General features: G+C 53.3%; 1 non-coding gene across 1 annotated transcript, besides 3 other annotated features; it reads left to right on the top strand.

Moving 5' to 3' along the window:
- Nucleotides 38,282–38,898: an enhancer, noted in NCBI's record as "H3K4me1 hESC enhancer chr8:142870449-142871065 (GRCh37/hg19 assembly coordinates)". NCBI's record gives its function as "activates a minimal SCP1, AML or CMV promoter by ChIP-STARR-seq in naive H9 embryonic stem cells {active_cell/tissue: H9 hESC(naive)}" and the evidence as "EXISTENCE:reporter gene assay evidence [ECO:0000049][PMID:30033119]".
- Nucleotides 40,131–40,746: an enhancer, noted in NCBI's record as "H3K4me1 hESC enhancer chr8:142868601-142869216 (GRCh37/hg19 assembly coordinates)". NCBI's record gives its function as "activates a minimal SCP1, AML or CMV promoter by ChIP-STARR-seq in naive H9 embryonic stem cells {active_cell/tissue: H9 hESC(naive)}" and the evidence as "EXISTENCE:reporter gene assay evidence [ECO:0000049][PMID:30033119]".
- Nucleotides 40,747–41,364: an enhancer, noted in NCBI's record as "H3K4me1 hESC enhancer chr8:142867983-142868600 (GRCh37/hg19 assembly coordinates)". NCBI's record gives its function as "activates a minimal SCP1, AML or CMV promoter by ChIP-STARR-seq in naive H9 embryonic stem cells {active_cell/tissue: H9 hESC(naive)}" and the evidence as "EXISTENCE:reporter gene assay evidence [ECO:0000049][PMID:30033119]".
- On the top strand, nt 41,673–41,744 carry MIR1302-7 (microRNA 1302-7). Its single transcript, NR_031636.1, has one exon. It is a non-coding gene; the product is annotated as a microRNA 1302-7 (primary transcript).
- Nucleotides 41,745–63,547: the final 21,803 nt, after the last annotated feature.

The following is a 63,547-nucleotide window of genomic DNA, read 5'->3' as shown; positions in this document are numbered from 1 at the left end:
TAATCCTCAAAAATCACTCACAAGGTAAGCATTATGCTCATTTTGCAGGTGAGAAAACCAAAATTCATAAATTAACAATTAGGGGCCGGGTGCGGTGGCTCACGCCTGTAATCCCAACACTTTGGGAGGCTGAGGTGGGTGGATCACTTGAGGCCAGGAGTGCAAGACCAACCTGGCCAACGTGATGAAACCCTGTCTCTACAAAAGTTAGCCAGATATGGTGGCGGGCACCTATAATCCCAGCTACTTGGGAGGTTGAGGCAGGAGAACCACTTGAACCCAGGAGGCAGAGGCTGCATGAGCAAAGATCAAACCACTACACTCCAGCCTGAGAGACAGAGGGAGGTTCCATCTCAAAAAAAAAAAACAAAAAACAAAAAACAAAAAAAAAAACAGGCCAAGATGAAACTCCAGAGTCATGATCATTGCTATATACCTTGCTGTCCCCAAAAGGAAAAAAAAATGGTGCAATGATGTGGATCCCAGGACCAGGGGACAGACAGTGAAATTGTTTTTGTCTATCTTATGTGGCTTTGGGGCTCTATGTCCAAACAGCTTGTAAGGTGTAATTAGGATTTACTTCAATTTAACAAATGACACCTTGCCAAGTACTAAGGGAAATAGGAGATGGAATGAGAGGTGTGAACTTAGCCTCAAGCTTGTGATTTAATCTGGGAGGCGTGGGACAGACCTTCCTTGATAAACATTTACAGTGGGTCAGATATTGATGGGGCTGTCATACCTGGCGGAGGAACTTTTGTTAAACCTGGCAGTTTGAACCCATGAGCCTACCTCAGCTCTCTCAGAGAGTCCTATTAAAATAACAGGAAAGGGAGAAGAACACATAATCACAAGCACAAAGAAACCGTCAAGAGCAAAACAGCCAAATGTTGGCACAGCTGCCAAAGGTGGAAAACAGGTGGACAGGGTAGCCCAGCCAGCCAACCAGAGGTGGGAACGGGAGCAGGTGGGGAAAGGAAAAGTAGACAGACCCATTCCTTATGGGCATCAGGGAGCCAGGGACCCCAAACAACTCCTAGGGGCCAGTGAGAGTGAAGGTGGAGTTGAAAAGGGAAAGTGTTTTCAAAGTCTTTATAATGAGAAGATGGACTGCCCCCTTCCCTCTCATCTCCGAGCCTCCAGGCAACAATGCATCTCCACATCTAGCAGGAGCCTTGAGACTTACTTCTTGGAGATTGTGACCTAAATGGGTTCTAGACTGGACACCAGAGAAGAGCTGAGGGCAGAGTCTCACCGATGACATGGGGGCCACCTGGAATGGCATATGTTAACCAGTGTGGCCTCAGAACCCTCCCACACCCAGCCCTTAGGCTTCTGGAAGCCAGGCTCATGCCCCCCAAACAGAATAGAGGGATGTGCCCCAGGGTACTCACTGGCTGAAGAGGAAGGATCCACGGACACTGAAAGCCAAAGCCACTGCCACCTTGTCAGGCTGTGCTGGGTCCCCTGCAGGCCAAGCACGGAGTGGCCAATTAACATTTTGTGAATGACTCACAAAAATGAGTAGTCTTCCAAGGCTACTCAATGTTGAGGAGAACTTCTTTACATTCTTCTGAAGTGAAAGAGAGAAATCAAAACCAACCAAAAGGAATAAACCAAGACATCCTAGATGAACCAGAGACAACAACGCATGGAGGGAAAAAAGTGACCACAGAAACAACACGTCATTCAAAAGTCCAGCGAAATAACAGAAGGCTCTTCCTTCCTTTCAATACCAGGATGCTACAAGAAAGAATAACTGGGAACACAAAACTCCCACAAATGAAAAATTAGAGAACTAGAGAACTAAAATTTTTAACTCAATAGAATGTATATATACATATTTTTTTTGAGATGGAGTTTCGCTCTTGTTGCCCAGGCTGGAGTGCAATGGCGTTGACTTGGCTCACTGCGACCTCCACCTCCCAGGTTCAAGCGATTCTCCTGCCTAAGCCCCCAGCTAGCTGGGAGTACAGGTGCACGCCACCACACCCGGCTAATTTTGTATTTTTAGTAAAGACAGAGTTTCACCGTGTTGGCCAGGCTGTTTTCGAACCCCGACCTCAGGTGATCCACCTGCCTCAGCCTCCCAAAGTGCTAGGATTACAGACGTGAGCTACCATGCCCAGCCAGAATATTTTAAAGATAAAGAAATTTTCTAGAAAGTAGAACAAAATAACCAAAAGATAAGAAAATAAGAAAAGTTAGGCTGGGCACAGTGGCTCATGCCTGTAATTCCAGCACTTTGGGAGGCTGAGGTGGGTGGATCACTTGAGGTCAGGAGTTTGTCACCAGCCTGGTCAACGTGGCAAAACCCCATCTCTACTAAAAAAAAAATACAAAAATTAGGTGGGCATTGTGTTGGGTGCCTGTAATCCCAGCTACTTGGGAGGCTGAGGCAGGAGAATTGCTTGAACCCAGGAGGCAGAGGTTGCAGTGAGCTGAGGTCTCGCCACTGCACTCCAACCTGGTGACAGAGCAAGACTCTGTCTCAAAAAAATAAAAAATAAAAAATAAAAATAAAAATAAGAGAGAGAGAGAGAGAGAGAAGTTATGAAGCTAATGATTCACTCCAGAGGACCAATGTCCAAATGATGACACTTCCAGAAAAAAGAAAGCAGAAAATGGAGGGAAGAGAAAGTTGGCCAAGAAATAAGTTAAGAAAATTGGCTTCTAGTTGAATGGGTCCCTCTGAGTGTGATATTCAACATATTGGGAATAAGGAGAAGACCTTCACGGGTTTGAGGAAGAAAAAAGGTGAAAAACCAATATCAGGCATAATAATGCATTGGTCTTCACAAAAGCAGCACTAGAAGCTAGAAGACAGAACATTTCTGAATATTCTAAAGAAAAATTCATTTTCAATGAGAGTTGTAGAACCAGCCAAACTAGAAATAATTTGAATGATGGACCAAAGACTTCAAGGTGTCGAATTCTTTTTTCCTTGCACCCATTCTTGGGTAGCAGCTCCTGAAGAACATATTCCACATGAATGATAAAAGAGGAGGACATAGAATCCAGGTCACAGGGGATCCCATATAGAAAACAGATGAAGGGTGATGGAGTGGCAAGAATTCAGGATGGCCGGCCGCAGAGCGGTCCTCCCACGGGGAGGCAGGAGGATGGAAGGCTTGAGAAGGAATGGCTCCAAGAAAGAAAGTAAACTGATGGATGAGCCAGCGTGGCTGCAACACACTGAGAAAATCCCATCTCTGCCAGAATGTCTAGCTGAGCTAATATAGGCACATAAGCAAATTAAACAGTTTGGTGATTATTAACTCCAGGAAAAACAAAAGTGCCCAAGAGCAGAAATACAATCATTGCCTGCCATTTGACTCAGCCGCTGCAGTCACGACGGTGTAAACCGTGAATGCTGATGAACTATCCTGGAAGGATGGAGAGGGGAAGTGTGTGGAGTATGGGAGTCAGGAGAGCTGCATCCTTAACTGTGACTGTTGAAAGTCAATAGGTTTTCTCTCAACCTAAAAAATCAGGGAAGAGCCGTGTAGACATGCAACTTAGAAGTAAGGAGTTAAGTGCCAGAAGAAACAACATAAGTGAGAAGAGGGGTTTCTTGGGGAAAGCAAAAGTGGTTAAGCCTTTTAAGGGAGGCCAATAAACCATGACCCTCTTCTGCAGTCGAGTTCTCTATCAGCTGAGGAATATGAAAAAGGAGTCAGCAGACAGAAAACAAATTCCCTTTTTAACCAATAAAAGCTAAGACAGAGTGAGTTGCTTGGTGTAAGAGCTGACATGCTTCTGCTGACCTTCTTTTTACTGACCTGTCCCACCAGCCTAGACCTTGGAGCAATCTCTCCAGAGAGTGAGTTTGAGTCTGCAGGGAAAGACCCTCACCAGGTCCCTCTGTCCCACTGGTCCAAGAGGAGAAGGGAGCGTATAAGACTGAATCCTTCATACTCCTTAACTGTATAGACCTTCAATGGAGTGATCCAATCCATTCAACAGAATAGACCAACAGCTGCTGCCACTAATCAGGGACCACATTTCAGCTTCATGGGGCAGGAGTGTTTGGGGAAGAATCTTTCTCCTGGAAGCTAGCAAAGTGGGAAGCGATTATCCCCTCTATCAAGAGCTGGGAGCCAGGAGGATTAGAACAAGGGGCTCCTGTTTTCATTATAAGCTTTGTGAAACTATGTGCATGTATTATTTTAATAAGAATAAAATGAATGCTGAAGGTTGGTTCGGAGAAAAGCATTGAAAATAGAGTAAAAATGTAAGCTGATTCTAGGGATGAGAAGGAATTCTTCAAGGCAAGATGTAGAGAAAATGCGCTCCCTCTTCTTTGAAGAGCCTGTCTCAAGGCAGGGAGCTGTGAGAGTGTATGATCCATTCACCATAGCACCTGAGGAAGGGCACTGTGACTGGACTGTGTGGTTCTTGGAAGAGGGGAGAGACTCAAGATGAGGCCGTAAGGAGCTGGAACTGGGCCAGGAAGGACTGTGTTTGCAGGATGTGTTGAAGAGCTTGGCTTCTATCTTCTTCATAACATACGTGTGCTTAGCAAGCAGGGAGTGGAGATGGAGCATGGCCAGATCTGGATTTTAGAAAGTTTATTCTTGTGGTTTACAGGTAGAAGGCAGGAAGACAGATGGGGAGGGCATGGAATCCTCCAGGTGAGAGGATAATTTGTTCATAGCAGCAGCAGCAGCAGGCTCAGTCAATGACCACAGCTGCTAGAGTCTGCTAATTGCAGAATGCAGTTGACCATCCCAAGCAGCATATGCTAAAGGCAAGTTCGTGCCAAGGAGTAGATTTCTCCCCTGGCAAGCTGGCAATCATGGGAAATGGCTTTACACCTGGTCTATACAGTGCAGGTTGTTCCAGATATGGGACTCACGGCATGTCATGGTGGGTGTGGCAGGATACCAGCTAACTGCTCTTGCTGGAAGGTTTTCTCTTGGAGTCAGACTTTTGGGGCTGTCATGGGTACCTATGTTGCCAGGAAAGGTTCTCTGGAGAGAGTGTGGTGATTGATATGGGAATATCTATAAAGACTTTGAGGGGAAGTTAGTTTTGGAGGATGAGCTTGGAGCATCACAGGTCCAAGAATGCATGTGTTAAGACAAGTGGTGGAAAGTTAGTGTGGAAAAAGACAAGTAACGAGGTTCCTGGAATATGTAACCCAAGGAATAGGGTGGAAATAAGCTACTCATATAAAAGAGGACTGGGACAAATCATATGGCCCTTGAATGTCAGGATGAAGAGCTACAGGTTCATTCTTAGGCAATAAGGCAATAAGGAGGTGTTGTGAGATTTGAAGCAATGCAAGGAGATGGCCAGATTTTCATTTTATAAATGAATGCCTAGGCAGTAGTGTGGAGTATGAATGAGAGAAAAGAGAGCTGGGGCAGATGGCAACCATCTGGGAGGCTTTCAGCAGTCCAGGTGAGCAATGATACTGGCCTAAATCCTGGCAGTAGTCATGCTGGGAAAGAGGAAGTTTGGCAGTGGGAATGGAAAACCAAGAATCGGACAGAAATAGGGTTTTATCAGGACAAAACCTGGAGGGTAAGTGGGGAATTACTGGGGCATTTGAGAGTAGGGAAGGCTGAGAAAGAGAGTGGTCCAAGACAACAAAAGTAAGCTGCTCAAGGTCAAACCCAGAATTATGGCAAGACCTAATTTACAAGGCCTTGGCAGCTGAGCCTGCATCAAGAGATTTTTTCATTTCTCCATAGCTAGGCAAGGAACCAAACTATCTGTTTCATTGTGTCCCAGCAGCATTGGAATGATTAGTGTTGGTTAGGTGCTGGAAGCCGTATTTCATTACTGTTTGACATCTTTAAAGGACAGAAACTCCAGCCCAGACAACAGCCTGGGCTTATAAATTAGTCAATTTACTTCTATTCCAGCTGGACAAGGTGGATTTTCTCAGCCTTGCATCCTCTCCAAAGTTGGAGAAGTAAGAAGAATCACTCTCTCAGCCTGGAAGAAACCACTAGCCAGAAGAAACTGAACCATGCTCAAGGTTCAATGTACCCTGCCATGGTTCTGTGTGTAGGCAAAGCGATGAGCTCCCCACACTGTGTTATTTCTGAGATTAGAAAAAGGTACCCATGACCAGGCATTTACTCTAAAGAAATCAATTCTTCTCGGGAAAAAAATGTGAAAGGACAAGGGGAACATGCAAGCATGTGTTACCGAAATTAATACATTAACTGAGATTGTGCTGAGCTCATTAACTTGGAAGGGGGAGACAAAGGCAAGCATTTCTTGTGTGCCCATCGTAAGCCAGGCACCAGAGAAGATGGTTTACACACAGTGTCTCATCTGCATCCAAGGACGTGGATATCAGTGTCCTCATTTTACCAAAGAGGAAGTTGAGCTACAGAAAGTTTAAATGATTTGCTCAATGTCAAAACTACTGATCTGCAAAGCTGGAATCCACCCCAGGCATGCTTTTGAGATAGAAGCCTCAGGAAAGACGTGTCCTGAAGATGCAGAACAAGGAAGAAAAGTCTTAGTGAGAGGAGGGTGGAACAGGAAAGATTTTCAGAACACAGATATGTTTCATATTGTAATCAAGGTTCAGGCACCATTTGGGGGTGACTGGAGTTCTGCAAAGGAATCAGGATTATAAAATCAAAGACTCTCAGTGATTGAAAGGGATTGTGGTGATCATCCAGTGCAGGCTCCATTTATATCCAATACCTCATCATCATATAGTCAAAGCCAAAGCCAGCTCCCCCCCCTCCTCCTTGTGCACTGGTTCTTGGAGATTCTGGGCAGCAGCTGCAGCCATTGAAACAGTGTTCATTTCCTTCCTTTGTGAGCACAGCAATGAAAAAAGTACAGAGTGAGGGAGAGTGGGGGTGGGTCTGATAAGTGATTCACTGGGAAAGCAAGTTCATAAATGGATTGGAATTAGGATAAGATGCTCAAAGCCCTCCTACTCGCTCATGGTTGATGCTGAAGTGCACCAGGTCCTCAGCTTTATTCACTCTGCTCTGATGACTACGTTTATGGATTGTAAATCTGCTGTAGAAAATCGAGTTTGGGGCGACAGATGGCTATAACATTTTCTCTAGTTCATGTGCTCAGAAATGGAGTGTCCCTGCCATTTGGGCTCACAGCACATGCTTGAATGTGTAGGGGGAAGGCGGTGAGGGGTCAGCACCATGGACAGAGTCCTCGCCCACCAGGGAGCCCCTGGAGGCAGACCTGCAGGCCTACCCTGGGTGTGGAAGATCAGGACTTGAGTTGTTGGCTTGGAAGATCTGCCACGATGAACTTGTGTAATAACAGGAGTTGGGGGTGGAAGTGCTGCTCTGGGGATCAAAGGAGGCTGGGGTAGATGATCATTGAGCTCCATTCCTGTCCAGAATTAGTATGCCCAGCTCAAACACCCATTTGCCTTTTCCCTGACAGAGGGCTCTGTTTTCATTAAATAAAAATAATCTCTTTGCATCTATAAAGACAGTTACAATTAAAAAAATACTATCCACATTTTGTTTGTTGTCAGTTCCTAACCATGGCACTGTGAGATGGGTAGAGCCTGCACTGATTTTAGAGATGAGGAACTTGAGGCCCAGGTGCTTGTCCAAGGTCACTCAGAGAATCAGGAGCAGGACTAGAATCAAGTTCAGGTCTTATCTGAAGGCATCCTCTCCTAAAACAATGAGAGGACGGAGGCGGGGTTGGCAGCAAAGCTGGTTTAAGACATAACTGTCTTCTAAGCTTCCAGAATGGGGAGTTTCACATCAGTAATGGAAAGCTGCTGCCAGAGGTGTCTTTCTAATACACAGATTTCATCATGTCACTCCTCTGCTTTAAAGCCTTTTAAGGGCTCCCCCGTGGCCTGCAGGATAAAGTAAAAAGTCATAGTAAGATGTTCAAAGCCCTTCATAGTCTGACCCCAACCTCTCTCTCCAGCTAAAACACCCAACACTCCGTCTCAGCAGCCTTGCTTCCAGTCCTGGGAAAGCAGTTATTGCTCCGCACAGATCTCTTCGGTGGCTCGGGGCTGCTGCATGCACTGTCCTTACTGCCTAGAAGGCTCTCCCACCCCTCCCTGCCTTGGGTAGATGATGAGGGAGCTATGGCTCATCATGAAAATTCACTGCCAAAGTGACACCCCCTTTGCCGCTCTTGCCTGTCTGCCAGGCAGTTTCGCATTCTGCTCTGTGTTTCCACAAGGCTTTGTTCTTAGCTCAATTATCACATTGATCACACTGTACTCTAATTATTTGGGCACATTACTTTCTTCCAAACTAAGCTGTGAGCACCTCCAGGGCAGGGGCTCCAGCTGATTCATCTCCATTTACCCTGCCTGTGCTGAGATGCAAATGTTCACAGGGAAGACTGTGGAATGAGAGTGTGGGACCAGGAAAGTGAGCTTACAAAGTTAAAATTGTGACAGAGGACCCTAGTCGTTAATGAGGTGGTTGTGGAACGCTTGGAGGAATCTGGAATCTGTGGGGCCAATGGGAGAAGCTCCTAATGCCAGCGGAGACCATCAGCTCTCAGAACCGTCGAACTTGGGACTGGCCCCAAGACTCAGGGCCTGAGCTTCCCAAGTTAGGAACTGTGACCCCAGTGGTGCATTCCATCTTCCAGTCCTCAGAATGTCTCTATCTGTCGGGGTGGGATTTATTGCATCCCTCATCCCATTGCGTGTTTTCTTGCCATGACATCTCAACATTTGTGGCAATCTTAGGGTTGGATAAGATTCATCCAATAACTTAACAACCTTTACTGAACACACTTGCTGAGCCAGGAGTGGGGAGTTCTGAGATGAACAAACAAGCCACAGCTTGCTCCTTGACAGAGAACACCCCAGGGTGAGGAACATGAATGCTGACAGCCCACGTGAAAGAGGCAGGCTGGGCGGACGATGAGCACGCGAGACCAGGGCAAGTTTAGGGGAGTTAGGAAAAGCCCCCATGGGGAATGACATGTATCTGAGGCTCAGGGCCCACGGGGGCCAGGACAGGGAGCTGTGTGACACTCATGCAGCAGCTCTCGTCCCCCAGGACGGTTTATTCTTTGCGGCCTTCCAGGCTTCTTTAAGGATGCAGTGACGCTCCCATCATCTATGGCTCTAACCAGACAGTAAGCCGTTGAAGTCGCCTCTTCCTTTAAGGAAGTTCTAAAAAGCACACTTGGCTGAGGGTGGGGGCAAGCAGGGGAGCTGGGTTCCAACCAGCTTGTTAAACAGCCTCCACTGCCTCTGCGGCCTGATTCCCATCACTTTATAAACGTCACGCCTTAACGCCTTCACCATGACAAGACTGGCTGCTAATGGGTGTGTAATTGGGGGGATAATATAAAATCTGTTAGGAATTCAGGCTCTGGGTGTGCTACCAGCTGGAAGAGTGTGCTGCCCCTGGTGCTCTGCTGCCCTGAAGACCTGCAACCCCTGCCCGCAAAGACTATAATCACCACCTGCATGTGTAGGGTCGGGTGGAGTTGATCCCATTGTATATGTGTGCATATTTTAATGTTTCCCAAAGTGCTTCATGTGTAATTTTTCCAGATCTGATCCTCACAGTCTTTTAGGTGAGTAGGTCATGTGTTATTATTTCCATTTCATGAATAATGGAACTGAAGCTTGGAAAGATATGGGAACTTGGCCAGAAAGAGGGGCCTGAGCGGGTTTCTCTCCTGCTGACAATTTCCATCACTATCCTCTGCATCAAGCTATGACTGTGCAGCGTGACCTGGGCCTGGAGTCCAGACTTCCCTGGAGGTGAGACTGAGCCTCTAGGAACTTGCTTACCTAACGATTCCTTTGGAAGTGAGGCCGCACGTCAAGGGTGGGGACTCTGCTCCTGGGGTTGAGCTTGGCACTCCCAGGACACAGCTTAGAGTTCAGCAGGGGCTCCAGGAGTCTCTGCAGATCAACGGCACCCCAAGGAATGGGAGATCCAGATTCCTCCCAGTCCCAGAGCTCCCCTGACCGACCTGTGGGCCTCAGTTCCTCCATCGGTAGAATAGAGATGTTGGACTGGGAGACCCAAGAGAGTTCCCACCACTTCAGAAAGACATGAGTTCACATGCCGGCTCCTCCAGGAATTGTCGGGCAGCCTCAGGAAGGTTACTTAATATCCTGAGCCTCAGCTTCCCCCCTCCAAATGATGGAGGGCACGGAATGTTCCCCCTTTGCAGCTGAGAGATTTTGATAACATGGTACACGGTATAGAAATTGTTTAACACAAGGCCTGATGCCCTGAAAGTGTTTGGCAATTTTCAACTACTTTTAGCCTAAAGCAACCACACAGGAAGGCACGCCACACCCTATCTTAGAGAAACTCTCAACTCCAGGATCCAGCCTGTCCATTCCTGCCCACTGCCTCTGTGCTGGCACTCTGAGGGACATGCGGATAAATGACGTCTCAGGCAACCACAGCCTCCGTGGGAGATAAGTTGCATCCACAGGTAACCTCACCATCCCCCCACCCGGCTCCCTCAACAGCTCGCCGGGGCTGGAAAGGGAAACATAGAGATGAAGGAGAAAGGGTGGGGAGGGAGATGTGAGGCCATAACCATTTTGCAAAAGAAGATGATTCGAGTAGAATGCGGTACTAATTTAAATCCCGAAATGACTGATGGATTTTCCGTGGTGTTTTATTAATCAGCCTCAGATAGAGCACAATTTGCAAATTTCATGTGGCAGCTATTAAACATTTTCTCCTACGTAAGTAAATGAAAGGGATTTACTAATTCCAGCAGACGCTTCATGAATTGGTAATGGAAGCAAGCCCCCAAACACCGGCAGACATATTGAAGTTGCTCAAAATGCAATGCCGCGCTCAGATTGCCGCTAAATTGATTGAATCCCCAGCACGCATTCTGAGCCGCCGAAGAATTGATAAATATTGATACAGCAGTGGAGGGCAGTGACTGTTGCGAGACGAGTCCGGTTAGTGTTTACGGCGTCCCTCCTCCTGGAGGGAGACACGTGGGTAGCTCTCCCCTTGGGCAGAAGATGTTCGTGCCTCTGGAGTCTTCTTTCTTTTCTGTCCTCTCATCATTTCCAGGCCAATCTTCTGCAAAAGTCCCACTCTTGGGGTTATCTTCTTGTGCTGATAATTATGCCTCCCACCTCACGCCTCACAACGAAGGTTTACTGATGGCAATTCAGCCAGGTCCATGGGTGAAGATCATCATCCCCACATGCCGAGGGAGGAACTGGAAACCTGAGGGAGTAAAGTGCTGTGTCTAGGCCATCGGGCTAGGGCAGAAGTGCAAAAGAGGCAAGGGACAAGAGTGCAAAAACTGCAAGAGACAGACCCACCCACACACCTGCAGAGAGACCCCTGTGAGCCTCAAACCTTTGGGATAATGGAGAACACTTACCTGGTGTCCAGGAGGCCACACTGTATAACCAACTGCCTGCTCATACTCCTCTCTGGGCTTCTGTTTACACACTTATAAAATGAGACCCTTGGAATGAGGCCCACCCCAGCAGAAAGGGCTTAAGCACATGCATTTCTCTCCCTAGAGGAAGACTTTGGTAGAAAGGATGTGCAGGAATAAGTGGATGAGGCATGGATGGATGAGCCTGGGGGGAGCTGCTTGTAGTTTTTCAGTAAGGGGAGCCGTGCACTCCTGGCAGAATCTTCCCAATGCCATGGAGGCCACACTGTGGGACCTGACATGGATTTCCTGTGCTCTCTTTCATTCCTTAGCCTCGATTGGTTTCAATCCCATCGAATCCATGTCTACCCTTTTCCTTCATTTCTTTAGCACTTGCCGTGTGCCGGTTCTGAGGACGCCATGCGGAATGGAACAGGCTGTTCTCCAGAGTCAACAAGGGGGGAAGCTTGTCACAGATAACACAGGAAGACACAGCTTCCACCCCATGCAACTCCAGCTTGTCCCAGTTCTCATGATTCAGATCACAATTTCCTGTCAAGTTTAGCCACTTTCAATATAATGCTTATACGCCATCTTTTCCTTCCTGAACAACTCCTGCAGAACCATCAACGCCTCATTCAAGGGCTGCCTGCACTGTAAAACCTGTGCCACCTCCTCCACTCCACTCCACCCATTTTTACTTCCAGCCCCCAATGCACCTCCCAGGGTCTCCCTGGTGCATGGTGACAGGACATGGCTTGGTCATCACCACAGAGTCCCCAGGCACTGAGCACTTCCTGGCCACAGTGAGTGGATGTTTGCTGACTGAATACTTTTTCTTATAAGGTCTGACAGGAGAAAAGACTAAGAAAAGAAAGCAATATCCACCCAGCCTCTGGCCCCTGTAGTTACAGCAAACACGAAACTTAGCCCAGCTCCTTAGCCAGATCAGTGTAAATCCTGTTTACCTCTGTTCCTGTTATCTAATACGCTAGGCAAGGCTTCCCACAAAACATGACAAAGCACTGAAAAAAATACAAACTGAAGTGACAGTCATTAGAACCAGACTCAGATATGACACAGACGTTAGAATTATCAGATGGGGAATTTAAAATAACTATAATGAATATGTTAAAGTTTCCAATGGAAAAAGTAGACCACATGAAAGAGCAGATGACTAGTGTAAGCCAAGAGATGGAAACTGTAAGAACAAAACAATAGGAAACACCAGAGATTGAAAACATGGTGGCCGGGCTTGCTGGCTCACACCTGTAATCCCAGCACTTCAGGAGGCCGAGGAGGGTGGATCACCTGAGGTCAGGAGTTTGAGACTAGACAGGGTCTACTAAAAATACAAAAAATTAGCTGGGCATGGTGGTGGGCACTTGTGATCCCCGCTACTCAGGAGGTTGATGCAGGAGAATCGCTTGAACCCGGGAGGCAGAGTTGCAGTGAGCCAAGATTGCGCCATTGCACTCCATCCTGGGAGACCAGAGAGAGATTCTGTCTTGGGGAAACAAAAAAGCATGGCAACAGGAACAGAGCATGCCCTCCACAGACTCAGAGACCGGGAGACTTGAGAATTAGTGAGATTAGCTCCATAGAAATCACAGAGAAAAAAGAAAAAAAAAACATACACACGATTTACCGAAAACAGAACAGAACATCCGAGAACGGTGGGACATGGCCAGAAGCTATAGAAGGTGTAATACGTGTGATTAGAATACCAAGAGAAGGGAGAACACAGCAGAAGAAATATTTGAGGTGACAATGACCAAGAGTTTTCACAAACTAGTGGTAGACACAGAACTACAGATCCAAGAAGATCAGAGAACAGCTGGCAGGATAGATGCCCACCCAAAACAGTCACAGGCGCCGGGGAGAGACCAGGGCAGTGTGGACTCCCAGCACCAGGGCCAAGCTCTCCCTCACCTGCACAACCACCTCGTGGCCATAACTTGCAGGCCACTGGAGTGGTCTCCTCGGAGCTACTGAGCTCAGACTCCGTCCGGTGGGCCCAGTGACTGGGCACGTTGCTGGCGACCCGGCCACTGGAGGAATGCCCAAGGGTGTGCCATCTGCTGGGATGCCTGGTGGTGGCAAACAGACGCTGTGCTGGTCGGGAGTTTGGTCTGCATGGCACGGCTGGCTCATGCAGCAAAGGGGAATTTATCGCGCAGATTTGGGGCAGCTCAGGAGTCCCCAGGAAGGCCGAGACACAGGAGTTAAGGGAGCGGTGCGGCCAGACCCGTCACTCAGATCCCCGCACCAGGCCAGTGAAGAGGAGCCCCGCTGTCCCACCCCTGACCACAGACTCCCCACGTGGCTCTGCAGCTCCCCTCGGGCCATCACGGTGTGCCCACACAGTGAAGAGGTCTCTCCTCCCCTGCCCCTGGGGCATCTGAGGTTCCATGTTCCGGTCCCATCATCCAGGTCAGCAGGGAAGGCAGCGCTGGGGTCTTATCAGCTTTGTTATTGGAAAGCAGTGTCTGCCAACCAGGCCCATCAGTTGAGGAACGCCCCAAATATCCGGAGGTGGCTCCATGCTGGGCGGCCCACGATGGCATCAGCCTCCATGGTTCCCAGGAGAGAGGAAGGAACTGTGTTCACGCCGCCTCCCCAGCTCCCCTTTAAAGCAGCTGTGGAGGTGGCGAAATGAATAACCTGCACAAAAGTGCAAAAAAGAGCCTCAGATCTAAAGTTTGAAGTGAAGGATTGCACCGTCCCTTTTCCAGAACTGCTGGAGGATGACCATGCATTTTGCAGTAGCCCAAATAGGACACAGTCCCGCAGATTCCCTCGTTGGTCCTCACAATCACCCTGGGGATCACCCACACATCTGCATCTCACAGATGAGGGTCTTGGGGGTCAGGGATGAGGGTGCTGGGGGTCAGATGAGGGTGCTGGGGGTCAGGGGATGAGGGTGCTGGGGGTCAGGGGATGAGGGTGCTGGGGGTCGGGGGTGAGGGTGCTGGGGGTCAGGGGATGAGGGTGCTGGGGGTCAGGGAGATGAGGGTGCTGGGGGTCAGGGGATGAGGGTGCTGGGGGTCAGGGGATGAGGGTGCTGGGGGTCAGGGTGTGAGGGTGCTGGGGGTCAGGGGATGAGGGTGCTGGGGGTCAGATGAGGGTGCTGGGGGTCAGGGGATGAGGGTGCTGGGGGTCAGGGGATGAGGGTGCTGGGGGTCGGGGGTGAGGGTGCTGGGGGTCAGGGGATGAGGGTGCTGGGGGTCAGGGAGATGAGGGTGCTGGGGGTCAGGGAGATGAGGGTGCTGGAGGTCAGGGGATGAGGGTGCTGGGGGTCAGATGAGGGTGCTGGGGGTCAGGGGATGAGGGTGCTGGGGGTCAGGGGATGAGGGTGCTGGGGGTCGGGGGTGAGGGTGCTGGAGGTCAGGGGATGAGGGTGCTGGGGGTCAGGGAGATGAGGGTGCTGGGGGTCAGGGGATGAGGGTGCTGGAGGTCAGGGGATGAGGGTGCTGGGGGTCAGGGAGATGAGGGTGCTGGGGGTCAGGGATGAGGGTGCTGGGGGTCAGGGTATGAGGGTGCTGGGGGTCAGCGGATGAGGGTGCTGGGGGTCAGGGGATGAGGGTGCTGGGGGTCAGGGAGTGAGGGTGCTGGGGGTCAGGGGATGAGGGTGCTGGGGGTCAGGGAGATGAGGGTGCTGGGGGTCAGGGAGATGAGGGTGCTGGGGGTCAGGGATGAGGGTGCTGGGGGTCAGGGGTGGGTGTGCTGGGGGTCAGGGGTGAGGGTGCTGGGGGTCAGGGTATGAGGGTGCTGGGGGTCAGCGGATGAGGGTGCTGGGGGTCAGGGTATGAGGGTGCTGGGGGTCAGGGAGTGAGGGTGCAGGGGGTCAGGAGATGAGGGTGCTGGGGGTCAGGGGTGGGGGTGCTGGGGGTCAGGGGTGAGGGTTCTGGGGGTCAGGAGATGAGGGTGCTGGGGGTCAGGGAGATGGATATGGTGGCAGGCTCTGCCCAGGGAGTCTGCTTGGGGCTGCGACCGGGTATGTGTCCTGTTTGCGTTGTCCCTGGCCTTTGAGACACCAACTTTCTGGAGCAATTGGACTGGGCTGGGAAGGGTGGGGATGGCTGCAGAGATGGGGCCTCTGTTCCCCCAAGAGGCAGCTCTGTGTTCTATTAAACTTTGTTGGCTGTAACATTTTGCACTGAGAGAGCTCTCTCCGCCAAACATCACCCAGACTCATGCATTATTTACCAGCTAATATCACAAGAGCGATGTATACAGACCAGCCCTCCCCGCCCTCCCCGCCCTCCCCGCCCTGGAGGCACCGTGAGCCCTGCCAGCTCCACTTGTACTACACGCCTGGGTCAGCCACGCCACCTCTGGCACCACCGACGCGCTTATGCCTGACTTCTGTGGCCAAAACAGGGAGTAACTGGCAGAACAAAGACTCAGTTCTTCCCAGCTTGTCCAGCTAAGATGAAGAATGGAGAAGGAGCCTTGTTATTCACTAAATTAAATCCCAGGGCTCCCTCTGCCCTTCAAAGCCTCTCTCCCCTGAGTCAAACCCCAAATTTGATTGCATCTTCCCTGTCAAGCACTCTCCGTTTCTGGGAAGGATAAGCCGATTTGCTCAGTGTTCTGGCACATGCTCCGCTCAATTCCGCACCCTTTTTATCCTCACACTTCCTCCTGCCATCTCCTTTCTCTTCCACCTATTAGCTCTAGCCGTCCTTAAATACTGTCCACATCCACTTGTGCTTGTCCCTCATTCAGGAACCTCTTCTAGGGGAGGAAATCTCGGAAGGGGTTGCTGGGGCTCATCTGCTGTCAGTGAGGAGCGGCCAGGGCACTGGTGTGGGAGGTACTGAAGAGGCAGCTCAAAGGGCATGCAGAGTAGCTGTGGACAGAGGGAACAGACACCCGGAATGTCGGTCTGGGAGAAAGGTTGTGTTGCACCACTTATGGAACTAAGGCAACTGTTGTGCATGAATGTATTCAATATTGACAAGGTTAGGAAGCCGATGGATGTTGTACTGAAGGGCCTGTGGCTCATGGGAGCACCCGTGAGAAACACCTGCGTCAAGGATAGGTGAGAAGGAGCCATGTTTGTATGGAAAGCTTGGGGCCAGGAGAAGGGATGAGGTCTTCAAAATAGACCTTATAACGGGGGAAGAGAAGGCCAACCAAATAACTGCCTCCTCCTCCCCAACATGCCGACGATGTGAGAATAAATAGGACACACTACAGGAGTCTGGAAGAGTAGGAACATCCCCAGATGACAAACTCTTGAAGTCACTGGAAGCCACTGTTCTCATTTTCAGGATGGAGATAAGAATGGCTGCATTGCCTTCGGGCAGAGCCATTGTGGGCGTGCTCTCTGACAGAGGGGAGGAAAACTCATCCACGCAGCCTTGGAGGTTGGGTGGTGTTATTCACAAAACTCGTTTCCATTGGCCTCCCTTCAAGACTCTGTCCCTGAAAGCATGTGTGGGTTGACCCTGTTTACAGGAATATGTTCTCTACCTGAGGGCAGCAGGTACCGCCGCTGCACAGACCTGGCCTTCTGGCTCTGTGTCCCTGTCACTTTTCTAACACTGCCGAGGGCCAGCTCAATTCTCTGCTTCCTCCAGCCCCTCTGCCCTCCCTATGGGATCATCATTGATCACCGGGGCTTGAAACGCTTCCCTCCTTTGTCCTCCAGCAATCTTCTCTCCAATTCCACCTCCCACCAGAGCTTTACCTCCTTTGCCTGCCCTCTCCGCTGATGACATTCCACAGCTCTGGCCCGGGGCTCTCTGCTCAGCCCCTTCAGCTCCCCACCGAGGGTCTCAGCCACTGCTGTGTCTCTCATGTCATGACCACCTCTGCATCCAAGAACATTCAAGCTTCTGCATCCATGCCTGGCCTCCTTTTGTGCTCTCATCTTTCTCCATGCAGGTGCTCTTCAGAGTAATTAAAATAATGAGCATCGGCTGGGAGCGGTGACTCATGCCTATAATCCCAGCACTTTGGGATGCCGAGGCGGGCAGATCACCTGAGGTCAAGAGTTCAAGACCAGCCTGGCCAACATGGTGAAACCCCGTCTCTACTAAAAATACAAAAATTAGCTGGGCGTGGTGGCAGACACCTGTAATTCCAGTTACTCTTGAGGCTAGGGCAGAAGAATCGCTTGAACCCGGGAGGCGGAGGTTGCAGTGAGCCGAGATTACACCATTGCACTCCAGCCTGGGCAACAAGAGCAAAACTCCATCTCAAAAAAAAAAGTGTATATATATATATATACGCATCATGTTCTCTTTCAAGCTAACACTGCTGCAGGATTATGTGAGAAAGGTGCCATCTGGTTTCCAGTCGCCAGTCTCTAAAGCCTGCAATTGCCCTTGACTCTGCCTTCTCCCACTCTGGAAAACCCCACTGAGTGTGTAAGACCCCCGCCTTGCCTCCACCACCACTGGCTGGCTTCTTGCTCTGAGCCTGATACCGTGCCTGGCTCTGGGAATGGAAATCTGAAAGAGACACAGTCCTTGTTCCGAAGCAGAGCTCCCAACAGCAGTGCTGGAGTGGGGATGACTCCATTTCCTACTAGACTAACCACCTAACTTGGGCTGGTCGACTCTGGTTGAGAACAATGTGGAATGTTGACAACATGCTGGACAGTTATTATTTCATGATGTGCTGAGTCCTGAACCATGTTGGGGAGGTGCTGCCCTACCGGAGCTTGGGTCCATTTGAAAGAGAAAAGCATAAACTTGAAAAGTCTAAATTCTGTGCTGCCTTTTCTATTTTCAGTTCCAGCTCCCTGGACCAGAATTCTGCCAGGTCACACCCGAGTCTCTTCTGCAGTCTCCTGGTTGTCCTTCCTACATTCAGTCTTTGGTACCCCATTGTGTCCTCAATCTGGTGTGTGGCAAACAAGTCTGGGCAAGGTGTCCTGAGCATTGTCATCTCAGCTGTGCCCCAGGACCTCAAGGGCTTGAATAAGTGGATTCCCAACTCAAGTATGTGCCCGATATGCCCTCCATCTCTCCCTGACTTTCTGGTCTCTTCCTACTCTGCTCATCTGGAAGCCCCGCTGACTACCTGAATGTGGTTCTCACTGCTTGCTCACAAGGCTTGGACTTTCCTGCCTTGGCCCCTTCTTGTGCAGTTCTATTCATGAGGAAACCTGTGCCTCCCTTATTTCTGTCCCCAAAGCCCTTTTGGTCTCTCAATAGCTACCCCACAAGGCTAAGAAGTTTTTATGCAGATGGCACCTTAAGTGACTTCTCAAAATATCCCAGATTTCCTGAGGTGTGATGATTTACATATTGTGACCCCCATCTTTTTTTTTGAGATGGAATCTCGCTCTGTCACCCAGGCTGGAGTGCAGTGGTACTATCTCAGCTCACTGCAACCTCTGCCTCCCAGGTTCAAGTGATTCTCCTGCCTCAGCCTCCTGACTAGCTGGGGTTACAGGCACACGGCACCACGCCTGGCTAATTTCTGTATTTTTAGTAGAGACGGGGTTTCACCATATTGGTCAGGCTGGTCTCAAACTCCTGACCTCGTGATCTGACCTCCTCGGCATCCCAAAGTGCTGGGATTACAAGGGGAAGCCACTGCACCCGGCCCCTTTTTACAACATGTTTTGGATAGTGTCAGTGAAAAGCATCACAGTAGTGATGATGGTATTGATGATGGTGTTGATAATGGTGATGATGATGGTGATGATGGCAGTGATGATGGTGATAATGATGATGGTAATGGCAATAATGGCAGTGATGATGGTGATGATGGTGATGATAGTGGTGATGATGGTGATGATAGTAATGATGATGGTTATGATGGTCATGATGTTGGTAATGATGGCAGTGATGATGGTGATGATGATGATGATAGTAATGATGATGGTGATGATGGTTATGATGGTCATGATGTTGGTAATGATGGCAGTGATGATGGCGATAATGGTGATGATAGTAATGATGGTGGTGATGATGGTTATGATGGTCATGATGTTGGTAATGATGGCAGTGATTAAGGTGATGATGATGGTAATGCTGATAATGGCAGTGATGATGGTGTTGATGATGGTGATGATGATGGTGATGATGGTAATGATGATGGTGATGATGGTAGTGATGATGGTGATGATGATGGTGATGATGGTAATGATGATGGTGATGATGGTAGTGATGATGGTGATGATGGCAGTGATGATGGTTATGATGGTCATGATGTTGGTAATGATGGCAGTGATGATGGTGATGATGATGATGGTAATGGAGATAATGGCAGTGATGATGGTGATGATGATGGTGATGATAGTGGTGATGATGAAGGCGGTGATAGTAAGAGGCAGCAGCTGCTGTGTCTGCAGTTCCAGACCTTGCCCGCCCCTCTGGAAAGCCCATATGTTAACGTTCTTGGAGACCTCCTGAAGGAGTAAGAGCACATCAGGGGATTAATAGCCACAAATAAGCTAAATGCTTCTCCTCAAATGGCATCTAATTATCTCATTAAGAGAGGACCAAGATGGAGGGTTAACTAATTGTAAACAGATTTTCCATTCTCTCCTCTCTTCCCCACACTTCCTCCCCAACACACACAAACACACATGCACACACACTCTGCCTTCTTTCCACTCTAGCCACAAGCAAATGATAATGACTTGTTGGAAATTACCAAGCTGTTAAGGCAGTGCTCCTGGAATTAAGGGGGATGAGGCAAGGGCCCAGCTGGAGGCTGCACAGAGGAGTCTCCAGTGTCTGCTCCGCACATCTGGGTGCTTGTTGCAGGCTCCCTCTCTGCCTCCTGAGGCTGAAGATGGCACTGGGATTTCTTCAATGTGAAGATGAGCATTCTGAGCGGCAATGTTGGAGGCCTGGGGCTCCCATGGCACCCTCTGCAGGACGCCCACCCTACGAGTACTGAAACAATGCTCAGTGAAGTGATGCAGAGTCCTCCTTAGAGGTCATCTATGAATCCCCGGGGCCCTCTGTGCTTCTTATGGCCCTGCAGAGGTCACCTACAGCGAGAGGTTTCCCTGGACTCATAGGGACTGTTTGCTGTTAGCAGCATCCTGTGGTGATGGTTTATGGAGAACAGTATGGCCTGGGGCTGCTGCTGTTGGTACAGAGGGGACTGCCCTGCCTGCCATGGGCCTGGCCTTGTGTCTTCCCAACTCTCACTCCAGCCGCAGCAGAGGCTCCACGAGGGCCAGCTTCCCGGCACTTTGCCTGTCCTGCTGTGAATGTCTCATGTCTTCTGTCCTGGCATTATGGGTGGACATGTGTGCTCCCAAAATTCATATCTGGACATCCTAATCCCCAATACCTCAGAAAGTAACCCTATTTAAAAATAGAGTCTTTGAAGATGTAATTAATTAATTCAAGATGGAGTCATTGGGGTGACCAATGTGACTGTGTCCTTATGAAAAGGGAGACTTGGAAACAGGCGCACACCTGGGGAGAGCGCTGCATGAAGGTGAGGACTGTCCTCTGCAAGCCAAGGAGGCAGGCCTGGAATGGATCCTTCCCTCTGGCCCTCAGAAGGACCCAACCCGCCAACGCCTTGATGCTGACTTCCAGAGCCAAGAGGCTGCCCAGCGTGGGGCACTCTGTTTCAGCAACCCTGAGACCTCAGACACCTGCCAGACTGGCGGGGATGCATGAGCTGGAGGAGTGCGGGCATGAACACCCCACAGGGCAACCCGTGCCCCTGGGGACAGAGAACCAGTGTGCACATGTGCCCCCCACCCCTCGGTGGACGACTCTGAGGCACGCTGGGGGGGCTCCTCCCAGGCCCCAGCTGGATGGAACCCCACTGTCCACACCAGCACCCAGCTCTGCAGCACCCCTCAACTTGGCCCACCTCGTTTCCCTGCTCCTGGCTCCAGGCCACCCACTCCTGCTCCTGAGAAAGCTGCCTCAGAAAACTCTGCATTCAAGCCACGGTCTCAGGCCCTGCTTTCTAGAGTGATACAGGCTGAGACGTGCGGTGCCGAACAACTGACTCAGAAAAGGGAGCCCTGTCTTGTGATTTTGTCAGCTCAAGGAGGTGAGGGAGGGATCTTTGATTGCAAGCTGCCATGGGGTTGCGTGGCCCCAGGCACGCAGCTGTGTTTCTGTTGCTCGTGCTGGCGATGGCAAGTTCTTTTCTGTCCTGATTGCGGCGAGGTACTTTGGAAATATGGGCCAAGCAGGAACCAGGGAGGATCTGTATTCATATGGCCTTGCAGCCACGCCCTGGATGGGTCTCCCTGCAGAGGATACCAAAGAAATACACTGTTTCAGTCCGATGCCTCAGTGAGACCCTTTCCTGGGGCCCTGCACAGGACATGGAAAGGAAGGAGGGAGGGTGCTCTGATATGCTTTGGGGGTAACTTTGACTTGCAGGTGGGAGAAGATTTGCTGCATTAAATTTTTTAAACAAATTTGGTGTATTCTTATATTGCTGAAAATATATTGTTTTGACTCTTATATTTGCCAGATTGCAAGATACACCATTGATTTCATAACAGCTTGTTGAAGGCAAAAGAGAAACACTCAGTTTAACACACACATAATGTCTTTCCCTATGAGAGTCTACATCCAACCTCACTGCTTCTCTTTAATAGCAAAGTTGGAGTCCGTGTTTTTTTTCACAGCCAGAATCTAGGGCATCTTCTCACATTCTCCTGGCCTGGCCAATGGCAGTTATTCACAGAATTAAGGAGGCTGCTTTTCATACGGACTTGACTTTTTTTGGCACATTTAGACATGATGCGTAATTTGATGACTATGAAAGATGGCTAGGGTTTCTCCTAAACCTCACGTTTGGTTAAACCTAAGTCCCCTTTCCCCTCCACTGAAAAATAGGTGCCACATGGAAACACACAATGACCCAGCAGCAGACCTTTAGGGCAGAGCAGCTGGAGGGTCTGAGGCTTCCTGTATTGAGGGTCTCTTGCAGTGTGACAGATGACCACGAACAGGGTGGCTTAGAGCAACACGGATTTATTATTTCCTGGTTTACACGGATCAGAGATCTATGCAGAGGGTAGGCGGGTGTCCCGCCCGGGTCTCACAGGCTGCAGTCCTGCTGTCTGTCAGACTGTGCTCCCATCTGGACTCCAGGTCCATGTTCAGGCTCACTCATGGTGTTGGTGGAATTCAGTGACTGAGGTCCCCCGGGACACCTCCAAAGACAATTCGCAACCAGGCTCCTTCCTTCCCTCCATGCTGGCCAGGAAGGCTCCCTCTGTGCACCAGAGTGGAGTCTTCAGTAACGTTGCATAGTCATGGGAGTGGCTCCCACACCGTTTGCCACATAACAGAATCTATCCATCATTCACACTCGAGGGAAAGGATTATACTGGACAGACACACAGATAGGGGAGGGGATCTTGGAGGTCATCCTGAAATTCTGCCAACCACACTTCCCTTCTGCACTGCCAGGCTCTCCGGGGTGGACACGGGCTTGGAGTGGGGTGGTCTTGTACTGTGTTTTTCTGCTGTTTGCACCCTGAGAGTCTGCACGGTGGAAGCCCAGGCACAGGCTGGCCTACAGAGAGTAAGGGACCCAGGCCATCCTCCTTCCCCTAGGATACACGCTGCACGTCGCCAGCCCTTGATCATGTGGCAGCCATTGGCTAGTGTCCTCTAAAGGCGGAAGGTGGGGATGGTTTCTGTAATTCTAAATGAAGATCTCAACTGTGGGCCATGCAATCGCTCCATGCCCTCTTCTTCTCCCACCAAATCTCAGCGTGAGTGCTGTGGCCATAAACTTCTCTGACCAAGGGCCTGAGAGCTGATTCTCTCCCCTTCAGAGACACAATTTACTGTGGCTACACAGAACCACCCCCTTTTCTCCTGTTCACGCATGTGAACAAGTGAGAGAAAAGGGGGTGGTTCTGTGCAGCCACAGCGAAACATAGTGTGGAAACTTCTTACAAAGCTAGACATGGTCTTACCATATTATCCAGCAATCATGCCCATGGCTATTTACCCAACTGATGTGAAAATTTATATCCACACAAAAAACTGCATGCGGATGTTGATAGCAGCTTTATTTACTCTCACCCAAAACTGGAAGCAACCAAAGTGTCCTTTAATAGGTGAGTGGATAAAGAAACGAACACTTCCATGCAATGGAATATGATTCAGCAATAAAAGGAATAGTTATCAAGCTGTGCAATGACATGCATAAATCCTACACGCGTATTGCTAAGTGAAAGAAGTCACTGAAAAGGAACTGCACATGAGTACTGTTCTCCAGTTGAAAAGTTGCCTCTCACAGGAATGTGGTTTAACAAATATGAAGCCCCTATTTGTGTATTCTGGGATTGCACAGCTAAGTGAGTGGATGCTGGGCGGTGGGAGCCTTTTTCTCAGTGCCAGAGAGGTAGTTCACAGATAAACAAGAGGAAGAGGCTAGAAGGATCCGTGTGGGCACGGGTTAGTGGAGGAGACATCAGTATGAGCTCGTGCCTGGTTTAATACAAATAAAGATGGATACACATAGAGATGTTTACATGTATACATACACAACTTCTTTGATACACAGCTATTTCCTTGCTCTGTTGGCTGAGAGGACCTAGAAGCAATGACACCCCAGTAGCAGTGAGCACACCTAGTGCCTTGATCTTGGTTTCTGCCATTCTCCAATTAAAAGATCCAGGGCTCCTGGGAGAAATGGCTCCTGGGGAGAAATGCCCCACTAGGTCTGGGGCAGGAAATAGACAAGATGAGGCTGGAGCATCTCACTGTGCCAGAAAGTAAGGAAGTGCTCCAACAAAACCCGATGACAGGGTGTGTCCCAGGGACACGGAAGCCAACGGAAAGCTCCCTGTGGCCAAAGTGGAACCATTTGAGCAAAGTGTAATAAATAATGTCGTAGCGGATTATAACCCAAAGTACAAAATCAATATGCGTGAGTCCACATCGATATAAATAAACTGTTGAATAAATGAGGAACAATAGTCAAAGCTCCTATGCCCCCAAATTCTAGATAATTTTCTAGATATGCTGCCTCAAGGAAATGGAGTATAACCCCCAACTCCTCGAGTGTGGGTTGTACATGGTGATTTCATTCCAAGGAATGTAGAATGGGAATGGGGTGTGGGGATGACAGGCAGAAACAACACAACATGCCCTCAGCCCAAGGACCAAGGTCAACATCCATCAGCCATCAATCACGTGGATAGCTTGTACCTGCCGTGGTCCGATGTTTGTGGCCTTCCCAAAATTCACAGATGCAGCTGTAACCCCCCAGGTGCTGGTTTAGGAGGCAGGACCTTTGGAAGGTGATTCCGTACTGAGGGTGGAGCCCTTGGGAGTGGGATGAGGATGAGTGGTCTTGGAAAAAGACCCCAGTGGGCTCCCTTACCCCTTCCATCATGTGAGGATGCAGCTGGACGGCACCATCTGAGAGAGCTTGTCCTGGATCTTGAACTTCCAGCCTCCGGCCTCCAGAACTCTGAGGAATATATTTCAGTGGTTTTGAGCCTCCCAGGCCGTGGCATTTTGTTCCAGCAGCCCAAGCTGACTAAGACGTGGTCGCCCTTGGTATGATGTGATGAGAGGGGCATTTGCCTCTGTGGTCTTCCTCCCAAAACCCATAGCCCCAAACACATTCCAATCAAGGAAAACTACGAAATACCTGATCAGTACTCCTCAAACTGTCAAGGTTCTCAAAACCAAGGAAAGTCTGAGACACTGCCAGAGCCAAGAGGGTCCTGAAAAGACATGGAGGCTAAATGTGATGTGGTGTCCGGGTGGGATTCCGGAACACAAGAAGACATGAGGTCAAAAACAAGGGAAAGTTTAATAAAGCAGGGACTTCAATTCATAAGAGTGTATCAGCATTAGTTCATTAACTGTGACAAATACGTGATGCGAATGAAGATGTTAGTAACAGCAAGAGCCAAGAGTAGAGAGCATATGGGAACTCAGTAATATTCTCCCAACTTTTCTGTAAATCGGGTGGTATTCTAATCGTAAAGTTTTAGTTATGCATACACACACACACACACAAACACACGTGCACACACTGCTCCAAGACAGAGACAGAGCTGTGTTCGCCACCAGGCTGGCATTTCCCTTAGTTGGTAATGACCCAGCCTCGCAGGGGAAACTCCAGGAGCAGCAAGCAGGCAGGGATAAAGTGACTCACACACCTTCCCATGGCCCAGCAAGCTTGCCCACAGGTCACACCTGAGAGAACAGGGGCCTGGAGGAGACGTCAGTATGAACTCATGTCTAGTCTGATACATGTTAATACGTGTCTAGTTAAATACAGTTTAATACATGGCCGTGCAAAACACACAGGCAGAGATGTTCAGTGGAGCTTTATTCTCCCTCCCTCCCCCCACACCCCGCCAGCACCCTCGGGTCCAGGTGGCATTTCACCGCGAGATGTCTACTTGCTCCTGTGAGGCAGGCCCCTCAGTGAGCCCACCCCCACAAGCAGCAGGCCCTGCGTGTGCCAGCCACCGTCTGCCAAACTGCTTGGCGTCAGCTGGATGAGAGGCGCAGTGCACAGGAATCTTGGGCCTGCTTCTGCCCAGCCTAACTCCCCGGGGAAGCAGGCACAGAGTGTCCGGCTGCAGCACCGCTGGCCAGGGCACCGCTACCAATCCCTGCATGTCCCTTTGTCACGAAAAATGCTAACTTCAGGGCAGCCTTGGCCTGTGAGGTCAGAGGAAGGCAGAGGCAGGAAGGAGGCCCCGCCCATATCAGTAAGGTGGTCTTTCTTTGGTCATTTAAGAAAAATTCAAAGGAATATCGTTACCTACTAACACCTGTGTGTTTGGAATAGAGTTTTCCTATGTGCCTATTTACATTTTGTACTTTTCTGCATGTTGGAAATGTTTCACTTTTAAAAAGATGATTTTAACACAAAGGTGACTGTTAAGGAGTGTGGGTTCCCTTCTCAGTGCTGCTGCCTGTAATCCAGCCCTGGTGGAACTAGCCCCCAGCACAGGAGCTCCCAGCAGACGAGTGGGGCCGAGTGTGGAGCAGTGGGCCCGTGGGAAGGATGACAGGCAGAGGAGGAGGAGGCAGCCCTATTGAGAGGTCCAGCAGGGGCCCCCTGGCCCCAGCATCCCAAATCCAGACCAAGTAGAAACCAGGCCTGGACCTGGAGCCAGAAAGAAGCAAAAACGGGACCAAGACCATTTGCCTGACCTTTCCTGCCCGCTTTATCTCCCAGGACTGAGACTCCACTCCTCTGCCATTTGCCCATATTTTTCAAAGGAATTTCTGTGATTAGATTATGGTGAGTGTCCTGGAGGAAATAAAGAGGCTGCTGTGGGGTGGACAGGGGAGAGCTCTATCAGGACCTGAGTCTGAGCGGAGAACTAAAAAAGAGAAAGGCCTAGTAACTTGGAAAATATATATATATTTTTTCAGGCAGAGAACAAAAGTTACAAAGGTCCTTGAGTCAGAACAGGGTTTGGTGAGCTCAAGGTTCACAACATAGCCCAGTGTTGCTGCAGCATCATCAGGACAGGAGGGGCTGGGGATAAAGAAGAAGAGGGCACAGGCTGAGTCCTGATCCTAATCACACACTGAGCCCTGACCCCACCCAGTCACAGACTGATCCCTGGTCACACACTGAGTCCTGACCCCAGTCATAGACTGAGCCTTGGTCACACACTGAGCCCTGACCCCAGTCACAGACTGAGCACTGGTCACATACTGAGCCCTGACCCCAGTCACAGACTGAGCCCTGATCCTCATAACATCCCAGATTCTGATCCCTGGTCATAGAGTGAGCCCTAATGTCTGGTTGCAGATTTATTCTTCATCACCGGTCATGGGCTGAGCCCTGAATCCTGGTCACACACTGAGCGTTTCTTGTACCTGGCTACAGAATGCTGCTTAGGCCAGGAAGGGGATCAGAAAGATGACTGTAGCTGGCTCTGCAATGAGAGATTCCACCCCTAGCCCCAAACACTGGGCAGGCGCACAGGCTGGCCTGTCCTGCACATGGCCTGGCTCCCCCTTAAGCAGGCCCATTAGTCACAGAGGAGGGTTGGGCCGCAGCACGAGGCAGCCGCGCCTGCGTGCATCTGCAAACCCACCAATTGGTCCACGATGCAATGCTAATTGCTCTCAGTGGTGCCTGGTGCTTTGTTAAAAATTTTTAATGTTGATTTTATTGAAAAACAGAAATAGCACAACATATGCTCTGAGCATCCTCCGCTCTAACCGGCACCCTGGATGGGCCCCTTTACAGCCCCTCCTGAGAGCCTGCAGGCGCTGATGAAGGCACGGCCCTCAGAGGCGTCTTATTTTCCTGCCATACTCCTGCTAGGCGTCCCTCAAAGGGCCAGGAGGCGCGGGGGCAGAGAAAGGTGGGGAGACGCAGGCCTGAGCTCTGTGTGGAGCCCGGGGCAAGGACTTCCAGGCAGGCCCACCTTCCTTCCTCCTTGGGGAGTGATGGCTCAGGCAGGAGTGATCTCTGGGAGCTTCGCCTGAGCCTTGAGCCTCTGGTGTGTCCGTCTGGGAGCGCAGGCACCAGGCGATGATGGTGACAGCCATATGGCTGCTGTCCATGCTGTCAATGGCATGATGATAAGGCCAGGGGAGCGGGGCTGGCGGCCACATGTGTGCTGTGATGTGTGAGGTGACCCATTGTCCACTCCGGGCAGATGCCTGCTGTGGACAGACCAGAGCCAGGCCTTCCAGGAAGGACCCAGAAAGCCAGCAGGACAGAGCACGGAGCCGCCTCTCCCTCCCTGGCTCTGGCCCTAGAGCCTGGACCTGCTGGTCCAGCCCTCCACCAGCGGACCCCGTCCATCCCTAGTCTCCCCACAACGAGTCGTTCTGTGTTTCCCACTCCGCATTCATAGTCCGACATGCCTGCTCCCTGTACCCACCTTCCCACCCAGACCCTCCAGCCGCAGTGAAGAGTGAGAACCACGGCCTGCCCAGCGCACTCCCCTGCCAATCAGCTGCCAGGGCCCTTGTCATGCTCCGGGATCTTGGCTCACCCACTTCCCCCTTGGCCCTGGGGCTGACCCACACTCCCATGTCAGCTGGTCATGCACCCCCACATGCACGGGTTGGCGTTGAGGGGTGACATGGCAAGGAGGATGGCCAGGCAAGGAGGGGTGGCCGCAGGTCCTCCTCTGTGGGGGTGCCTGTTCCCTCGTGCCTCCCTCAATTGTCCATCACACTCGCTGAAAGCGTCATCTAGATGCAGAGGGCCCAAAGGAACCTGGGTTCCCACCTCTCTCTTTGTCTCTGTTTCTCTCTCTCTCTGTCTCTATTTCCCTACATCTGCCTACCTACCTATCTATCTATCTACATATCATCTATTATCTATCTACCTATCTACTGTCTACCTACTTATCTACCTATCTATTATTACATCTATCATCTATCTATCTCATATTTATCTATCATCTATCATATCTATTTATCTATCATCTATCCATCTATCATCTATCATATCTATCCATCTATCATATCTATTATATCATATCTATCATCTATCATATTTATCTTATATTTATCTATTATCTATCATATCTATCTATTTATCTGTCATCTATCCATGTATCATATCCATCTATCTATCTATCATCAGGAAGGAGGGGTGCAGTGGAGAAGACCCTTCAGCCCAAGGTGTGGTGGCGTCCATGGGGTCAGGATGGCCTCTCTTGGGGGTGTTGCATGAGCCAAGGGCTGAGACGTGACAGATAGAGAGGACGGCAAAGGCAAGGCCGCCAGGACCAGCAAGCAGGGAGGCAGGGATGGAGGAAGGGAAGGGAGGACCCCACAGAGCACCTGAGGAGCCTGGAAAGTACGTGAGGGCATGGGTGATGGCGGGGTCAGGTGTAATGTGGGCTGTGGGAGGGTCACCTGGCCTTGTAGGGACAGTGGGGTTGTGGGGACAATAAGAGAGGCAGGTTTGACCTCCAGTGCCACCCCTGCTGAGTTGTGTGCAGGGGACACGTGGCTGACCCTACTCAGCCTCGGTGATCCGTGTGTGCCGTGCGCCCTCTTAGCTCTGGACACAGTGGACTCTGGGTGGGCTGACGTGTGACAGTGGCTGGGCCCCCGTGAGTCCTTGAGCCCTGCTCTGCCCAGCCACAGTCCTGTCACATGTTGGTTGACCAGGCTCTGGCCTCGTGACACCTGCTGGGCTTCCCCCAAGCAGGAGCCTTGAAGGAGCCGTGGAAAGTGGAAGGTGGAAAGTGGTGGCCAGCTGTGGCCCCTCCCTCAGCCCCTCCCCACTCCCCCACACACTCAGAGCAGCTCTTCCCCAGGCTCCATCCATCCCCGGGCTCTGGTCATCCACCCTGCAGCCTCCCCCACACTCCCAGGCCATAAGACCAGAAGGTTCAGTGTCTGCAGTAGCCAGGTGCCTTCCCGTTCCTCTCGCATCCCCCAAGCCCCGCTCTTCCCCTCTTCGCCTCTTGCCTGGACAGAGCTCCAGCCTGCTGAGTGAGCCCCTCTGGGACGAATCAGGCTGCCACTGTGGGCAGTTAACCCTGGCCTAGCCCAGGTACAGTCCTCCACCCAGCTCATGCTCAGAGACCCCAAGTCTGTCCCTGTTTAGAAGAAGGAAATTCAAGAAGAATAAAACCAAAACTCTCCAGTGCGCATTCAAAGCCCTTCACCAGCAGAGCCCATCCCTCCCCAGTCTCCCGACAATGAATCCTTCCATGTTTCCCGCTCCGCATTCAGAGTGTAATATGCCTGTTCCCTGCACCCCCTTCCCACCCAGACCCTCCAGCCACGGTGAAGGGTGAGAACCACAGCTGCCTCCTCACTCCCCTCCCCATCAGCTGCTCGGGGTGGGCTACAGAGGCCCTGGGCCAAGTCTCCTCATTCTGGCTCCCAGATAACCTTCAAGGACACCTCCCGGGTCCCACCAGGGCTATTGTATTGACCTCCCGCCTTCCTGCCGCCCAAGCCCCCAGGGCTGCCTGGAGACAGATGCAAGCTCACCTTTGACCTTGTGGCCCTTAGGCACCCACCCCGGAGGTTGAATGGAGTCTCACTGCCCTGTGCTCACTGAGCACAGTGTGTGAGGACCCGCACTCTAGCTCCCTCCCACCTGCCCCGCCTCGTCTCTCCAGGGCTCCCCTGCCTCCCCTGCCTTCCCACAGGAACCCCCTTCCCTTCCTTGGGTCATGGAATTTCTACCCACTCCTCAAGAGCCCTTTAAAATACTCCTCCTGAGAAGCCTCCCAGATCTGGCCATCCAGACAGTAGTGTGCCCCGCTGCAGCTGCTCTCCACTGTGGGCCACGGTCAGCTCGCTCCCACCTCCACTGGGGGGGCAGGGAGGCAGAATGACCTCCCTCTCTCTGCCAACCACAGAGCCCAGTGATAATCACAGGATTGACTGAATACCTGGGCATGATGCTGAGGGGCTGAGCCCACGTCTGCAGGGTGGGGAACCCAGCAGAGGGACGGTGGGGTAGGAACCAATAGTCCCCAGTGGCCACATGGGACCTCGCCCATGGGCAGGTCCCAGCCTTTCCAGGGCCAAAGACAGTCTCCCCCATACCCTGGTTTTACAGCATCCACAACGTGACCTTGAGAAAGCACAAGTGTGCCAACCCCACCCGCACCCCCACCACCCTCTCCTGTGAAACGGGAGCAAGACTGTCCAGCTCTAGCATCTCCACGCTGGTCCTGAGGCCAATCCTAATCACGATACTAAGCTGTGAGGCAAGCTCGAGCATCAGTGGCTACTGAGCCTTGCCCTGGTCAGGCCCCCAGACACACTCCTTCCACATGTGCTATTGTATTTCAGTACCTGGCACAGGAATGCCAAATAAATCCTAAAACCTCCTGATGACCTTCATTATGGACTCTGTGCCTCTGTGTCTGCAGTCCCGGCTTCTGGCAGGGCACCAGCCAGCCTTCTGCTGTGTGCACCCCTCCTCCCGCCTCCCATTCTGAAAGGTGCTAAGTCTGACAGGCCCTGACAGCTGAGCTGGGAAACCCAGACTGCAAGGGCTGTAAATTCACCAGGCTGCTCCCCTGCTGCTGCAGGGCCTGCCTGCTGCCTGCTCCCCTCCTCCAGAGCCCATTTCTCGGGGCCAGATGTAGCCATAAAGCATGAGCCCTCTGAGAGCCGCTGGCAGTGATTCCCTGTGCCACTGGATTCCCTGGCATCTCAGACCTGTCAGGGTGACCTGTACCAAGACCCACCGGGTAACCCTGGGGAAGGAGATTTCCTGCACACTGGACCAGCTGGGCATGCTCACACTGGGGCTGTGGAGAAGAGGGCAGAACTGCCTTTGAAATTCAGGATTCTGCAGCCTCAGCCTGCTGAAGCCACCCGCCCAGAGAAATTCTGCATACAGCCGAGTTCAGGGCCAATGAATGAGCCTGCACGGAGTCGCAGCCCAGGGAGAGATTGAAAGGCCCCATTTAATTGGAAACACCTGCTCTTCAATCTCGGCCGCACAGGCCTCAGAGAGGGAATTAGAAAGCCCAGTGCCCAGAGTGCATCTTAAGCAGCCGCTCCCCCAGCTCCAGCTACCCACACTCTACTCAAAACCTGTCACCTGGAGGAGGGAGGCGTGGAGAGGGTGGGGCTGAGGGGTCTGAGGCTCCTCTCCAGCCTCTGAAGGGCTCTTTTGTTCAAGAAGGGACAGCCTGCTCTGTGGAACAAGATGCAAGCAACATGCGGGGAATCCGTCCACCTGGGCAGCACATTTCACATCTGGAAGGAGTCCCTGCCTCTGGAACTGTTTGGGCAGAAAGATGGGGGCTCTGGCCCCAATCCCCAGTGCCCTCAGAGGTGAGCTCAAGCTCCACGGAGGCACTGATTTCTCCTTTGTCCTGTCCTGGATGGGAGATAGGATGATGACCAAAGGCTTGGATGCTTCTCCGATGCTGGAGTCAGCAAACCTAAGCCATCCCTCTCGTCAACGCCCCCACCCCAGGCCTGCAGGGTTAGGATGGGGCACTTGAACCCTCTCCCTCTCTGCTCACATTGCTCAGAGCACGCACCCTTTGCCCTTGCCAGTGTGCTGCTGAGAGGACTGGCCAGGCTTCTAGGACTGAGTGCTGCCAAGGACAGAGCCATTGCTTTGGTTATGAGCTGTAGGGTTGCTGTGTGCCCTACTGCACCACAACCCCATGTGACACCTGCCACTCATCATCGTCTCCCTCTCGGGCAGCATCAGGCCAGTAGCGGAGGCCAGTGTCATATGCTCCAGACTTCCCTCGGGCCAAGGCTCTTCACCCTGGAAAGGACAGTCCTGCAGGTTGAACTCCTGGCCCCATCAGAAGTTACAGTAAGCCAGCCAGCAGGCCTGTCATGGTAAAAAGCCAACTCCTTTGTCGGGTAAACAGCCTGGCCAGATGGTTTCCACCACCCCTCCCATGCTGAGGGTCTGAGGACCAGGTGCCTATACCCCTAGGACCACATAGTCCCTGAATAAGTGGCCTACCCCATCTGCACCTCACCCAGCCATTTGACCTCACGATAGAAGAGACAGGAGGGAAGGGGAGGGGACAAAGGCCAGGGCAGACTCAAGAGTTTTGTTCTCTGGTGGGTGAAGGCCCAAGGGCAGGGAGCCTCCCACCTTTCTAGATACAGGTGGGAAGCTGGCCAGGGCTCACCCAACTCTGGAAAATCATCTGATGAAGCCTCAGAGGCTGGGGGAATGCCCATTAGGGAGAAGAAGATGCCAGACCCAAGGGACATGGTGACCAGCAGGCCAGGTCCAAGCCAGCAGGGTTTGGGCTGTGGGTACATCATGGCAGCAAAGGCTCAGGGGGGCCCAGCAAGGTAGAGGTATTCACACACCAGGTGCCACCTAGACCCCACAGAGTCACAAGGCCAGGGCCAAGTTGGCAGAGGGAAGCTGTCTTAGTCTATTTAGTGTTTTGCTGTAACAAAATACCTAAGGCTGTGTAATTGATACAGAAAAGTTTATTTGGCCCATGATTCTGGAGGCTGTGAAGTCCAAGACCAGGCAACTCGTCCTTGAGGGCTTGGTGCTCTTCAACTTATGAGGGAAAGTGGAAGGAATGTGGTGTGCAAAGGCACCAAACACAAGAAGGAACTCGCCCCATCCTGAGAGTGAGAGCTTACGCCCCAGATGGCACCAGTCCATTCAGGAGGCATCCACCCCCATGACCCCATCACTTCCTGCTAGGCCTCTCCTCCCAACACTGCCATGGGCAACTAAACTTCGGCCTGGGTCTCGTGGGGGCAAACCACATCCAAACCACAGCAGAGACTGGGGTCTGTGGGCCTCACAGGGAGCAAGGCCAAAGTCCCATCAGCAGCAGTGAAGCCCAGGGCCACAGGGCAGGAAGGAGCTGTCTCACACCCTCCAACATTTACTAGGGCCAGGAATGATGCTGGAGCGTGATCCTTGATCTTGAGGAGTCCACAGGGCATGCTTCAAGTCCTTAAATCTCTCCTGGGTAAGGCCCCGGGCAGAGGCTGCAGCTGGGAGAGGAGGGACCAATGGGGCGGGAAGCCTGGCCAGCAGGCAAGCCAGGACAGCCCACTCATTGCTTCCTACCCTCATGAGACTCTTGGTGGAAAGGCTCCGGGCTGCAATGGTGCCTCAGGATACAGAGATGCCCCCCAGCCAGTGTGACCTTGCAGTGTGTTCCAGCCCAGGCTTCAGGGTCCACAGGTCCTTCGGCAAAACAGAACCATCTCCTGCTCTCTGCCTGCACCACACCTGGGACACGCTGACATTCTGAGCACTGTGAGGTATGTTGCTGGCATCTTGATCTCGATATCCTGGCACAGTTCCTGGCCCAGCACTGGTGTTGAATGAATGCATGAATGAATGAGTGCAAGAATGAATAAGTGAAAGCATGCATGAAAAGAGAGATGTTGGCACTGAACCCCAGCCTGGAGAAACATTGCTGAGCCATATCTGGAAGCCCCTAACTCTGTCCCTCCCTCAGTCCTCTCACACCCACACTTGACCCTCCTGGGACACACAGAGGCTCATCTCCCAAGTCCTGACCCAAGGCACTGCTGGCTGGAGAGGGAGAGTTTTTGCAGGGGCACTCTTCCCCAAGCTGTCCCTCTGCCGAAGGCTTCCCAGAGGTGTCAGTCTGCCAGTCTAAAGGATAATCATTATGGGGACATGGGATTTAACTCTGCAGGAGGGGTCTCAGGGGCAAGTGGCCTGGGAGGGAGATGGCAGGGACCCTCGTAGGAATGAGGGGAATGTGTTGTGCACTCATATGGCACAGAGGCTTTTTCAGTGGCTAATTTTTCTGGGGGCTGTGTCTCCTTGCGCTTTACACTTGGCTTTATTAACGCCTTCTCTCCTCCCCAGATTCTAATCGCCCTCCAGAAGCAGCTGCTATTAGCTCCTCTCCTGAGCCTCCGAATCCCCGATGCTCAGCAAAATTCCCCTCTGATGGAAGCAGCTGTGCTCAGACGCCGCCCGTCTGCCTCCAGAGCTCATCAAAGCCCCTCAAAGGGAAGATTAGCAGCAGCTCCCATCAGCGGGGGCATTGTCGCCATTCAGCGCCTAAGCCATGCTTGGCCACTCGGGCCTCATGGAAGACACAGAATTAGAGAATATTGGACTCTTAAAAGCACAGACTCTCAGAAGCATAGGCTTTCAGAAGCATGGAATCATCCAATCTTCTCCACAAATCAGCTTAGGGTGTTAGAATTTTAAGGATGCGTCCTTTTAGAAGCTTAGACTCTTAGAAATCACCTCAAATTTTATTCTGATTAAGTTTAGGGTGAAATAGGTAAATCTTATCTTTGACACTGTCTTAGAAGCCTGGCATCTTAGCTTATTAAACCTCAGAATTTGAAACACCAGTGAGCTGCAGAAACCGTATCATCTGGGGGGCATCAGAGGGAGAGGAGCCTGCAGCCCAAGCCTCTTGCTCAGTACAGAAACCTCTCCGGGAGCCAGTGTGTCTTGCAGGCTCCCCTGCCTCTCGCAGTGGAGCAGAGCTTACAGCTGGCATGCTGGTCTTGGTGGTCTCAAATGCTTCCCTCTCCCAGCTTCAGATCCCAAGTCCAGGCAGTCCCAGTGTGGGACAGGCACTCTCGCTCTGCTGGAGGTGATGCTTTCAGATCCCACCAGGGCTCACGCCCAGCCTTCTGAGCCCCCACAAACAGACTGCCCTCTAGGAGGTCCCGGGAGACCCTACTCTGGCTTTCAGATGTGTCTGAGCCTGGAATCCTTTGTTCCAAGGAAGCCCAGGACCACCCACGAATCAGAAGGGGCTGTGGGGATGGGATTCTGGGTCCCACTGGCCTCCACCATCCCACAGGCCTGACACCACCCACACCCGGCCCACTGTGGCCCTGGGGGCTCCATGGAGCACAGGGTGAGAACGTGACTCCATGTGCCGGTCTGGTCTCACAGCCCGGCCCTGCCCCACAAGCACCACACACCCCATAGTGGACCACGGGTTTGGGAAGGATGGCACCCTGGAGCCCAAGCCAGGGCCCTCATGAGCTAAGGGACCTCAGGCCACCCTGGCACCCACCCATCTGAGTCTCAGTGTCTTCATCTGTGAAATGGGCCCATCAGGCCTGTGAATCCTTCCCAGGACTGTGAGGCAGCAGCTCTGCTCCAGACAGAATGCCGAGGAGGGTGGCAGGGTGCAGTAGATGCAGAGAGGGTTTGAGGTACCTCTGGAGACCACTCAGGCAAGGTGCAGTCCATGCAGCCGGGGAGGAGGCAGAGGGGCAGTGTGGATGGCACCGGAGGCCAGGTGGGAGGACTGAGCAGAACCTGGGTTCCCCCTGTGCCCAGCTCATCAGGGGACAGGGAGGTCCCCCCCACAGCAGATGTGCTGGGCTCCGGGCGCCTGCCTTCTTCATTCCCACAGGAACACACACACCAGGCTGGTGATGCCTCAGGACCAGAATCACAGGCCTGGATGCCTTTCCGGGTGGCCGAGGGGAGCAGGGCAGAGTGAGTGGAGCCCACCCCTTCCGAGGCTGTCCAGGGAGCCAGCCTGCCTGCCCACCTGTGGGCTCTTCAGAAAGGGAACCCTCTCAGGGCACAGCATGAGTCAGAGGGGACCCTGCCCAGGCCATGCCACCCACAGCCACCAATGCTGTTAATAACTTGGCTAGGCAGGGACCTCTGGGCCCCGAAGGCCCCCAGGGGGACAGGTTCTGTGGGCTCCTCTGTGTGAGTCCCTCCTGCAGCCCTTTTCTTTCTAGGCTCACCCACTGAGATGTCCCCACCACAGCCCCAACCCATATCCCCAGCCCCCAGCAGAGGCACAAGCCTGGATAGAGCACTCGTCCTTGGGACTCCCCACTACATTTACAGAACCGGGACAGACTACAGGTGCAGCATTGGGAAGTCCTTTCCTGGGATCCCACCCAGTGCATCCCTGCCTCCACCCCCAAGGCCTCTGCTGTGGTGCTGGCCCCATTCTGGACATAGCCACAGCCTCTCTGTCGCCCCGCCTCAAGGCACACCCCCTCCCAGTACCCTGCCAGTCCCTGCTGTCCCTAACACACCCACCTGGCTATGCGCTTCCCAAGTTAAGCCCCTTATGGGCCCCCAGTGACTCACACATCCAATCTTCACTACTGCCCTTGGCATAGATGGCTCCCACCCTGTGGCCAGAATCTAATGGCCCACCTCCTGCACCCTCCTTGAGCCTCATGCCCCAGCCATGCCAGGTGGCTCTCTAGCTCCCACCACCCACCAGTGAGTTTCTTGGCCTCTGAGCGTTTGCACAAATATCCCCGCCACCACTCCCTGAGATGGCCTGACCCCTAGGCCTGTCCCGTCTGCCTGTCTTCTCGGCCTGTCCACCAAGCCTGTCCTCTCAGCCTGACAACCCAACCTGTCCATTCGGCCTGACCACCTGGCCTATCCCCTCAGCCTGTCCCCTTGGCCTGTCTTGTCAGCCTGTCCCCTCGGCCTGACCACCTGTCATGTCCTGTCAGCCTCTCCCTTCGGCATGTCCCCTTGCCTGCCCCTCGGCCTGTCCCCTCGGCCTGTCCACTCAGCCTGTCACCTGGCCTGTCCCCTTGCCTGTTCCCTTGGCCTGTCCACCTGGCCTGTCCCCTCAGCCTGTCCACTCGGCCTGCCCACCCAGCCTGTCCACCATGTCTGTCCCCTCAGCCTGGCCCCTCAGCCTGTCCACCAGGCCTGTCTCATTGGCCTGTACCCTCAGCCTGTCCTTTTGGCCTGTCCACCCCGCCTGTCCACCAGGTCTGTCCCCTCAGCCTATCCACTCAGCCTGTCCACTTGGCCTGTCCCCTTGGCTTGTCCCCTCAGCCTGTCCCCCCAGCAGCCTCCTCCTGGCAGCCCTGCATGAGTGTGGCTACCCCTGCCCTGGGACCCTCCAGTGCTTCCCAGCCCTCTGCACCCCCCCACCTAGACAGCGTGGAGTTGTGGGGCCTCATCCCACTCCACCACCATCTCTCATTGGCAGGCAGTCTTGCTGGCTGTTCCCACAGCACCCATAGGGGGCCTGAGATGCCAGCTGCATCACTCGCCCTCTACTGATCGGAACTTGACATTCAGAGAGGTCAGGTAACTTAGGCAAGGTTACACAGCTCCTGGGTCACAGACCCAGCTGTGCCTATTCTAACAGCCTCTGACAGTGGTGCCTAAAGCTGACCATGTGGCCGGTGACCGCAGTGGTCCCGCTGAGGAAGGTACCCTCTAGAAGTGGCTGGCGCAGCAAAACAGTTTCCACGTCTGTAAAGTGGGCTGACATTCATACGCACCCGACAGGCTTGATGTGCAGACTGAACGAGTAAGGATGAAGTGCATGCGAGGCAGCTTGCTGAAACCAGGCCTCAAGCTCAGCAGGGGCCCAGCCAGCGGGGCGGCAGCGGCAGGTGGAGCAGGGTGGCCTGGGGACAGTCAGACCCACTCAGGACTTCTCTGAACCTCTGCCTCCCTCTTCCACACCAGGGAAGGGAGAGCGCTCATTCCCACCCCCACACTCTCCCAGTTCCTGTATGCTGTGTGTGGGGGAGTGACTTTCCATCCACGGATGATATTCTAGGTTTCAATTGTCTTTGCCAAATTAACACGATTTTACATTTCAGAATCACCATAGGACACCTAGAATTACTGCTCTTCCTGTCATTGCTTACCCCGATCTTATTACAAGGTCTGCATGCTAGAGCGTGCAAGGCGCATGTAACATCTGCATTCGAGAGCCTGCAAGGCGCATGTAACGTCTACATGCTAGAGTGTGCAAGGCACGTGTAACATCTGCATGCTACAGCCTGCAAGGCACATGTTGCACATATTTTCATTTGTGTTCTTGATAACATGGCGAGGAAAGCCTGGCCTGAGCTCCATTTCTGAAAGGAGGGCACAGAGACACAAGGAGGGGGCTCAGGGCAGCTAACTGAAGTCAGAGCCAGATAGGAGCTGGGCAGTAGAGGTCTCGGCCTCTTGCATGCCCAGCCTCCATCCCCCTCTGGGGTGGCACCCAGCACTTCCTGGGGGAGCCTTCTCTTCCCGGCTCCGTCCCCGTGGTGGTGTATAATGTTGCCATGCCCCCAGGCCCCACCTGTGCATGAGCACGCAGCCCTGCCTGGCCCGTCAGCAGAGCCTCTCCTCTGGACTCAGTGATTGGTTTGGAGGTGATCATGGGACTCCATTTGGGGACTTTCCCTGGAAGTGTCAGGGGAGAGGAAACCTCTTCGCCTTGTGCTGGCTATATCCTTGGGTATAAGCCAGGTGTGGCCCAGCCTGCCAGAGAATGGCGGCCTCTCAAAGGGAAGATGAAAGAAGAGACAGAAGGCAGCGACGATAATGTTGGGGTGCCCGGGACTTCCCTCTTTTGCTTGAGCCAGTTGAGATGGGTTTCTGTCCCTTGAAACCAAAAGATCCTTGAAAAGCACTTCAAATGCCACACTGCCCTCTCCACAGGTCCCAGGATGAGGAGGTCAGGCCTGCAGGAGGAGGTCAAAGCCCCAGGAAGGGAAGGATTTGGATGTAGGAAGAGGAGGGCACAGCAGAGGGCACCTCTGCCCTGGCCATGCCTGCCCTGCACTTCCTGGCATTCAGCCCTTGCCCTCTGATCCCTGGAGAAGCCTCAGAGCGGGTCACACCCGAGACAACAGCCTGACACCCGACCTCACCGAGGCCGCTGGACCACACTGTCCAGCTGTGCAGGAGGGTAGCGTGCAGTCCCATCTTGGCTAATGACAAACATCTGTCCTCGCGCAGGAGGCATTTGCGTGTCATCTCAGGAACACAGGGCCTGTTTCCCTGCCAGGCCCGTCGACCATCACAAGCCCATTATGGGTGAGTGAAGTCGTGTGAGTCAGCCTCCCAGGGGCATGGGGCTGAAATGAGCTGCGCCATGCTGGGGAGGGGGTGGCTGGGCCAGCGGGGCTGAGTCAGCGTCGTTAGACCTTGACTGTGTGTCAAGCAACTTCTGTGGGCGTGGAGCACGGAGGGGAGAGGGGAAGAGGAGAAGAAGGGAAGGGAGGAAGCGGGGAGCAGCCCCTGCAGACAGGGAGAGGAGAGCTGAGCAGGGAAGGAAGGAGGCCGGGCCATGTGCTTCACCATGGAAACCTCGGCCTGCAACCTGGGTCAGGACCCTATGCTCTGCCAGAAAGCATGTCTCAGTACAGCCTGGCCCTGAGGTCTGTGGGGCTGGAACCCCACACCAGTCGCCTCCTTTCTGGGGATGCGGGTGGAGGAAGCAGACGGCTGGTGAGCATCAGGAAACAGTGTTGGAGGGGCTTTTTCTAGAATGTCCCATCAGCACGGAGTGTCTGACGGCCCCCACAAATGCATGGAGCAGAGGGTTAGTGGATTGGGGCAGGGAGCACATGGACCTCCAAGGAGCTGGGCTCTCGAGGAGGCAGGGATGATGCAAAGCTGAGATGTAAGACTTGGTCTTCATTTACCTACGTCAAGGTCAAGGATCCCAGGCAGGTGACCGAGAAACATCTCACGATCAGCCCACGTGGTGGGAGCAAGGGTCGGAGCCACGGGATATCAGGACTTGGTCATGGCGTAAGGACAGGACTGGCCCAGAAGCCTGACCTCGCTCTAGGGCTCCAGATCAGGGCTGGCCCCACTCCTCTTGGCCGGCGCTGCAGCTGGCCCAGCCTCTGGCTCCATGCCGTCACCTACTCGCCTGTGACCTTGCCCTGCTGGCTCCCATTGCAGCAGCGAGGGTGGCCTGAGTGCTGCAAGCCCCTCTCTGGCACTGCTGGATGCCTCCCTCCCTCCCTCTCTGTTCTCTGCCCATCTGACTCACGGTCACCGGTCACCGCTGCTGTGAGAGTCAGTCTCTAAGCTCAGAAGCCAATTAGGAGAAATCTGTCGCCAGCCCCAGCTCTGAGGAGGCTGCTTCCTCCCCTCCAGCCAGGATGATTCAAAGCAGCGAGTCCCCAGCAGCTGTGGCAGCACCCGCGCCCGCAGAGCTCACGGAGGAGAAGCCGTCCTGGAGGATGGGACCAGCTTCCCTGGGCTTGCAGGCCCTTCAGGCGGCCGCAGAATGAGCCCAGTGCTAAATGATGAGGGGCCGAGCAGGCCTAGGGCTCTGTGGCTTTCTTTCTAGTCCTTACCAGCTCTCGGGAGGGCCACTGGCTGTTGGCAAAGCCAGGACACTCACAGATCAGAGGGGGTAGCCGCAGGAAGCTCTTGGATGGTTCCAAGCCCTGGGCACTTGCAGGGGAGGAGGGCAGCCCTGTGGCTGCTGATCGGCGTCCGTCTCTCCCCTGCCCTCCCCCTTAGCTGAGCCCCTGCCCCCAGGCCAAAGCCACTCACGCAGAGGAGCTAAAAAATCGTGGTGTTCGATGATTCCAGCACATCAGCAGCCATTGTGGGAGCTGGGGGGACAACCGTGTTCCCTGCTGGGCAGGGTGACAGGAGGGACCAGGAGGGGCCATCTGAACCTAACACCGCCTGGTGCTGCTCTCGGGGGCTTCTGCTTAGAAAGCTTGGCTCAGCCTGCCGGGCCCAGCTCCAGGTCACCACCCCCTGGAAGCCCTCACATCCACCCAGCAGGCAGACTTCTTTCTCTGAGCTCCCATCCTGTCTGTCTGGACATTGGCATCCATCACTCCGCCTCCTGCTACAGACTCTTCCCCTGTGGGGTCCACCTCAGACGCAGCCCTGAGTGCGAGGGGCACGAGGATGAGCCCCGTTATTTACAGCTGAGGAAAGGGAGGCCGAGAGAGTGATTTTCCAAGGCCTTAGGGTCAATAGGGTGACAGGATGCAGGCCCAGGCCCCACACCCTGAAGCCTCCCCATAATACGTGCCCCCCACCTCGTAGTTATGCTGGTACCTCGTGGCTAGACCCGTTCCCCTTCCAGAGGGTCTGCCTTGATTTCCCCACCTGCAGCCCTGTTTCCAACCTTAGCAGACCACAGACCCTCTCTAGGTCCTGTCCATGCTCTTCCCCCAAATAGGGCCCCATATTTAGTAACTAAAAGATATTGAGCACCAGCTAAACGTAGGTACATTTCAATTCATCCAAACTTGAATTCCATATAAACAACATGTTTTTAGGACATGTATGTCTGGTGCAATAATTGGGACATACTTATGCTAAAAAAATTAGTGTTCACTATTTAGCTGAGATTAAAATTTAGCTGGGCCTCCTGTTTTCATGTGGAAACCCTACCCCGAAGGCCTCTTTCCTCACCATCTGTGGAATCCTGGAACGGATGGCTCAGTGACTCAGATCGAACCCAGGCAGGCTGGCCCCCAGCCATGTCCATCAGCAGCGCTGTCAGGTCCGGGGCTCTGCGCTGGTGCTCAGCATGCCAGGAGGGCAGGCACAGCCCTGGAGTCCTCCCAGCTCTCCTCTACCAATGTCCTGACACATCTGGGACCTGTGGCAGGGCCTGAATGCCTTAGACTGGGTCAACCGGGGCATACAGGATGGACGGTGCTGCAGCCGCGTTTACCTCAACACCAATCACAGCCACACCTGCCACCCGCAGCAACTGAGTCGGCAGCGGCAGCAGCAGCAGCAGCACCCGGCCCGGCCCACACCCTGCACCAGGCTCTGCTCACAGCACTTAACTCAGTCCTCGAAGGATGCTGGGAAGGAGCTGCTGCGTGCCCCATTTTACGCAGGAGGAAACGGAGGCCTGAGGAGGCCAAGTAACTTGTGTGAGGCTGACTGTTAGTAGCAGAGGCAGGAGGCAGACTTAGCCCCAGATTTATGCTGTTCACTGCCCTCCTCTCTCCTCATGTGCCAGCACGGGCAGGTCTCCACCCTCTGCCCTCTCCCCGTGGACACAGGCCTTCCCTCTCTGCCACACTCACCCCCAGGTTGTGCCACACTCACCCCTCTGGGTTTAGCCTCATCTTTTAAGCCCCCTTGCCCATCCCTTCTGTACCCCTGGGCCTGGGCTGCAGTCTCCTGCTTGGGTGGGCTTCATGCAAGAAGGCTCAGAGCCCTAGGAGTCCAGGCCACATGGATACTTAGAAAGCATTTTCACGATGTTGACAGCGGTGACGACGGTGCTTAGAATTTCTGGCTTAACCTACAGGAAGCCCCACGCTTACTGATGAAACTTTAGAAGCATTTCCATTAGTGAGGAGTAAAAGGAGAATGTTCGCAACTGCCCATATCATCTTCAATTTAATGCCCAAGTGTGAGTCGCACTTGAGTAGTTGACTGTGCACATGGAAGAAAAGAAAAATCCAGGTGTGATCCAAATGTGATAAAACACGTTTAACCAATTAAAGCACAGAAAACTTTTCTATGATCTCAGGGTAAAAAAAGGGTTTTAAAATTAAAGACATAAAGAGAAAAATGATCAGTTTGAATTATCAAAATTTGTAACTTCTGTATGAAAAAGGCCCATAAACGTAATTAAAAGATAAGTGACTTTGTGAGGCAGATTTTTGCAACATGCAGCAAATAATGGATTGATAGCCATAATATATAAAGAGTATCTACAAACCAATAAGGTGACAACCCAAAGAAAAAACATGCAAAGCATCTGAACAGGCAACTCCCCAAAGAGGAAATCTACATCATGAATAGGTAGGAGAACATGTTCACTAACATGTGATGCTTATGTCAATATTCCCTAGAATATCATTCCACATCCATCAGAATGGTAAGCATCTAGAAGATTGACAATTCCAAGCATAAAAAGTTGCACACACTGTTGATGTGAGCAATTTAGAACATGATCCTTTGGGAGACCATCTAGGGAAATCGAGTTGAGAACAGGTGAGTCTAGACCCTGCACATTCCCTCTCACGCATGTGCCCTATAGAAGTCAGGGATGCAAGGTGGCATGGCATCAGAGCCAAGGCCCCAAACCCCAGGACGGGCCTCCCAGGGTGTCTCCCAGCTGATCACCCTAGGCAGGCCATGTGCTTTCTCTGTGCCTCAGTTTCCTTAATTGGAAAATGGGCACTTCCCCCTCAAATGTCATTAGGTGAGTTCCGTGAGAGGATGTATATAAAATTACTAGAACAGCCGGTGACAAGCAATGAGCCTAATAGATGACGGCTATTTTCACCATGACTTTATTTGTAATAGAAAACACTGGAAACAAGCCAAATGCCCATCAGAATGGAAATGAATACATACATTTAAATATTTTCACATGATGGAATACACTACAGAACTTAAAAACATATAAAATAGACTTAGATTGTCACCATGGATGGATCTTAAAAATAAAATGTTGAGTAAAAAGAGAAATTGTAATACATTACTTATACCATAATCCCATTTATGTAAATTCTTAAACACACAGTACAATAGAACATATTGTTTATGGAGGTCCTATGCAGAAGAGGTCTAAAACGTGGACTAATTACTCCCTCATTCATGACGGTGGGCTGCCTCCCGGAAGGGATTTTTCACTTGGGGAGGCAGGAACATGAGGGTTTGTCATAAAACCCTTTCCGGCTTTCTGGAGCTTATTGTTGTCAGTATTTTTCTTGTTAAGCTAAGCCCCTCAGAGGCATCCCATCACACTTAGAAGCACCCCTGTTCCCATGGTCCATGAGCCCCCTGCACACCCACAGCCCCGGTCCCTGCTAGCTTGGCTGAGTCAGCTCCTTGGCTACCACTGTCCCCCTTGCTGGTTTCAGCCCCACTGGCCCATCCATGCCTCACACCCCACACCATCTGTCCCCTTCACCTGAGGTCCCTTCTCCTGCTGTTTCCCATTCCTGGAAGGCTCCTTCTTGAAACCTTCCCACTCTCCGGGTCTCAGCTCAATGGCATGCCTGGAGAGGCTGTGCCGACCACCCTGCCTGCACGGGCACCCACCCCACCCTTCACTCTGGGTTTTGTGCAGTTTCGTGAAGTACTCGTCACCCTCTGAATCATCTTGTTGAGAGACCTCACTTGTATCTTCTCTGTCAAAGTCTACCCCAGGGGACTGTGAGCCCCACCAGAGCTGGGGACCTTGTTTGGCTCACAGTGTAACCAGCACCTATTCTAGTGCCAGCCACAGAGTCAGAGATGGAGTGCTCAGAGAGGGTCCTGATGGATGGATAGATGGGAAGATGGACCTATGGATGGACAGATGGAGTGATAGATGGCTGGACAGATGAGTGGATGGATGAGTGGGTGGATGGATGGGTGAATGGATGGATGGGTGGGTGAGTGAACAGGTGGATGGATGGGTGGATGGATAGATGGGTGGATGGATGAATGGTTGGATGGGTGGATGGATGGGTGGGTGAACAGGTGGAAGGATGGATGGGTGGATGAATGGGTGGTTGAACAGGTGGATGGATGGGTGGATGAGTGGATAGATGAACAGGTGGGTGGGTGGATGGATGGATGGATGGATGGATAGATGGATGGATGGATGGATGGATGGATGGATGGGGTGGATAGGTGGATGGATGAGTGGGTGGGTGGATGGATGGATGGGTGGATAGGTGAACAGGTGGATGGATGGATAGATGGATGGATGGGTGGAAATACGGGTGGGTGAACAGGTGGTTGGATGAATGGATGGGTGGATAGGTGGATGGCTGGATGGGTGGGTGAACAGTTAGATGGATGGATGGATGAACAGGTGGATGGGTGGATAGGTGAACAGGTGGATGGATGGATGGATGGGTAGATGGAAAGTATGGAATACAGGAAAGGTGGTAATAATAACAGCATAGCTACAGCTGGCTTTTGTGGTGACAGTGACAGTCCAGGGGCCATTTGGTGACTGAAAATGGTGATAGCAGTGACGACAAAGGTGACAATGACAGCACAAAAGCTTGTCCAGCACTTCTTTCCAGTCCAATTCCCTGTGCTTACAACAACTGACGGTGCCCTCCCTCTGCCATGTGACAGGACAGGGCTGTTTCCTTGACAATTCATTCTCTGCAATGACAGCTGCCCCTGGCGCTTCCCATACAAGTGAGGGTTTCCTCCTGCGTCCTGCCGCAGCCACTGGAATCCAATGCACAGCTGTCCCTTTCCCCAGGCCTCCTGCTTCTGCCGGCTGCCCACGGCTCTTTGGGGTCTCCCAGACTCAATCCAGCCTTCTGGGCTGAGGACTGCCCTCTGGAGCAACAGCGGCTGCGGTGGGGCCAAGCGCCACCCCTTGCGGCCCCACATTGGCACTGGCAACACTGGATGGAACGCCATCGTTACCCGCTCCTCCCTGTGGGTTAAGGCATTACCACCTTCAAGTCACCTTTCATCAAGGCAGGTTCGCCAGATGGGCGATGCAGTAGGAAGGAAGGAAGGAACCGTTGTCTGCGTTGAGCCGAGACTGTGACGGAGCTGGGACCAACAGAGCATGGGCAGGTCTCATTTGCCCCCCACTGGCTCTATTGGGCAGCCACCGTCCACCTGCTCCACCCACTGCATAAGGGGTGGCATCTGTCGCAGGCCATAGACTGCTGGGCCCCACTCAGCCAGCAACTTCCTGCCTTTCCCCTGCCTGGCAGGAATCTCCCTCCTGGGAGAGCCCTTCCCAGAGCTCTCTGCACCATCTCTTTTGATGCTGCTATCGCCATGAGCAACTGCACAACCACATCCTCGCTCACCTGCTTTACCACTGTCCCCGCTGGACTTCCACCCTGCCAGGGCAGGAGCCATGCCGGCTTCCTCACCATGCCGTGCCAGGCTCAGCTCATGGCCGGTACACAGCAGCGCTCCCCTAATGTTTGCTCATGTGTGAATATGTGGATACAGGTCACAGAAATGGAGCTGGGGTTGGAACCCAAGCCCCTCAGACTGGAAACTCTGGGCCATCCCTGGGCACATTTTCAGCTGGGTGGCCTGCGTGGTTAGCATCAGGGTGAGCGGCCTGGGTCTGAGAGCAGGGGAGTGAGACCCTGCCGAGCCTCTCTCGGGTGCTCCTTGCTCATTCACCCAGCCTCTGTCCCGCCTCAGCCTGCAGGCTGCTTCCTGCTTTGTATCCAGCAGGATAAAGTGTGTAGATGTGCTTTGTGCTTTCATAACGTTGTCCGTGCATAGAGAATCCACTCTGCCTCCCACAGTCTAAGAATTGTCCTTTAACTAGTCACAGGCTGGAAGATCACGCTAACATCAGCTCAAAATCCCTGCGTCATCAGCCCTGCCTCAGTTTCCCATGCAAATGCTCACGCTATTAAAAGCCAGGGGCATCCGCCCCAAACCTCGGAGGACTGGGCCACGTGTGAGCAACCACGACTCCTGGAGCCTGGCAAGGGACATGCTGGGCTGCCCTGGGGATGTGGCTATTCTGACGGTGAGTCAAACCAAAGGACAACAACATGGTGCCCTGCAGTCCCAGCAAAACCAAGCAAGCCAGCATTCCCCAGGCTTCCTCCTGGGTTCCACGTGGGCGCCCTGGGAAAGGGGACTCTCCCAACAGGAGGCCACCCAGGCCCAGCCTCTGCACTTGCTTGCATGAAAAGAGGGCATAGGCAGTCCCAAAAGGAAACCCAGACACGAATTCTACAAAGGGACCCGGTGAGAACCTGCGTGGCTTTGGCCCCCACACACATCGGGGTGCAACCCCGTACTTCACCTGCCTCTCTGGGGGTGAGGCTGAGCCCCTGCACATTAGCATGGCCCCGTGACACCACCCCTGGGGCTTTGGTGGCACCATCCTCCTGGCTGTGGTGACAATGTGGGCTGGCTGCCTCCAGCAGTATGAGAATTGTCCTTTAACTGTTCTCCGGCTGGAAGATCACACCCAGTATCAGATCCAGATCCCTCAGCCACCCCGCCACGCCCCCCAACCAGGAGTGGTGTCTCCCACTCCTAAGGAACAGGGTCCCTGTGTGCAGTTCACACTTCCCTGTGGGGGTGTTGCTCTCATAATGGCTCCAGGACCCACGTTCCATGTGCCCTCCTCTTAGGACCATCCTGCACAGTCCACCCAGGGGATCCCAGTTTGGCCATCTCTCTGGCTCCCAGCCCTGCAGAGCCTTTCCCTTTACAGCCCTAACTCTCATCCCTTGCCCCTGAGTCTGGAAACAAGCCCTTTAGCAATGACTGCTGGTCTCCCTAGGCCTGGGGTGGCCATCCTTGTGGGCCACCTCTGAACGCGAGGGTCTATGTGTGTCTCAGTCCTCCGGTCCATGCCCTGGACACTGGACATTGCAGAGAGCACCCTCAACTACCATTCCTGGTGCATGTGGCTGACCCTCAGCATCAGATCCAGCTTCTGCCGGTACCACTGAGGGATCTCTTGGACACCCCTCTTCCCACCCCCCACCACCTCCTTTTGCTCAGAGACACTGACATTCTCCCAGTGGATCCTGACTGAGAGGCTCCACATTGCGCCTGAGCTAATGGCCCGATTAAGCTCAACTTAGCAGTAAACAAAGAGGCACTGAGATAACGGCAGAGACTGGAAGGGTCATTACCAGAGGGGGCCGGAGAGGCTGAAAACCAATTAATAGATAAGGATTTCCATCCTCCTACCTCCTACTCCCCGAGCTTCCATTTGTCACTGATGCAATCAGAGCAGCCGCCCTCTCAGGAAATGAAAACTCCCTCTGGTGAAGAGCTGGGATGGAAAAGAGCCCAGGAGCAAACAGAAGTCCAGGGAGCACTTGGCATCAGACACACAAGTGTGTCATCGACACAGTCACCTCCACAAGAACGTTATCATCGTTATATAGTAATCACCACCATGCCTACTGTTACCACCACCACCACCATACTACCACCACCATCCTATTACCACAATACCACCACCATCATCACACCACACCAACACCAACAACACCACACCAACACCAACACCACCAACACCAACACCAACAACACCACACCAACACCACCACACCAACAACACCACCAACACCAACACCACCAACACCACATCAGAACACCAACACTAACACCAACAACACCACACCACCACCACCACCACCAACCCCAACCCCAACAACACCAATGCCAACACCAGCAATGCCAGCCCCAACCACAGCACATGGACTAGAACACAACTAACCATGGCATGGCAACACACAACAACACTGATAACAGCATTGACACCAGCACTGGCAGCAACACACAACAACACTGACAACAACACACCAGCAACACCCACACAGGTGCTAATAGCACACTAACTACAACACACCAGCAACTCACACAGACACTAACAACAAGGCACCAACCACAACACACCAGCAGCAACACTCACACACACATTAACAGCAATGCACCAACCACAGCACACCAGCAACACTGACATCACCACTAATAACAGCAACATGGACACCAGCATGCCAACCACACTGACATCCACACTAACAGTGACACATCAACCACAGCACGTTAACACCAACCCAAGTACCACCAACAACATGGGCAACAGCCACCATGATAACACCACCAATATCAACATAGGCAGCAACGCTCATGGCAATGCTGACAGCAACAACAGCAGCAGCAATTCTGGGGCCAGCAACCCTCCCAGCATCATCACCAACAGCCCTGACAATGGCAACCCTGACAACAGTGACATCAACTCTGACAAGAGCACAGCACTGGCAGCAGCAATCCTGACGGCTGCTCTAACAACCCACACCAGCCCTGACAAGGACACTCATGACAACCGCACCCACCCACCAACCACTATTATTTATTTAACAGGTGTTCCTTCATGGCAAGCACTATGCTGTGTGTTGTAAGCATACGTCTAAGTTCATTTTCTGTTGCAATAACAGAATCCCTGAGACTGGGTAATTTTTTTAAAAATGAACTTTTTTTGGCTCGGGTTCTGGATGCCGGGAAGTCCAAGGGCAGGGCAGCAGCTTCTAGACAGGCTTTCACACTGTCTTCAAACACAGCAGGAAAGTGGGAGGGGAAGCAAGTGCGCGTGACAGAGACCACAAGAGTCAGCCCAGCTTGCTCGCAGAACAACCTGCTCTCGTGAGAACTCACCCCGAGATAAAGGCTCTAATCCACTCACAAGGCCTCTGCCCTCATGCCCAGGTCAACTCATAAAGGCCCACCTCTCTATACTGTTATTTTGGCAATTAAGCTTCCAGCACATGGAGGTTTGGGGACATGTTTGGACTGTGGTCGGGCTTAGCCACTTTGCCCTCAGGACAGTCCTGGATGGTGGGTCCATTATTGTCCCCGCTTTACAACAAGGAGCCTGGGGCACGATCAAGTGAGATGACCAAGGTCACAGGAGCCCAGTCCCCCGAGCCCATGCCAGGCCTGCTCTCCACCTGGGGAATGCACCCCTCCTAGGCCTCTGCTCCTTACATGTGGGAGGAGAGGGGATGAAGGCTCTACCTGAGGGGTCACTGCAGTGCAGTGGGCAGGGGCATCTCGGCCATGCATGGAGGAGGGTTGGCACCCACAGTGCAGGAGGCAGGGAGCATCTCACATCGACCAGGCTGGGTGCAGGCCCAGCGACAGGCACTGCCTTGGTGCCGCATCCAGCCTCCTCCTCCTGGTTCCACTTCTCCACCATCGTCACCACCACCACAGCCTCCACCTTCTCAGGCAGCCAAATGAACCAGTTTCAATGTGGGTTTCACATCTCTCAATGAAAATCCGTTCTTCCTTCAGTGAAAGTGCCTAAAATGCCACCACTAAGTAAAATCTGAATCATAAGTCAGCATTATAAAATATTAGATCAGATTTTATATTCATCCAGGGCAAGTTTCATTCTTCCCAGGTCTCCTGCAGAAATGGACATTCCATGGTCAGCTCTGGCCTCTCCAGACATCAGCTCACGGACCCTGGGGCCTCCCAATCCCCCAAGGGCTCAGCCACCTGCTGAGAGCCAGAGGGGTGCTGCCAGGGGAGAAGACACACACAAGCACTTCTAACTTCAGTTCTTCCCATCACCGTGCTTTTCACCACGTCACTGTCACATGGCACTGAAGAAACGCCCCAGAAAAGGGACCCCAAAGACCCAGGCAATATCCATCACTCATTATTTGTACAACTTCAGAAACACAATGTCTTCCTTTTGGCCTCATTTTCTTATTCATTTACTCATTCATCAAATACTGTGTGGAGCTCTGTGCACTTTTCTGGGCAAAGAGCTGCCAGGAAACAAGACAGACGTGGTTCCCGCCTCATGGAGCACATCTGTCTGCAGGGTTTAGGCGGCTTTTGCTGCAGACAATGAATCTCATGCCTCACTGGTTCCTAATGGCCGGCATTTGCTTCTAAGCACAGGAGTCTGCGGGTCTCACCTGGGCCCAGCCAGGCACGCCCAGGCCTCCGGGGCCTGGTTCTGGGCTCAGGCTGATGAGGCAGTAGCCAGCAGGGCTTGCTGGCCTTGCAGTGGAGGGCAGAGCAGCAGAGGGGTGAGAGGAAATGAACAGTGTCCCCAAAGTGGCCCTGACCCACTTCCACCACGTCCTATTGGCCGAGCCATGTTTCACATCCAAGCCCAGCACCCGTGGGCAGGGCCGTGCCCTCCACTCGCAGTGGGGGCTCTGTCAACTCACTCGGTAGAGGGCATAGATGTAAAATTTCAGCCCAGGGAGGGGGCAGAGAGCCCTCTTCCCATCTACTCCAGTGGAAGCAAAACAAAAGTGTGTAGAAAGGCCAGGTTGTGAGAGACGCTAAGATAGGGAAGCAGGAGCTGAGGAGGAGTGAGGGGTCCATGTAGGTCCAAGGGGCCCGAGGGGTCCGAATACCCCGCCCCAGCTCCCTTCCAGGGACTCACTGTTCCCCAAACCTGTGCCACGCAGCATCGTCTACTGCCTCTGAGCTGCAGACGTCACTGGGAGGGCCCCTTTAAATTTTCATCCACTCAGACCAAGAGGACGGGAAACACACACCACAGTGATCAGGGCCCGCTCCGTGCCTGGCTCGGGGCCAACGGCACTTTCGGTGTCGTTTCGTTACAGCCGCACAACCTCGGTGCCACCCCTTTCCACTCAGCTGATTGGAAAGCTGAGTTGAGGAGAGGACGACAGCTGCTCACAGACATCGAGAGGAGCAGAGCGGTCCCCGGCCTTCAGACACACAAGCCAGGCTGTGCCCTCGTGGGGCCAGGGCAGTCAAGGCTGTGATTCTGGGGTTCACCCCCCAGATGAGAGAGCCGCCACTCCCCCAGAGGGAAGCTGAGGCTCGGTGGGGAAGGGACCAGCTCTGATCCAACAGGGTCACCAGGATCCCAGCCCGGGTCCAGGAAGGGCAGACAGGACTGGGTCTGCAGAATTCAGAACCCCCCCTTCCCATTAATTCACGCTCCTCCGAGGATCCCTACCAGGCCAACTTCCAGCCATGCTGGCCGTGCTGAACTCTCCCACCTGAGCTGGAAGAAGGCTCAAGCGGTTGCCACGACCCTTCGTCTTTGAGAGGGGTCTAAACAAACACACAGCCGCCTGCCTTTCTTCAAAATGAAATTGAGTTTTATATGTCAGCATTTGGCCAGGAAGGAAAAAATAAATGCCACTGAAGGCCAAGCTGTCTTGCCCACGTTGTGATCATTTACCAGAGCTTAAATGCAGCAGTTAGCACGGAGTGAAATAAGAGAGCCCCGGGAGGAGATAAGACCCAGCATCTCACAATGGCTTCCAAGAGCAACTGGATGTCACAGTTGCCAAGGAGTTTGGGACACTCTGGACAGGAGAATTGTTGTTTTCCTTGGCAGAAAAATGAGCCTTCCACACACAGCTAAATACCACTAGCTTTGCTTCACCGCTGTGTGGCTGCTTTGCAGCAAATCCCCCTGGCAGGCTGGTTCCCTCTCTCTGAGCCATTTCCCTCCACCCCTGGCCTCTCAGCAAGGGCCTCAGGCTGCACGGAACACTCCTTCCCCAGGGAAGTGTGGGCCACCAAGCCAGCCTGCCTGCCCTGCATGCGGGGCCGGGATCTGGCTGCCTCTGTTCCTTCCTGATCTTCATCCTCTGCTTCCCGATGGGGTCTCCTCTTGGGCACATGCAGGCATTTGCCTGGGTCCTCACCCTGAAGTCCTCCCCTGGTCGCCTGGGGACAATTGTCTTGCCTGCCGCTAAAGATGACACAGAAGAAATCCACTGGACAGAAAGATGGTGTTTGTGTGTGGATTTTGGCTTTGAAGTCCAGTCATCATCTGACTGGCCCCCCGTGCAGAGGCCCAAGGAACTTCTCCATCTGGATTATGCTAAAAAGTGTCCAAGGTCCAAATCGTGCTTGGGGCCACCAGAGTACCCTTACCAATCCCAACCTCACCTTGGTCCTCATCCCTCCGTGGGGTGCAGACAACCAAATCCCGCTTCCTTCCACGTATTCCTGGCTCCACTGGCTGCAGCTGCTGCAAACTCCCATAGGCTCTCATAGGCCTCCAGCCAGGTCCCAGCTCACACTCCTGCCCCTTCCCCATCTGTTCACACGGAGCCAAATTCTGCCTTCAAATGTAACTCTAGCTTCACCCCTCCCCTCCCCAGGCTGACTTCTCTGCATGGGCTGCTGGGCCCTGCACAGTCCCATCCCTGTGCCAATGGCAGTCACGCCTGCCAACAGCCACATGATGCCTTCAGCTCCCCAGAGGATCCACGCCCAGTGCTCCCTGGCCATGCAGCCTTGCCCACAGTGCCACCCAGGCTGGCTGGAGAGGAGGACGGAGGTTGGAGCTTGACTTCACATCTGCCATGGCCATCCTGCTGGGGCTGCAGCCAGGCCTCCCCTCCCAACACTCAAGGTGTGCAGCCTGAACCCAGCCTCCCTCTCCAAGGAAAACTCACCTCACTTGTTCCTGCATTCTTTCTATCAATATCTTGAGTGCAGCACCAGGCAGACTCTAGGGGCACCCCATGAGTGCCCCCTCCCGGGATTCACTCCCATGCAATCCCCCCACTTTAGTGTGTCCTGGACTTGCTTTAACCAATCGACTAGGGCCCAGGAGATGGGACATCACTTCTGTAGTTTTGTCACAAAACATTGCCACGTCAGTCTTGCTAGCAGCCGTTCTTGCTGGCTTGGCTGAAGCAAGTGGACACTTTGGGGACACCCATACGGCAAGGAACTGGGAGTGCCTCTGACCAACAGCTGCCTAAAACTGAGGCCTTCAGTCCCACAGCCCCAGGGAACGGAACCCTCAACAGTCAGGTGGGCATGGGAGCAGAGCCTTCCCCAGTCAGGCCTCAGATGAGACCACAGCAGCCCTAGCCAGCACCTTGACCACACCTGTGAGGCCATGACCAGAGGACCCAGCAAGGGTATCCCGGGCTCCTGACCCCAGGGACCACGTGCTGGTTGAAGCCACGGCGTTTGAGGTCATTTGTTTCACAGCAGATGCTACTCATCCAAGTGCCTGCTATGGGCTGTGCACTGAGGAATGGAGGGAGGCTGTTTTTGCTTTGAATTTCTCAGTCTGATGGGGATGCAGACAAGCAGGCAGACAGCTATGAATCTGTGGAGCACCCCATGGAGGAGGCGAGCAGAGGTGGCCAGGGCAGGTGCGACACAGAAGATGCAGCCTGCCAGGTCAGATATGGCTTCCCAGTTAGGGCAAGGAGGGCAGCTTTCAGAAGGGTCCCACCTCTGGTCTATGGAGAAGCCATCCCTGCAGAGGGTCAAAGAGATTCTCATGCTATGCGGCAGCGGCAGAGAATCAATGCGTGCCCAAGGCACCTGGTGAGAAATTAGAGTCAGATCTCAGGGTCAGAGAGAGGCAGTGGGGAAGTGGCCACAGGTGAGAGGCCCCCACTGCCTGCAGGGCTTTGTGGATGCCTGCGCAGGCTGGGCCTGAAGGAGGAGCTCTACCGTGGTTGCAGGGGGGCAGGCACCTCAATGCTCCCATCTGCCAATCCAAACTCAGAGCATCTCCCAGGGCCTTCTGGCTCTGAAGCCCTGGGGTTCAGTGGATGAGCTATGATCATGTGAGTTGAGCTGATGGGGAAGTCATTTTTCTCTCTCCCTGGAGAAATTAAAGGTATGAAGCTCATAGCTATAACGGCCTCAGTTCCAACCAATTGGCCCAACAGAAAAGTATCAGGAAAAAAGGTCTTCAGAGGAATGCCGGGTTAGGAGAAGCTTCATCACATGGTGACTGTGATCTCAGGCTTGCCCTTCTCCCTCTGCACCTGTGGCCCCAGGACGAGGGGCACGGGCCCTGAGCGCCTTAAGTATACAGGGACCTTCTCCTGTACCCAGCACCATGGCCCAGGCTGGGACCCTCCCCACCTTCTGACCCTTTCCCTCCACTTCCCTTTGGTTGAAAGCAGATGAAAATGCTGCCTCCTGGATGTGGGAAAGTAGCAATGCAACATTTGTAAAAGTGCTTCGTAGCTATTCTATTTCCAGAGGCCATTGTCAAAGTAATTATACATAGTTTAGTAGGCCTCATTGTTTAGAGCAGTTTTAGGTTTTAGGAAATTTCAAAGGTAATTCACAGATGGATGAGCAGACACAAGGCAGCGGAGCCCTCAGCCGGCCGTGGGGAAACAGCAGTGCCATCGTGACTACAGCCACCCAAAGGTGCAGGCCTCCCAGGGGGCGATGCTGGGCTGTAGATGGGACAAAGGTTTGCTGCAAGTCTACTTCCAGAGGTGGATCCAAGACCCTTTTTCCGATTTGAGAACCTGGGTGACTGCCCCTTCTGCACCTCCACAGAAGAATGGAAGCTTATTTTGCGGAGACGGCAAGGAAGACAGTGTCTGTCTCAGGCAGGCACCGCGGGGATCACAGCAGGGACAGGGACTGTCCTAGGAGTAGGGCTTGAGTCGGAATCTGTGTGCAGCCTCTGGAAAGCCAGTCCCAGACAAGTGTGGAGAGTCTTTCCCGGGGAATCTGACCAGCTTGGAGAGAGACGCACAGACACGGACCCACTGTCTCCCAGGGACATGGTTCCCCTGGGTCACCCTATGTGCAGCCCACAACAAGGCCACTTCACACCACACAGGCCTTATTCAGGCTCTGAGTGTCCTCTAAATGCAACACCCAGCCTGGAGACACCCAACAGACAACAGTGTCCATGGTGGAAACAGAGCACCATGACCAAAGACACGGCAACCTGGAAGACATGGAGGCGAAGCCGGTAAACGGACGGTGGCCAGCATCCTTAGAGGTGCAAGTAAGACATGAACAGGATGCAGGAAAACACAGTAGGGGGCTGAGAGCCCAGAGAGAGAAGAGCATGGAGCAGAAACGAAAGCCACGGGCGGTGAGGGATCAGGTGGGGAAGTGCCACAGAAAGCAGAGAAAAACTAAGAAGAAAATAACAGGCCAGCCTAGGAGGGCCAGCATTTTAACCATAGAAATTCTAGAAAGAGGGAACCAAGAGAGCAGAGGGGAAGCGATGTCTGAGAAATAGCTCTATAGCTACTCCCCAGAAGAAAGGGCATCAATATGTTCTGTGTCATCCCCTAAATTCTTGCATCAAAGCCCGAACCCCCATGACCTCAGAATGTGGCTGTTTGAAAACAAGGCCTTGAGAGAGGTGACTGGGATAAAGTGAGTTCACGTGGGTGGGGCCCCAGTGCAGCATGCCTAGTGTCCTCATAAGAAGACGCGATGGGGACACAGACACCAGCAGAGGGACGACCATGCAAGGACATGGGAGAAGACGCCATCTACAAGCCAAGGAGAGGGGACTCAGGAGGAAGCGGCCCTGCCAACGCCTGGGTCTGGGACTTCCAGACTCCAGAGCTGTGAGATTATTCATTCATTTCTGTTGTTGAGGCCCCAGTCTGTGGCACTTTGCCATGGCGGCCCTAGCCAGCTAAAGCAGGCATGCAACTTCCGAGTCACTGGGCCAGAGATCACAGCTCCCAGGAAGAAAACCAGCCCACAGCAAGGAACGGCGGCGCTACGATGTCTCAGAATGCAGAGAACAAAGAGAGCATCTGAACAGTTTCCAGAGAGGACAAAAACCAAACCAGTGAGCCAACGCATTTCACGGAAAGTATCAAGAATCAGGATGGTGTTGGTCTCAAGGGCAGGGCCGGGTGCCGGGAGACACGAACGCATGGCCCAGATGTTCTCAGGGAAAGAGGTCCCCGCTAGAGCCCCACATCCGGCCAAGCTATCCACCTAGCAGGGGGCACAATAAATATGCTTGTTCCACAGAGGCTCAGAGGGGCCTCCACACACCTTTTCCAGAAGAATTTGCTCCACCGAGATGAAGGAGTCAGGCAAAAAAGAGCAAGACAGACAGCTGGGAATTCCTGAACAAGCCTCTCAAGAAGAAGAGAGCCGGGTAATGGCCTTGAGACAGACCAGGCCCGGGGAGAGCGATTTCTTCAAAGAGATCAAATTAGTAGGATGCCTGATATGTTTAAATGTCCTGATGTGTTTGCACAACTGGGGGAGAGTTTGAGGTGGAATTAGTGTTAAGGGTACAGAAAACTAAGCAAATGAAAAAATAAGACCATTATTAACTCCAGGAGGGAAACTGGACTCAGGAGAAGAAAAAGAAGTCCTGTATGATGGGCTCAGCGTGGCAGTGCGTTTGCAGTATCGATCTTGCTGAAATGGCATTGTGACTGCGGGGAGGGTGGGGGCAGGCAGCAGGCAGGCTCGTGGAAGTGCTAAAAACACAAACATTGCATCCCAATCCTGCACGGCGGGAGTCAGTAGACAAAGCCCGAGACCGAGAAATCGACAAGCCGTGTGTGTGTGTGTGCGTGCCATCTGGAGGTACAGAGGCAAAATATCAGAATCACCAGGGAAAAGGGTGAAGATGATTGCCTCTGGGGAGCTGGAAGGGTAGGGAGGGCAGGCTGGACGGAGGGTCCCATGGCAAGCCCAAGAGAACTTGCAAGTTGGAGACCTTGGCAGCGAATCCATGTATGTGCATAACTGCATTCGCCTCCCAGGGCAACCATGATGAAATGCCACAAGCTGGGTGGCTGAAGCCATCACACGTTCACTCTCTCACGGCTCTGGGGTCCAGAAATCTGAAATCAAGGTGCTGCCAGGGGCGCGCTCCCACCCATGGATCTGGCGGAGCGTCCGTCCATATCTCTTCTGGGTTCTGGTGGCTCCAGAAGCTTCTTGGCTTTGGCTGTGCCACTCCAAGCTCTGCCCTGTCTTCACGGGGCCTTCTCCACTCCTCCGGGTGTCTCTTATAAGGACTTAGGGCCCTTAGGATAATCCAGGAGAAACCCATCTCAAGATCCTTAATTTCATCTGCAAAACCCTTTCTCCAAACAAGATCACATCTGCTGGTTCTGGGGTTAGGATGTGGTAGGATGTGGACATATAGGAGGGGAGGGAGCACCACTTAATCCCCTAAAATAACTTCAAGAAAAAATAAAGGTATGTGGCTCAGCTTCCTCACACAGTGTCCCCACCAGGTAGCCCTTCCTCCTGCTTGAATACCACTGGAGATGGGAGGCTTACTGCGTCTCATTACTGAGCAGCTTTCTCAGATGTGTCATCACACTGAGCTAAACCTGCCTCCCTGGGACCTTGGTCTGTCGGCTCTGGGGCTAGTTCCTGAAATGACACAGAGTCTGGGCAGGGAGGAACACTTGGGGCCTGTGGTGTGGACGACCAGAAACCAGACAGAGTCCTGGCCTTGGGCCTGCTCCAAGCGTGGTCTGAGATTCATGGGGTAAGGATTTGGGCAGGAGTCCTGGGGTGATGATGACAGCTGAGCCCCCAGAAGCCAGCACTTCCCATAGGCGGGGAGACAGACAGAGCTGCCTGCAGTCCGGTCCTGTGTGTGCAGAATTCTAGGAGTTTCCTCTGGCTAGCTTGCCACTCTGTCCTCCTTTAAATCCCAAATCCATTCCTGGAAAGAAACATTGAGGTCACCTGGCCATTCCTGTTCAGGGCCTTTGCAATAGCTGTTCCTTCCAGAGGCAACACAAGCCCAGACCACACCTTGCTGGTTCCTTCAGCCCCAGGGAGATGCACATGCTCGGGGAGGCTTTGATGGGCTCCATGCGAAGTTGCTTCACACACACACACACACACACACACACACACACACACAAAAAAAAACCCTTCCTCATCACACATGCACACGCATACCCACACACACATAGTCCCAAAGCCCACACCCTTGCACACCCTCACACTCACAGCAGCTCACAAGGATGCCATGGTGGGGGGGAGGCCTGTGTGGGGAGGACAGGGCTGTTTACAGGACTTAGGGTGGTTTCTGAGGGAACAGCAGAAACCAGGGAGAGCAATTTCTGTGGGAAGCTTCGCCTGCGCTGTGCTTCCACTCAGAGCCGGGTGACACTCCGAGTTGCAGGCCCACGCATGTGCCTGCCAACCTCGCCTCTGCCTGCTCTAGGCTAGCACATACCTGGCACGTGGCCAAGGATCTGTATGTGTTCCCGGAATCAGCCCCTGGACTTCCAGACGTTGAAGGCTGGGCCCTGGGAGGGGTTGATGCGTCCACAGTCACACAGCAGAGAAGGTGCGGACTCGACCCTGGATTTTGGAGTCTCGTGCCCTCTCCAGTGCCCATGCTGCACTCTGCCCAGACAGGTGTTGCCAGGCCCCAGCTCTAGGGGCACAATCAGCCAGCTGCCTTCTCACCAAGGGGCTGCGGGTCCCACCTGCTGCTCGCCCCACAGATGCTCCCAGGCTGGCCTGGCACCTGCTCGTGCAATGGGATTTACCATCCTACTCCTCCACTGCCCAAAGTGTGGGGCTTTCATTCACCTCCACACACACGTGACTTGCCAGAATGCCCGAGGGACGGCAGGTCGGCCACCAGGAGATGTCCCCTCCCTCCACGTGCTTTCCACAGGGTCAGCCCCATTTCAGCATGCCAAGGATCGTGAGCCATTCATGTCAGGATATTTCCACTTTAATTTCAAACCATCATGCACATCACAAGCTGCTGTCCTCAAAGTTCGTCCATGCAGAGAATGTCAGACAGGCCTGTGAGAGGGGGCAAGATGCCTGGTGATACAGTCACTCTCAGCTGGCCCTGGTGCCCTCCTGCTCACCGCAGTGGAGAGGGAGGAGCTGAGGCTGGGGGCACTGCAGGGGAAGGATCCTTCTGCTGCCCGTGTGTCCCAGAGGGCTAGGGTTTCCTGTCTACTAGTCCTTGTCTGTTCAATAGGCATCGTCCAACGTCTGCAGATACAGTGATGGCAGCTGGTGACAAGGTCAGATTGACGCTGGAAGACAGCCCTGGGTGCCACCGCTGCTGCTGGAGACAAGACTGGGGAGGGACACCAGGCCGAGGCAAGGCCACTGGGTCACAAAAGTAGAGAGATGGTTGGGAGAGGGGGGTGGTTTATGCCACGTATGCTAAAAATAATTGCTGATGTTTACAAGGGAAGGAGCAAAACAGGCTGATCGGCCTTTGCCTCTTGGCTCTGACGGCGGGATTTGATGGCTTGAGGGAAATACAGGATGGGGAGAGTGAGCTCTGCAGTGCCGAGACCCTGGCATTATTTGCTTCTCTGTCTCAGCAGCTGTTCCTTCTGGGGCAGGGTCTAAAAACATTCTAAATCCATGCGGTGTCCAAAGATAAGGCTGGCTCCCTGACCCTCCCAAACCAAACAGAAAAACAACTGGAGACAAAAGAATGCTATGATTTGAGTGACCCCTTCCAAACCATATTGGAGCGTGAGTCCTGATGTGGTAGTGTTGGGAGGTGGGGCCTCCAGAGGGGATTGGATCGAGAGGGCTCTGCTCCCATCAATGGATTAATCCACTTGTGGATTAATGGATTAATGGGTTACCACTGGAGTGGGACCAGTGGCTTTACAGGAAGAGGAGGAGAGACCTGAGCCAGCGGCCTCAGCCCCTTCGCCAGGGAATGCCCAGCGTGGAAGAGGACGAGAGACCTGAGCCAGCAGCCTCAGCCCCTTCTCCGGGGGATGCCTGGCGTCACCTCAGGGCGCTGCAGGGTCCCCACAGCAGGAAGGCCCTTGCAAGATGCAGCCCCTCAACCCTGGACTTCTCAGGCTCCATGATCATAAGAAATAAGTTGCTTTTCCTTTCAGTTTCAGGTATTCTAAGCAACAGAAACTCAGGCTGTCATGCCTGTGCACGCTGCCTGGTCCCCACACGTCTCCTGGCCACGAAGCACTGACCTTCTCCCCCTGCACATGTCCCCGGACCAGTGCCCCAGGGGCCTACAAGGCTGGGGATTTCTGGGCCCCTGCAGACCCAGCATCGGGCTCTGGGTGTGTCGGGTCTCAGGCGATCCTGGCGTGGCAGCCGGTGGGTGTGGGCTCTCCTGAGAACCTCATCCTAGACCACCTGCCTGACCCAGGCTAGGGGCATAAGTGCCATCCCCTCAGAAACCACCCCAAATCCTGTAAACAGCCCTGTCCTTCCCACACAAGCCTGCCCTCCACCACGGCATCCTTGTGAGCTTTCAGCGGGGAGGGGAGGGGAGGGGGAGAGGAAGGACGTCCTTCCTTTTCAGTGCTGTTTTTCTCCCTGCTCCATGGGCCACCCCCTCCGGCCTCCTAGGGCACTGATGCCAAGTCACTGCCCAGGCTGCCAGGGTGGCACTGATATCCTGGGGTGTCTGCTCACTCTATGCTATATGCCAGACCTGGGCTCCGGCTCCTGGTCTGGTCCTGGGGTGGGCCCACCCCAGCAGGTGCTGTCCGCACTGGCACAGCTCTCTCCCTTGGGCCACTCAGCCTCAAGGGTGGAGCGCCCATGGCGGGCACAGTGCTCCTGTGTGTCCCTCGGACCCTCTGGCCGCTGCACTCTGGCCTCCGCGCCAGCACCTTCCCTTGCCTGCAGAGCCCATCGGGTATATCTCCCTGTAGACGTTTGAACACACAGGTAGTTCAATTGCTTTCCCATGGGACCCCTAGACATTTGAACACACTTACACACTCACACACTCATACACTCACACACTCAAGTGCTTTGCCATGGGACCCTTTTCATTCTGGACAAAAGAGGAGCACAGCTACACTCGTGCGGTCACAGACATTCCCGGTGGTGATGGTGGGTCATTGGCCCAGGACAAATGGAGCTCACGGACCACCTCTGTGTAACTGCATGGGAGGCCCCCCCACAGAGCCATGCCCCAGGGTAACACCACAGCCAGGCCACAGGTACCTGCCCATCTCTACGACTGTCCCCAAGGGTCTCTTTTTATGTCTGTGTCTTGTGTGGGGCTGATTTTTTAGGAAGCATGTCTGGGAACACTGGCGCCAAGCACTACTGCAGGAGTCCAGGGATGAAGCCAAACCAGGATCAACGTTGAGCTGATCTGAAGGCGGGAGCTCTGCCTCCATCCTGGGCTGGCTCTGGAGTCAGCACCCAGGCCAGGGCCCAGCACCTGCTCCCACCAGGCACTGCTGAGCGCATGGAACATTCCGTCAGTATTGGGCTCTCCTGCTCACAGCCAGCACAGGTGTCAGAAGCACACAAGCAGGGACGAAGCTGCTGGCTGCCAGGAGCAAAGGTGGCTCAGAGTCGGTGTTCACCAGTGGGGGACCCTGCCCTTTCACCTCCGTGCCTGGGCCCCCAGCAGTGCAGGTAGCAGGTGGGGGCTGAGTCAGGGTCCTCAAGTGAATAAATCAGGTTCCTGCCCCCAGGTCTCCCTCTCCCCTGCCCCTCTCCCATCCACACGTCCAGTGTCAGAGCTGACACCAGCATGTCACCTGAATGACTGTTGTGATTTCAGGCCCACAGAAACCCTCGAAGGCGCTGGCATCATCACCCTGACTGCACTGAGGCTCACCAGGTTAAGTTGCCCAAGCCGCCAGCTGGGGTCTGAGCACAGACAGTGTGACCTGGAGCCCCAACCCTTTGCCTGAGATCACAGACAGCCCTCCTCCGGAGGGGCCAAGCTAGCTGAGGACACAGGGTGGCCATGACCAGCATGTGGGGGCTGTGGCTGGGACTCCACTCCCCAGCAGGGTTTCCCTCCATCTAGCATGTCTGATTAGCAAGCAAAAGAAGACACTCAGTTACATTTGAATTTCAGGTAAACAAGGAATCATTTGAGTATAATTGTGTCCCGTGTAATCTTTGGGACCCTACTTAGACTAGAAACTTGTGAGTTGCATATCTGAAATACACATGCTATCGGGCATCCTGGGCTCTACTGGCCACCTCGCCTCCATCCTGCAGGCTCCCGGATGCTGCTTTCTGGAGCCTAAGGGGCTCGAAGGCTTGGGGTACAGAAGCTACCACTAGAGTCTAATGACCCCAGTACTTGGCGGTTGGGGGAGGGGACTCTCCACAGAAAAGGATTTGGGGAGAAGGCACAGAGAAGAGGGCATGCCTGGGAAGACTGAGCCCTGCTCTCGGGCTCAGCCCGTGGCAGGAGCCTGTGGCCATAATCAGCAAGTCTGTAGTGGGGCACCTGCCGAACAGAGGCACGTTCTCCACCATCCATGTCTTAGACCCTTGGGGAGCACGTGACTCTCTGCCTTCCAGGAGGCACCAGATGGCCACAGTGGGGCCCGGGATGCTCAGGCGCGAGGGGTAGCAGTGTCTTCTCCCCCACTCTGGGTTTGCAGAGCCCAGCTCAGGGGAGGAAGCGGAGGGTTCCTTTCTGGTGCAGATAAGCATTGCTGCCTTGGGGCCAACTCTGAAGATTTCACAGCCTTCACTGCAAAGGGGAGTGGGCCCCGACATACTTCATCTTCCTGTGCAAATTGACTTTCTTTTTCCTTTCTTATTTTGTTTTCCCTTTGAATATTAGCAATTGAAGAGGTTGGTTTTAAATCAGGAAAATGAGACTTCAGGATTTAAATAGCCTGACAAAGAGGCTGTGGCCACCTGAAGGAGTCCCGAGCTCCACGTGTCCTCCACAGACATCATGGGGGTGCAGCGGACAGAGGCCACCCCTGCAGGTGGTGTGTGCAGGACAGTGCCCTGAGGGGTGGTGTCTGTACTCTGCAACCTGGCTCCCCTTGTTCACTGGGTGGGGCTGGGGTCTCAGGCTGGGGGAGAAGAGTGAGGCTGAGAGGGAGTGGGGTCTGCGGATGTGACCAGGACCAAACCAAAACGCTCCCAGGAAAGTGGGGAAACCAGAGTGATAAGAAGGTGTAATGAAGGGAAAGATGATGGGGAGAAGTTCCCGCAGAGGCAGAGGACAGATAGACAGACGTCACAGGGGCTGGGCACCTCTGAC

Source organism: Homo sapiens, chromosome 8 (genome assembly GCF_000001405.40).
Source record: "Homo sapiens chromosome 8, GRCh38.p14 Primary Assembly".
NCBI lineage: Eukaryota > Metazoa > Chordata > Mammalia > Primates > Hominidae > Homo > Homo sapiens.
The sequence above is the reverse complement of the archived record's forward strand: the minus strand, read 5'-3'. Positions and strand labels throughout refer to the sequence as shown.